Raw genomic sequence first — 65,729 nt, forward strand, 5'->3', positions numbered from 1 at the left:
TCAGTTTAGGAAGGTGAAAAATTTGGAAGATGAATGATGGTGAGAGTTGTACAACAATGTGAATGTACTCAGTGCCACTGAACTATACAGTTAAGTATGGTTAAAATAGTATGCTTTATATTATGCAACTTTTACCACAATAAAAAAATTTTTTTTAATGTAGCTGAGGGCTTCCCTGGTGGCTCAGTGGTAAAGAATCTGCCTGCCAATGCAGGAGACACAGGTTCAATCCCTAATCCAGGAAGATCCCTCAGGCCTCAGGGCAATTAAGCCCGTGGGTCATAAGTACTGAGCCTGCGCTCTAGAGCACGACTACTGAAGCCCAAGCACCCTAGTGCTCTGCAACAAGAGAGGCCACTGCAGTGAGAGGCCTGCACACTGCAACTGGAGTAGCCCCCACTCACTGCACCTAGAGAGAAGCTTGAGAGCAGTCAAGAAGACCCAGCACAGCCAAAACTAAATAAATAAAAGAATTTTTAAAATAGTAGCAGAGAGGTCTTTCTCCCTCATTCCATTGTTTATATTGGAGGTACATCTGATCTGAGAAGAAATGGTGCCTGGAAGAAAATCTTGGTCCTAGAGGAGAAAATCTTGGTCCAGGTTGACAATGGAGTAAAAGGAAAATAAGATGCTGGGACTCTGAGGGTGAATCTAGAGCATGGGGATGGGGGTCAAGCATCTTGGTTCATGGAAATGAGAATGTAGCCTGTTGGTTCTAGACAATATGACGTGGACTATGACCAGGCATATTTTCTATAGGACCATGTAATCTCTCGTGTATTTATGTGTCTTTGTCAAATCCAAGGAAACTGGAGTCACCTTGGATTTACATGCTTGAAGCAGAGAAGAGGTGGGGAAAGGCAGAGGTAGTACGGAGTCAGGAGACGGGACACTGGGAGTCAGAATCAGAAGCCCTACCTGCACACAGAGACAGGTTGTGTCACAACCCCAGCCCTCTGGGGGATAGTTTGACACATGTCCCTGCTTTCTTCTTTAGGTGCACATGTGTCTAGGGATTCTAGAGTGGTTTTGTGAGACAGGGATGAAGAGCAGCCAGTTTAACTGGATTCTGACTAGGGAAAATAATCAAACAGGGAGTGTGGCCAGGAGCAGAGAAAGGAGTACATCAGTCAGTTGTCACTCAGTTGTGTCCAACTCTTTGCGACCCCATGGACTGCAGCACATGGCTTAACTGTCATACAACTCCTGGAGCTTGCTCAAACTCATGTCCATTGAGTTGGTGATGCCATCCAACCCTCTCATGCTCTGTCGTCCCCTTCTCCTCCCACCTTCAATCTTTCCCAGCATCAGGGTCTTTTCCAATGAGTCAGTTCTTCTCATCAGGTGGCCAAAGTGTTGGAGCTTCAGTTTCAGCATCGTCCTTCCAATGAATATTCAGGAGTGATTTCCTTTAGGATTGGCTGGTTTGATCTCCTTTCAGTCCAAGGGACTCTCAGGGGTCTTCTCCAACACATGAACAAACTCATATGCAAGTTCATTTCAAATTATTAGCTCAGGAAAATATGTAAAACAGGATACCTGAACTATGAAAGCCACATCTGGAAGAATAATCATGGCTTGAGAAGATGAATTAGATTTTGGGGAACAGAGTTTTGGGGGAAATAGACAGGGCTGAGTGGCTTGAGAAAGAGCTCAACCTTTGACCTTCCTCTTCCTGACACATCACAAGTTCAAGTGTAAATGTCTTGGGAAACCCTGAGAGGACAGAAGCACCTGTGTCTCTGCACCTTAGTCCACTAGTTGGGAGATGTCCATTCAGGGCTGAACTCAGACATCTGCTTGGGAATGGGATGAGGCTCATCACCCCAAACACCAAGTAAGCCCTAGGAGATGGCACCCTAAAATCTGATCCAGAAAAGGAAGAAGATGAGAGGCCTACGTGACTGCAGGGTCACCCAATAGGAAACCAAGGTGAGGAGTTCATGGCCAGTGACCGGGTGAAGCCAGAAGAGTAAAGGTCAAGAAAACTGAGTGACTGAGTGAAGAGATAAACTGGTGGATGGATTACACAAGTTAAGGTGGGGAGGTCCCCAGCCGAGCTGGTCTTCCTTGTCTGAGAGAAACGCCCTGGTTTTTAACTGATCTAACAGTCCTCGCCTCTGTGCTGAGCCTGTTTCCTGTGGTCATCTGTGAGTGGATCCCTGGAGTTTGGCCTGCCAAGCTTCCTTCCTTCATTCTTCTGGTGACAACATCCCACTTTTTCTTAGTCAACCACTCCTTCTCTACTCTCAGTCCATGTGGCAGAGGATAGGGGGTTGGGGGAAAAAGACTGGCCCCAACGGGCTGCAGGGAAGGGCATGTCACCCAGACTCGGGTTCATGCCCAAGCCAGTCCATCCAGAGTCAATCATTTCTAGATTCTTCTAGAATGATTTGGAAAGAAGCACACTCTTTTCACAGGGTGGTTAGGCTGGAAAAATGTAATCCTGGAGCTTCAGAGAGCTGTCTCAAGGTTCTGCCTGAGAATGAAGTTGGCAAAGAAAACTGAGCTGAAACCTAGAGACAATTGACCAGAAGCTTCATTTAAGCACCTGGATCTAGCCATTTCTGAAGCTCCTTTGCCACAGACTCTTCAATTCCACAGCCCCAAATTCCCATTTTTGCTTAATCAGCCTGGGCAAGTTTCTGTCACCTGGAATCAAGATATTAACACAAACAGTTGGTAAACAGTTTGTAACTAGTAATAAAGAATATTTCTGAAATATATCTTCTATGATATTTTTAAATAAATTAGAGCATATTTGAGGCTATATGTCTCATAATTTGACCAACTCATTTGCATTTTGACATGCAAAGGTTAGAGGGACAGCATATGGACAAGGAACAGCATGTAATTCTAGGTATGTTGGGAGCTGCCTTTGCTGCTTTCATGGGTCACATGCCTGGTTAACAACAAGAACTAAAATTAGAAGAAATGTGCTCTGCAGTTTTAAAAGTATTTCTATGGTTCAATTCATACGATAATCATTGAAGTTTGTTTCTTATGCTTCCTACACAAGCAAGGACTCCAAGTTCCAAAGAAGCTAAATGCCTTCCTCAAAGATACACAGCCAGACAGTGGTCATGCCTGGACCAGAATCTATGTTGATCCTCCATGTCCAGGGCTCCTTTTATTCCACCAGCTTTCTGAAAATTCAGGAGCTATTGGGAAGAACTCAGAGACAGGAGTAGAGAATTTTGTTCAAAAGCAGCTTGGTATGGTGCAAGGAAGACTATAGGGCTAAAGGTTTGGGGACTTCCCTGGTAGTCCAGTAGTTGAGACTCTGCTTCTACTGCAGGGAGCACAGATTCGATCCCTGGTCAGGGAAATAAGATCCCACATGCCTTGGGGCATGGCCATAAAAAGAGGATGGGGGGCTGAATGTTAGGATCCTGGGAGGGGAACTGAGTCTTATGGGGCCTCTGTCAACAGGAAGCATTATGAAGAACTTTCTGTGAACTTGGCACTGTTCTAAAAGACTCATGTGCTCCCCAAAGTCTCTCGCTGCAGGGCTTTGGGAAGACAAAGGACCACTTCCTTCTTCAGAGATGGAGACAACTGCCCACATTCTTATTTGTCTGCCCTTCATTCTGTTGTTCAACTGTATTTACAGAGTACTTGCTCCAATTCAGGACTTGCTCAAGGTTGGGGAATGCAATTGTCAACGAGACAGAGAAACTACTAGCTTGCATGAGGTTTACATTCTGGAAGTGAGCTGGAGTTGGTGGATCCCTTCAGGTCTAGCATGCAGACTCTCCCGGGATGAGACGAACTGTAAATGATTACTCTGTGACCAAACTAATAGAAGACTCCAGATAGTTAATGAAGTTGTTTTGATAACATAAGTGTGGCTTCCTCCTCCTTGTTTCGGAGCCAAGGGCGGGGGTTGGAAGGCAGCAAATAAAACAAAAACAAAACAAGACAAAAAATTCTTGTTTGCCTAATCTAAAAGTATGCCTGGGTATGCATTTCTATTTGTTGTTCATTAGCTAAGTCGTATCTGACTCTGCGACCCTGTGGACAGCAGCACGCTAGGCTCCTCTCTCCTCCACTATCTCCCGGAGTTTATTCAAACTTATATCCTTCGAGTTGATGAAAAGCTTTTACTGGAAGCAATATAAAACCAAGACTGTGACCTGAGTAGCACCTCCCAGTCACCAAGAACTGGTGACCATAAACATAAACAAAATGATTTCAGATTTTGGTAAGACACAATGAAGAAAATCAAACAGTATCTTAACAAGGAGGAGAGGACTCCTTTAGATGGGGTTGCCAGGGCTTTCCGAGGAAAGACAGAGAAGTCATCAACTGTGGGCTTTCTGCTGATGACATGGCCATTGTGGTAAAAGCCTGACCCTGGAGCAGAGTCGGGTGAGGAGAAGAAGCCCCAATTCTGCTGCCTCATTAGGAGCCTGGAGATTTCCTTTAGGAGACAGCCAACCTCTTGCTCAGTAAAAAATCAGTATAAAGCAAAGTTCTTAGCTGACTGCTTGTGTTCTAGAAAAGGGCTAGAGAGATGCTAGTGGGGAGACAGCACAGTGCTGAATGGGGCTCTGGAGGCGAGCGGGGAGGGGACGGACAAGGCCAAGGCCACAGGGCAGAGAGACATCTCTTCTGTTCCCTTGGAACTTCTTACTCAGCTGTCAACATTCTCTCTGTTGATCAGGAGATGAACGAGAGAAGTTGCAGCTGGAATGCTCCGGGAGTTTGTCCAGCATGTGAGCATAATCTGTCCCATGTGTGGCCACTGGGGAAAAGTTGAGACTCGCTCCAGTAAAGAGTTTATTTGTCTGGTTACAATTTACTGTAGAGAAGTATTTTCAGTCTTGCCAGGTGGCACAGTGCTGAAGAACCTGCCTGTCAATACAAGAGACACAAGAGTCGTGGGTTTGACCCCTGGGTAGGGAAGATCCCTTGGAGGAGGAAATGGCAACCCACTCCAGCATTTCTTATCTGGGAAATTCCATGGGTAGAGGAGCCTGGTGGGCTATAGTCCATGGGGTCACAAATAGTCGGACACAATTGAGTGCACGCACACACACACGTGTTTTCACAAATGTTACCTCATTTATTTCCCCCAAACAATCCTGCTCTATTCACAGAGGGTTACAACCCACCAGGAAGCCCAGAGAAGTTATGTGACTCCACAAGACTTCACAGCTAATCAAGACAGAGCCCACGTGGGAATCCAGGCTGTCTTCCCAATCGCCTGGCTGACATCACTGACCTCGGCCTTTGGAAGGTTCAGGAGGGAACCAGGCTAAAAGGCACTCACAGTGCTTGGCTGGCTCTCTGTCTGCTTACTCTTCTGTCTCCCGTCCCTGTCTTCGCGATCGAGCGAGCCTGACAGTTTCCCATGAGCGCCAGGTGCCCAGAACAGGACTGTGACCTTGCACAACCCCACAGCAGCCCCTGGACCTACTTTTCCTCTGTGACAGTGGCTCTCATACCTTAGTGTGCACTGAAATCTCCTGAAGGGCTGGTTAAAGCCCAGACCACAGGTCCCCCAGAGTTTCTGATTCAGCCGGTCTAGGGTGAGGGGTTAAGAATGTGCATCTCTGGGCTTTCTTTGGGGTCTAGTGGTTAAGAACTCACCTGCTAATGCAGGAGACACGGGTTTGATCCCTAGTCAGGGAAGATCCCACATGCCACAGAGCAACAAAACCCCTGTACCACAACTACTGAGCTCGAGCTTTAGCATCCTCAAGCCGCAAGTACTGAGCCTGCACACCCGAGAGCTAGTGCTCCACAACAAGAGAAGCCTCCACAATAAGAAACCTGTGCCCCACAACTAAGAGTAGTCCCCACTCGTCACAATGAGAGAAGGACCACGCACAGCAGTGAAGACCCAGTACAGCCAAAAATAAATAAATAATTTTTTAATAAAGATCGTGCATTTCCAACAAGATGATGCCGATGCCGCTAGCCCAGAGGTCACACTTTGAGAACCGCTGATCTGTGATATACCAGGAATCTTCCCCTCCTGGAGGGGAGAGTACTTATGAGACTTTGGAATCCTCGTGAAAATAATTCTTCAGCCAGAGAAGCAGAAAAAATAAGAGGGCTGAAAGACTTCAACAGAGACCTAAGGAGCTTGTTTTCTACACAACAGAAAATCCAGTAAAGAAGTAGCAGGAAAAGATGGAAAGGCAGTGGGAAGCAGTGAGAGGTGGAGGAGAGGACAGAATGCTGTGGCCCAGGCTCAAGTTTCACTTCAGTTATGAAAAGCAGGATCACAACTTTCACTGTGTCCACACACCACCCAATTTACTTATGGATTTTTTAAAAAATCGACTTTTCTCAGATATAATCTAGCCTTATCCTAAACAAAGATAAAATAGTAACAACTGGTATAAGTTTCACCTGCCACCACCTGCCCCCACCCTCCCCGCCCTGCCCCACATAGGCAGGCGAAATCTTAACCACTGGACTGCTGGGGAAGTCCCTTGTTTTTGTTTTTGAAATATAAAATTAAGTCAAATATGCCTTTTCAAAGCAGTTACTCCCTCCCACCCCACACCCTCTCTCCTCAGGTACCCCCACAACCCTCTGTTCCTCAGAGAGACTAAAGGTGGGGGGATGGATCCACCAGGCCTGGGGAACAAACACTAGCCTATATAGAAGTGTCTCAATGCCCTGCAGGCCAGAGTAGAGTCTGCTTTCAGTAGGAATCTCCGTGGATCTCAGGAAGGCACTGGGCGGGGATGGGGCGGTTCACATCAGGGCAGCGTTTCTCATTTCACATCAGCCTGCCGGGCTGTAAAAGAGGAGGAGGCGAGGGGCAGGTGGAAAGCAGGAAGAAGGCAGCTTTGTCCCGGCTTGGTCTTCCTCTTCCTGCTTATCCAGCCTTAACACCTGGGCAGGAGCAGCATAGACCGTCCCCAGGCAACCATGGGCGGGTGCGAGGTAACAGCCAGGGTCAAAGGATCCTGGGAACCACTTGTGACTTGACTTCGGCTCCAGACTGACTCCTCAGTCATATTCACACCAGCGAGGGTGGCAAGAAAAGACTCAAGGAGGGGAGCCACTCTTCTTCCTGACATTTCCTCGTCCGTGTTCTGTCATTCACTTAAAATCTGAATGTCACAAACATCTGCAGACAATAAAAAAAGCAAAATGATGGCAAGTAAAGTTAGTCCAGAGACACAAAGAACAGTGTCTTCCCTTATGTTTCTACTAGTCTAGAAAGTGGACCTGTGCTGGAGGCCAGTGAAGCCTGAAGACTGAGATGGAGGGGTGAATGCCAGGGACCCCAGGCCCCTGCCGGGGTACCGGCATCATTAGGCCTCCCCAGTGCTTGGGTGTGGTGGTGGTGGAACAAACCCCTGGCAGACAGCAAAGCAAGAGACTCTTGTACTCCAACAGGTAACCAGAGGGGCCTTCAAAAACCACACATCAGGGACATCCCTGGTTGCCCGGTGGTTAAGAATTCACCTTGCATTGCAAGGTTTGATCCTTGGTTGGGGAGCTAAGATCCCGTATGCCATGGAGCAACAGAGTCCACACGCAGTAACTAGAGAGTCTGTGGCCACGACAAAGACCCTGCATGATGCAAGGAGGACCTCCCATGCCGCAACTAAGACCCAACATGGCCAAATAAATGAGTAAATTACAAAGGCTACACACACACATCAGATCACTTCACTTCTCTGCGGAAAGCCCTCAGTGGTTTCCTATTGCTTTGAGGATGAAACTCAAATCCTCATCTTGTACTGAGCGATGAGCTTTCACTCCCTGCTGTCATGTCTCAGACCTCATTTCCCATGAGTCCCCTTCAGGCACAGTCCACCGCAGTCACACTGGCCTCCTTTCAGTTCCTCATCATGCTGGGCTTTGTGTGGCCTCAGGGTCTTCGCACAAACCGTCTTGTCCTCCTGCTGCTCTTCCACAGCCCCAGCAGGATTCCTCTGGGTCTGTGCTCAAGTGTCACCCCACCCGGAAGCACTTCCTTCCCACTAAGTTAGAGCACTCTTCCCACCCCTCCCCTGGAGCTCTATTATATCATCCTATTTTATTTCCTTCATAGTCTGTGCCACCAAAAAAAAAAAAAAATTATCCTCTATGTTCATGGAGATACCATTCTATTCTCCCCACCTCCTGTTCCACTCCACCGACTTGCATGTAAATTCCATGAAGAATGATGTCTGTCCTGTTTGATGCTCCAGCCCCATTCATTCACGGAGAGGTGAAATGGATGATCTGGTTTGTCACCTTGCCCTCAGCTGCCTGATCCAAAAGACTTGCAGGTGCATCGTGAGCCTGTGAAGCTCAGGAAGAGGACACTGAGGAGAAGGAAGGAGGTGGCACAGAAACCAGGCATAGAACTTGGTAAAGAGAAGAGGCATGAGAGCAAGTGTCAAGTCTCATTCCCCAGACTGCATGGGGCTTAGTGGGGCCACCTGGACTTCAGGATGTTTTTTCTGGGCTGGTTGGAGTCCCTGAACTTGAAAGCCAATACCCCCAATTTCTAGGAAATATACTCTGCTATTCAAAGGACACGAAACTGAAAAGATCAACCTGCTTTGACTGGACCATGCTGGGAAAGGAACAGGAACTTGATAAACCTGGTATAGCCTTGGGGAAGGGTGGAGAGGAAAGGAGGTGAAGAAGGAACAGAAGGAAGGGGTAAGAAACAGTAAATCGAAATGACCTGAAAGATGGGACTTTCCGGGTGGTTCAGTGGCTGAGACTGTGCCCTCAGTGCCCTGGGTTCAATCCCTAGCCAGGGAGCTAGAGCCCACATGTTGCAAGTAAGACCTGGGACGGCCAAATAAATAAATAAATTTTATTTTTTAAAAAGATAAATAAATGACCTGAAAGAATCCTCGGAAGAAAATCTGGGTTATGTGGGTAATGACGTAAAGAGAGGCCTGGGAGAACAGTCAGTCTTTGCATTCTGAGAGAGCAATTAGACTCCCCAGGGCAAAGGTCTGAGGGGAAGCAGACTGCCAGCCTCAGAAGAGCTCATCAGTGCTCTTCCTCTTGACCAGTTACTCCTGCGGATGGGAAAGCTCTGTGGTCCCGAAGAGAATGGTGAGCAAGGTGCTTGCAAGCCTGCGTTCCCTCCCAGAAGCCTGGTAACTTTTCCCTGGAAGGAAGTGGGGTGCAGAGCACACACCAATAAGCACTGGGACTTCTGGAGAACTCAGTGGAAAGTGATCTGGGGGAACCTGAGAGGTGGCAGCAGTGAAGAGAATAGGTGGGGTCTGAATACGAATGCAGGCAGATGCTTACATGGGTGCCAGGGCAGACAGAAGCCCCAGGCAGAGTGGTCCATCCCCAGCCAGGCTGGAATGTCTTTCCGCTCATCTGGTCCTCTAACTCAGCGTTTCTCTAAAGACACACTGACATGTGCAACCAGAGGCAAGACGCCCAAGTTAGTGGTTCCTGGTAAAATGGAAAGGACCAGAGTTTGTGAGGTCAAGTAAACAAAGAAATGAGCAGATCCAAAGTGAGCTGTTACAGTGTCACTGTCAGTTGTGAATATTTCATTGCACTTTGCAGAGAAAGAAGGGGGAACATCACGGTGCAGGCTGGGGATTGCACAGGATCTGAGAGTAGCAGGTCCTGACATAGAACTCCTTCCTTTGGTACTTTGGAAACTTGACTTTTCCCACTCTTACTTTCTGTGGTTCAAGCAGGGCTGAACCCCGGCTTTGATGACAAGCTGCAGGCATGTGTGGTGGTCAAACCAGTCTGGGCCAGCAGGGCCAGCCTTGAGATCCCAGCTGGGACCTCAGCATAAGAGACACTCTGCACAGGCTGTAACCCCATACAACTAAAGAACACCACTTGGAACAACCTTTGAGAAAAGGGCCATCGAACTCTTTTTCTCTCTCAAACCCAGTTCACCCTTCTCTGGAGAGCCCAAGAGGCGTCTGGGAGGGCCAGACAGAATTTGGCAGTGGCACAGCTTGCCACTGCAACAAGTTGGCACTTTTGTGGCAGGAGGGCACTTTTGAAACTTTAAAATCCTTGTAGGAGTATTTCTTGTTTGAGGTGTAAGGATGAGTTGCTGCTGCTGCTGCTAAGTTGCTTCAGTCGTGTCCGACTCTGTGCGACCCCATGGACTGCAGCCCACCAGGCTTCTCCGTCCATGGGATTCTCCAGGCAAGAACACTGGAGTGGGTTGCCATTTTCCTTCTCCAATGCATGAAAGTGAAAAGTGAAAGTGAAGTCGCTCAGTTGTGTCTGACTCTTAGCGACCCCATGAACTGCAGCCTACCAGGCTCCTCCGTCCATGGAATTTTCCAGGCAAGAGTACTAGAGTGGGGTGCCATTGCCTTCTCCTTAAGGATGAGTTAGGAGACAGATAAAGCCCTGTGCAGTTCAGCTGGAGTTGGTCAAGTGGAGTAAATTGGAGCTTTGTTTTCCCTAGACACTCCAAGGACACAGTTAGTGGCAGGAGCTGAGCTCTGCCAGAGTAAAGAGATAAAATGATCACATCTGTCACTCCTAGGTCAGGAAAACCTCCCCAGCTGTACAGGTAGGCTCCTCAGAGGTCAAAAATGGAGGGAGAACCTCCCCACAATAAGTGATGTCAAACTTTCCACAGGCCTCTGCACTGGAATCCATCTTGCCAAAAAGATACGCACGCATATGGGGAGGGTCCTAGGGCAGGTCCCTTGCTGAGAAGAAATGAGATAATTGGCCAAAAGTAAATAAAGACCCGGAAGAACTGCCCTATATAAATGATTTAACTGCCTCTTTTCTGTGCTCTTTCTCAACAGGGAGGATGCCCACACCCTTTTCTCTCCAGGTGTGTACTTCTGCCTTGCTTCTGTCTTATGTAAACAAACTGTTTCTCATGTGCTCTCCCACCCATTGTGTTACATCTCTAATAATAAACTTTGTGCCTGATTTTACAGTTTTTGCCTCTTCGAGAAATTCATTTTTCAAACGGGGCCAGAGCCAGGGGAGCTTTGCTTCTAACCTCTCACCGCTGGTGGTCTAGCAGCAAGGATTCCTGGTTTTCAACCAGGCTGCCTAAGTCTAATTCTTGGGCAGGAAACTAAGGTTTCACTTCAAGCCACTGCTCACTGCTAGCTCTCCGAGAACAAGGAGAGAAATCAGGGCAAATAAGGACTCAGCCTTTTCCTGGGACACAGGATAGGACTTTTGACAAGCTGATGCTACTGCATTGAGGATGTCACTAACCCTTCTATTAGGGAGTGGGAAAGGAGGCCTGAGAGATGTTTCAAAGAAGCAAATGACAGAAGCTCAGTCAGCCAAGCATGGGGGGAAAGGTACATAAAATCAGGGAGGTACCTTATTCTAAGTTTTCTCCACTCAAGCAGAACATTCTCAGAGAGCTTCATTTGATTCCTCAGTTCTCTGCATCTATGGCCAACCTGGTGACCTCAACCACATCATTGGCCAAATACTGCCAGACGTGCCACTCCTACCCCTTCATAGCCCATTTCAGATGCCTCTGCCTTCGCCTTCACCTAGTCCCGCCTCTGCTTCCCCAGCAGCATCCTCTGGAGCCCATGGCTCTCAGCTGGACTGGCACTGAGGATACAGCAGTGGGGCTTTCCCAGACAACAGGGCCCCTCCCTCTACCGGCCAGGTGGGGCAGCTGCTGCTTCAGCGACCAGGCTCCTGGCTCCTATCCCATGGAACTGTGTTTGGGTTATTTCACTGAGAAACAAATAGCACTTATGTCAAAGAAAATACAAATAAAAATCATCTCAATTTTGCCCACCGACAGCTGGCTGGGATACTAACAGACTGTTTACATCTAATCTTGTGTCCCTAAGACAACGCTGACTGCTGCCATCAGAACGTGGTTTGAATTACACTCATCCAACCCCAAGAGGGACTCCAGGGACCACAGAACCAGACGGTAGTGTGGCTGGTTGCAATGGCCTGTGTAGGGTATCTTTCCCATCTGCTGAGCTGTTTTTTCCTTCTTGAGAAGGGCAGATCTGGCGGTTTGGGCTAAGATGGGCTTCACATGCCTTTGGGGATGCAATGCAAAGGCGGAAGAATTAAGAGAAGGGGAGGATCAAAAGTTGCAGAAGTGCAGCTTGGAAGAGACTACCAGCTTTTCCACTTCATAAAAAGTGTGATATTTTTTAGCAACACATTGTACCCAGCCTTTTTTGCAGGTAGGTGTGGCTATGTGACTAAGTTCTTGTCAGTAAGTTATTAGCAAAAGTGTTGTGTAGAACTTCCGAGAAGTCTGCTAAATTGAGAAGGGGTGAATGATTCTTTTCCCCTTCCTCTATTCTGTTTCCAGGAACACGGATGTGATGACTGGAGTTACAACTTCAATATTTGACCATGAGGATGAGGGCCACCTAAGATTGGAAGAGCAGAGAGCTAGAGAACTACAGAGTCTTCCTGTGGCTGCCAAAAACAGTCCTTGACTACATATCTTCAGGCTGCTTTTATGTGACAGAGAAATATAACTATATCTTATTTACACCACTATTAATTACCTAGAGTTGTTATATTATGTGCTAAATAGAATCCAGTCTTGATGGAAGTTTCAGCATATATCAACTTTACAGCAAAGTAAAATTTTGATCTTCAGTTTTTTATGACTTTTTTGATGACATTTAAAATTCCACTTTCAAAATGGAATCAGAATAATTTAGGAGGCAAAGGAGAATAGCAATATCACAAAAGGAGCCATTTATTTGGCCTTATTTTTCTTCCCTTTTGTTCCTCTCTATCCATCATCTGTTTTCCTTCCAACATTTTGTGATGGTTAGTATCCTTCTCTAAGTGGTAGAAGCTGGAATAGGGATTATCTCAGTGGAGGTGGGGGAGGAGGTGTTGACTTAGGGAAGCATGAATGGCCTTCAAAAGATGCTGAAAATGGTTTCTATCTTCATCTAGTCACACAAATATACACACATATGTTAACAGTCATCAGCTTACCCCTAAGATTAGTACACTTTATTGTATATAAGTTACCCTTCAATCAAAACAATTTCCAAAACCCTCTCTAAAATCCCATACCTTTTTAGGGCTACCAGAAATATTATAGTCTTCAAAGTATTCTTCCTTACCGTATTTGCTACTCTAGATTTATATAATTTTGATACTCTCCCTTTCTTCCTAAACCGATTTTGTCAGATTTGGAGAGTGCTCAGTTAATCATCATTTCCTATGGCTGATTCATGTTGATGCATGGCAGAAACCAACACAATATTGTAGAGCAATTATCTTTCAATGAAAACTAAATACTTAAAAAATTTATCATTTCCCCAGATGCTCTTGTATCCAGGAGTTGTCATGAGATATAGTGATAGCCAGTGAGAACTAGGCAGAAATTAGCTAGGTTGCGATTCTAGAAAAGCTATATTTTTCTTGATTAAAAAGGGGGTAGATTTGGCTGATGATGTGTAGGTTCATCAGTTGTAACAAACGTACTCCTTTGGTGGGGGAGGCTATGTGTGTGGGGGTAGGTGGGAAATCTCTGTACCTTCTGCTCAGTTTCACTGTGAACCTCAAACTGCTGTACAAAATTAAGTCTATTTTTTTTTTAAGTTTTTAAAGGGATAGATCTCTCTGTGTCTTTTGCTTTCTGTCCTGTCCACCCCCTGTTTTTCTGTTCAGAATATAGATGTTTCTTGAGATTATGAAGCAGAAAGCCAAAATCTAGGGATGCTGGGGCAGAAAAGCTAGAAGGGGTGTGGGGTTTTGAGGGCTGCTCTGGAGCAGCAGCACCAGCCTTCGGTTCCCTATTTTCTTCATGTGACCAGAGAAAAAGAAATCTGTGTGTGTGTCAGTCTCTGTTACATGGCATTCCGGGCACATCTGACAATCCCCAACTAAGATTCAAGCTTTTCACCTTTATACACAGTAGCAAAGACTTCTTGATACAGAAGGGGACTCTGGGGTGCTAATTCACTGCAAGCTTCATGCTATGGCATAGCAAGCTGCTGCTGCTGCTGCTAAGTCGCTTCAGTCGTGTCCGACTCTGTGCAACCCCATAGCCGTCCCTGGGATTCTCCAGGCAAGGGCCCAAAGCAAAATAAAAAAGGAGAACCTTGAAGACATCTGCCAAAAGAAGAAGACTTCATCTGCAAGGTCCCAACCCACCTTTTCTTTTAAAAAAATTATTTATTTATTTGGCTGTGGTGTGTCTTAGTTGCACAATATGGGTTCTTTAGTTTCCTGACTAGGAATTGAACCCAGATGCCCTGCATTGGGAGCATGGAGTTTTTAGTCATTGAACCACTAGGAACATCCCCTACCCCAACCTTCTCTCTTTTTTTTCCCCTTCAATTTTTTTAAACTTTTTATTTTGCTTTGGAGTATAGCCAATCAAAAGTGTTGTCATAGTTTCAGGTGAACAGTGAAGGGACTCAGCCATACATATACGTGTGTCCATTCTCCCCCAATTTCTTTGCACTGATCCTCACTGATCATGGCATCTGGTCCCATCACTTCATGGCAAATAGATGGAGAAACAGGGGAAACAGTGGGGGCTGTTATTTATTTATTTGGGGGGGCTCCAAAATCACTGGAGATGGTGACTGCAGCCATGAAATTAAAAGACGCTTGCTCCTTGGGAGAAAAGTTATGACCAACCTAGACAGCATATTAAAAAGCAGAGACGTTACTTTGCCAACAAAGGTCCATCTAGTCAAGACCATGGTTTTTCCAATAGTCATGTATGGATGTGAGAGTTGGGCTGTAAAGAAAGCTGAGTGCCAAAGAATTGATGCTTTTGAACTGTGGTGTTGGAGAAGACTCTTGAGATTCCCTTGGACTGCAAGGAGAGCCAACCAGTCAATCCTAAAGGAAATCAGTCCTGAATATTCATTGGAAGGACTGATGTTGAAACTGAAACTCTAATACTTTGGCCACCTGATGTGAAGAACTGACTCATTTGAAAAGACCCTGATGCTGCAAAAGATTGAAGGTGGGAGGAGAAGGGGACAACAGAGGATGAGATGGTTGGATGGCATCATTGACTCAATGGACATGAGTTTGAGTAAACTCCAGAAATTGGTGCTGGACAGGGAGGCCTGGCTTGCTGCAGTCCATGGGGTAGCAAAGAGTTGGACACAACCGACCGACTGAACTGACTGACTGATTCTCCCCCAAACTCCCTTCCCACCCAGGCTGCCACATAACACTGAGCAGAGTTCCACATGCTATACAATAGGTCCTTGATGGTTATCCATTTTAAATATAGCAGTGTAGACCTTCCATCCCAAACTCCCTAACTATTCCCTCCCCTCATTCTTCCCCTCGCTGCCCCACCTTCTGTTGATAAGTGTTCACTGCTCACTGTGGGACCTGAATTCTTCTGGCAATGGAAGGAACTGGCTTTGGATGGCTGAATGTGAGGAGGATCTTGGTTCATATAAACTTTTCTGAGAACCAGTAGTAAAGTATTACATCAACTGCATCACTGTTTCTCAATCTATTTTTAACCATTTCCACTTCCCATAAACACAAACTGTACTTTCTATAGACTGCATAAAGAAACTCAGAGCTTTCTCCTCTTCTGGAAAATGCCACATGTTCTGTTACTTCCCCTGCCCGCCTCCGAGGGTTCCTGCTACTCTCCCCACGCCTCTTGAGAATCAGTTAAGAATCAGCTGTGTAATTTAAATTTCCTAAGATTCTGCAAACCGGGGTTACCCCGGTAAACTCCAGCGATGCCACAGCTAGTAGGGGAAGATGATTTATATACGTGACAGAAGCAGGTTAAGGGAGAAAAGTGGAAGGAAGCCTGGGCTGTAAAAAAGAAAGCAAAGCATTTGGTTTTGCCCCGAATTTGCTCAACGTTTGCAAGTTCAGCCAGCACCTGACTGCAAGCACTCCTAGCTTTACTAAGAGAATTTGTCCCCCTTCTACTTCTCCTATCTCTCCTTCTTAACTCAGGGTCAATACTGAAAGGCAGTCCAAGGATGCAGCCAGCAGCCTCCTGGCCTTTTCCAAGGGTGGCATGAGCCCATGAAAGCTCCCTGGTGGTCTGGGTGGGAAGCTGTGTGTGACCAAGGGGAGTGGGAGCAGGCAGCTCTTTAGTCCTGTTCTTCCTCTGAAGGTCAGCTCTGCAGGGACAGCCATGGAGAAGAGGGGTCAGGGAGGAAGGAAAAGGTCAGACAACCTCTTCAAGATTCTAGGAATGAAGGAAGAGTCCTCTCCCAAGTCGTTATTTCTATTCCACAGTTAAATCCCAGCCCTTGTAAACATTCTTGCTCATAAATGCTAAATGACACAGCACATTTAGTAGACAGCAACAGTAAATGGCGTCTCCCCTCTGTACTCTGTGGGATCCGGGGTTACAGCAGAAATGAGAACATATGAAAGGCTGAGAGTTGCAGGTGAACCCTAGGAAACTAGGGTGAAGGTCATTCCTTTATGGTTTCAGGGAAGGAGCCACGGCTGCACGGGAAGGCTGGCAACCATGCAGACACTCCCTGTGGGATGCAGATAACATGACCTTACACCCTGGCCTGCATCCTTGTGTCCTCCTGTGTGGGACTTACAGGACTCCTGGGGGCTGCCAGGGAAACTGGTTCTAACCTGGACCCTCCCAGTACAGTGCGGAGCATAACACAGTGATGGTCCCTGTGGACTCCCCAGCCAGACTACCTAAATCCCCAATGTAGAGTTCTGTTCTTCTATTTACCAGCTGTGTGGCTTCAGGCAAATTACTTAACTTCTTTATCCCCTCAGTTTTCTCATCTGTAAAATGGGGATGAGCGTGCCAACCTTACAGAAGGGTTTTTATGGATTAAATGCCAAACTCGTAGCACAGTGCCTGGTGCACAGTATCATTTGAATGGGCAGTAAATGCTGGCTGGTGCACTGGTTTCCTATGTCTGCCCTAACCAACTGTCACAAATGGGGTGGCTTAACTCAACAGAAATTTATTCTCTCACAGTTCTGGAGGCTAAAAGTCCCAAACCAGTATCAATGGGCTGAGGAAAACCCATCATCTGGCTCTTTGAGCTCCTAGTGGCTGCTGATATTCCTTGGCTTATTGGCCACATTACTCCAGTCTCTACCTCCATGATCACACTGCCTTCTCCTCTTACGTCAGAAATCCACCTCTGCCTCTTTCCTATAAGAACATTTGTGATGTATAAGGCTCACCCACATAATCTAGAATAATCTCTCCATCACAGAACTCTTAAAAAAATTTTTTTTCCATTGGAGTATAGTTGATTTACAACATTGTATTAGTTTCAGGTGTATAGCAAAGTGAATCAGTTATATATATACATATATCCACTCTTTTTTAAGTTTCTTTTCCCATATAGGCTTACAGAGCATTGAGTAGAGTTCCCTGTGCTATACAGTAGGTCCTTATTAGTTATCTACTTTATATATAGTAGTATGTACATGTAAATCCCAATTTTCCAATGTATCCCTCCCCCACTTTCCCTCCTGGTAACCATAAATTTGCCTTCTACATTAGTGACTCTACTTCTGTTTTGTAAATAATTTCATTTGTACCCTTTTTAAAGATTACACATATAAGTGATATCATATGATATTTGTCTGACTTTCTTCACTCAGCATGACAATTCCAGGTTCATTGATATTGCTGCATATGGCATTAATGCATTCTTTTTAATGACTGTGTAATATTCTACTATATATATATATACACACACCATATCTTCTTCATCCATTCCTCTGTTGATGGACATCTAGGTTGCTTTCATGTCCTGGCTACTGCAAATAGTGCTGCTGTGAACATTGGAGTTCCATCATAGCACTCTCAATTACACCTGTAAAATCCATTTCTTTGCCATGTAATGTAATATTCACAGGTTCACGGGATTAGGTTGTGGGTATCTCTTGGAGGGACCATTATTCAGCCATCACAGTTGGTATTATTGCCCAAGAGTGCAGTCTTATTAACACCAAGCAGGTGTTAATGTGAAGAGTGTGAAGGAGGGAGAGGTCTCTGCAGAGGGAGGTTGGTGTGTGGTTACCAGTGGTATGTGGTAAAAACCCACAATGCCCCCAGCAGAGGCCAACAGAAACAGGGTCTGCAGACAACTCCCAACATGCTGGTCCTGACCTGCTCCTTCTTATTTCTCTTCTTCAGTAGTGTGCCAGTATTCAGGATGGCTATGTAAAGGGTGCAGGATTGGAGGCCATCACTAGAGAGATGACAGCAAAGCACTGGATAAGAGGCAGCTGAAGAGGAGATGCAAGTGGGGAAGGGTGTAGCCTGTCCTCCATACTATCATAAGGCCTTCAGGGCTCTGAAGGGTAATTCACACATGAGAGTAGGTTGAACTGCACCGGCACAGCAGAGCAACAAAATCTCAAAGTCTGTTTTGGATGTGCTGGTCTAGAATCATCTTCCCTCTCACTCCCCAGGGAAGTTCCATTCTCCCTGGCATTCTGAAGCTCTCCATTGATTGTTGTTTATTTAAAGTCATGGACAGAGGAGCCTGGTGGGCTACAGTCCACTGGGTTGCAAAGAGTCAGATATAACTTAGAGACTAAACAACAACAACAACAAAAATCCCAAATTTCAATGGGTCCTCTCTACCTCCACTGGTACCTTCTCCTGAATCCACATCATCATCAGTCCTCCCCAGATGACTCCTATGTACTTCTATTTGATTTCTCTGCTTCCAGCTTCATCCCCCTGAAGACCCTTCTTCACATAAAGCCTCCCTGAGCTTCTCAGATCTCATCCCCTCACTCTCCTCTTATGGTCCCTGTGAGTGACTTCCCACAGCTTATGAATGGAATTCCAACTTCTTACTGTGATCAGTAAGGCCCTGCATAGTCTCGCCTGGCTCACCATGCTCCAATCACACTGGCTCTTCTGCTCCCCAACACGTTAAGGTGCTTTCTGCCTGGCATTTGCGGGTTCTCCACCTAGACCACTCCGCTGCCGAACTTGACACAGCCCCTTCACTAAATTCAGCTCAACCTAGCAGATGTCGGCTCAGCTCAACGGTAACCTCAGAAACAGCTTCTCTGACTCCTGCCACCCATGATCACTCTCCCTGTCATTATCCCGGTTCGTTTCATTCATCGTAACTGTGTAATTCCTCCTTTATTCCTATTTGCTTGTTTGCTTATCTCCCTCCACTAGAATGTGACTGCCCTCCATGAGTGTGAGACCACACCTATTTTTTTGACCCCCGATAACCCTGGTGCTTGGCACAGATCCCACCACATTCTAGGGAGTAGATACATGTTTGTCGAATGAATGAATGAAACTACAGCTCCTTACTTATTGTCGGTGCTGCTATTGGCAAAATCCTGCATTCCGTTTAACTTTTAGATATTTTATATCTACACCCTCCTCTTATTTGCTAAGCAAGATCTACATAATAAAGGTACACTAGCCTGAATTATCAATGTTGATGGTGAGGAAGGATCCCTGTAGCTTCCAGCAAAATAATGCTGCTGCAGTGCTGAGTCATTCTGACTCTTTGTGACCCTGTGGACTGTACCTTATCAGGCTCCTCTGTTCATGGGATTTCCCAGGCAAGAACACTGGAGTGGGTTGCCATTTTCCAGGGAGCAAAAGTATTGTGAGTCCCTTAATCTACAAGAGAGCTCCCAAATGATTACTGGGTGGAATTTCTTGTGCTGGTCCCAGGAGAAGATAAATGGAGGCATTGAGCTTTTGAAAACAACTCCTCTCTATTCCAATTCTTCCACTTACCCATCCACACGTCACCCAGGAAATAATTATAAAGTGTCTAATATGTGCCATGCTCTATGCCAGGCCCTGGGGATACAATGGTGAGCAAAACAGCCATATTCCCTGACATTATGGATAAAAAGGGAGACAGACATTAAGCAAATCCTCTCACAAAGAAGTGTAGATATGTGCTATGAAGAAATGAGATATGTGCTATGAAGAAATAGTAAATGGTGCTATGAGAGCAACGAACAATGAGAAAAACAAAATTTTTTAAGAAATGAAATCTGCAACAGCATGAAAAATACTTAGGAATTAATTTAAGAAAAGATGTGGAAAACCTCTATGTTGAACACTGGAAAGCACTGCCAAGAGTAATGAACCTAAACAAATGGAGAGATATGTCACGTTCATAGATTGAAAGCCTTAATATTGTTCTGGTGTCGATAGTCCCAAATTGACCTATGGCTTTAATACAAGCCCAGTCAAAATCCCAGCATACTTTTTTGTAGAAACTGACTTATATGGAAATGCAAATGACCTGGGAAAGACAAAACAACTTCAGAAAAGAAGAACAAAGTTGGAAGACTTACACCAACCAACTTTAAGACTTATTATAAAACTATGGTAATCAAGACTGTGTGGAAATGGTGGAAGGAAAGACATAAAGATCACTAACAGCAGGAAAGATATTTAAGAAAATAGGCCCACTCATATACATACAACCAATTCATTTTCAGTAAAGGTGCCCAGGCAATTCAACAGGGAAAGGAAGTCTGGAATTGTATAGGTTGGTAAAAGTTTCTTAGGACATAAAAGCACAAACTGTAAAAGAAAGACTAGATAAATTAGACTTTATCAAAATGCAGAACTTTTGTTCTTCAAGAGATGATTAAGAAAACAAAAAGATAAGTCCATAGAGTAAGAGAAAATCTTTGCAATATATATAGCTAATGTATGACTAGTACCCAGATACTAAAGAATTCTCAGAACTCATCAAAATAATCCAATTTTTTTTAATGAGCAAAAGGCTTGAACAGACACTTCACAAAAGAAGATAAATGAATGGCCAAGAAGTACTTAAAAGATGCTCCGCATCAACAGTTGGCAGAGAAATGCAAATAAAAACCACAATGAGATTCCGCAACGCACTAAAAAGAATGCCTAAAACTTAAGACTAACCAATATAAAGTGCTGGTGAGATGTGGAACAACCAGATGATCACGCATTGCCGGTGGGAATAAAAATGGTACAGCCAGCTGGGAAAATTGGCAGGTTCTTTAAAGGTCAAACAAACACTTTTCCATACGATCTTGCCAATACACTCCCAGGTATTGCCCAAGAGAACTGAAAACATACTCACACAAAGACATGAACAATGAAATACAGAGCAGCTTCATTTACACAAGTCAAAAACTGAAGGAAAGAACAAATGTCTATCACCAGGTAGATGCATACATAAAATATAAAGCCTCTTAAAGGCTTTATATGTGATGAGAACATATAAATAGGGAATCTAACTCAATCTAGGAGGTCAGGGAGGGTTTTCTGAAGGAAGAAGAAGATACCAGAAAGACTAAGGATTAAGTAGGGAGGCTGGAGTGGGTAATGAGGAATAAAGAGCATTTCAGGCAGAGGCTGCCAGGGGCCCTGGCAGAAGGAAAGATGTCACATTCACAGAAGTGAAAGATAGTCCTGCTTACAGAGCAAGGAGAGAGATGAGTGATCTGAGTTAAGGCTGGAAGTTAGCAAGGGCCATGTCAGGTGGGCCTTATAGCCTTTGTGAAGGGTTCTGATATTTATCCTTGAAGCAGTAAGAAGCCTCTGAAAGGATTTTTTAAAAGACTGTGGTATAATTGGCTTGACATTTTAAGAAAGAACCCACTATGGGCTTCCCTGATGGCCCAGTGGTAAAAATCTGCCTGCCAATGCAGGAGACACGGGTTCAATCCCTGATCCAGGAAGATCCTACATATCTCAGAGCAACTGAGCCTGTGTACCACAACTACCGAGCCTGTAATTCTGTAAGCCCAGGAGCCGCAACTACTGAAGCCAGCGTGCTTCAGGGCCCACACTCCTCAACAAGAGAGGAGAGGTTCTCAACACTACAATGAGAAGCCCTTGCACCTCAACTAGAGAGTACCTTGTGCCACAGCGAAGACCCAGCACAGCCAAATAAATAAAAAAATTATATTTTTAAAGTACTTTCAATCTTTAAAAAAAAGAAAGAACCTACTAAATGCAGTATGACTGAAACTGACTTTCTGGACAGTGAGTGGCTCTGAGCGAGCGGGTCATGGCCTCTGCTGAAGGTAACCAATGGCTGTGGCTTACACCGAGATGGAATGATGGAGATGCAGAGAGATGGACAGATTTCGTTAGGCATTTGAGAAGTATGCTGAGCTACATTCAGGGCACAAGGAAGAAAATGGTGTTAAGACTGACTTTAAGATTGCCCCTAAGATTATGGCTCAGGGATGAAATGGGAAGAGATCCCCTTACCTAGCATGGAGAATGGAGAATGCTGGAAGAAGCTTTAATTTGGTGGATAATGTCTAAAGTGAGGTCCAGACACAATGAATTTGAGGTGCCTGGGAGACATCCAAATGACAGGGCGTCCTAGGTAGTTACAGTGTGGATGTGAAAGCTCAAAGAAGCCCAGGATAGAGATTCAAAATTGGGTGTTATGAAGGTGGTCATTGATGCTGTAGAAATGGATGCAACAGACTAGAAAGAGAGCATGGACGAGGATAGGAAAGAACCTAGAACCAAGTCTTAAGGAACTCCAAACTTTAGAGGGTGAGTAGGAAAAGATGAGCTAGCCAAGGAAATTAAGAAGTGACCAAAGAAAAAGCAGGGACACCAGAAGAGCACAACATATTGTAACTCATGGAAAGAGAATGTCTCAAGGAGGGTGTGGAAATTGTGTGGAAAACTAATCAAATAGGAAGAAAATGTCCACTGAATTTAGTAACAGAGAATCACTACTCAAGAAGAGCAGATCCTATGGGAAAACAGGGATGTAAGTCAGATTAGAGTGGACTGAGGGATTTCTTTGGAAGGAATGATGCTAAAGCTGAAACTCCAGTACTTTGGCCACCTCATGCGAAGAGTTGACTCATTGGAAAAGACTCTGATGCTGGAAGGGATTGGGAGCAGGAGGAGAAGGGGACGACAGAGGATGAGATGGCTGGATGGCATCACTGACTCGATGGATGTGAGTCTCAGTGAACTCCAGGAGTTGGTGATGGACAGGGAGGCCTGGCGTGCTGCGATTCATGGGGTCACAAAGAGTCAGACACGACTGAGTGACTGATCTGAACTGAACTGAGGGATGACTAAGGAATAAGGAAGTGGAGAAAGTAATTCTAGGTAACTTTAGATAATGGGTTTAACTTCCTATTATAATAAACGTGAAGATGACAGAAAACTGAACTTGGGAGAGATTGTGAAAGATATGACTTCTGTGAAAGCTCACCCCTTGAATTCACCCTGGAGGTTGCATTTCCTTCTCTTGTGACATAGGTGAGCATCGTGAATCAAGAATTCAAAAATTTCCTTCATTATGCCATCTTCATAACTACTGTGAACATAGAGAAGGGAGTTTATGGGGAGCTTTCAACACAGGTGACACACAATAGTGGTATGGGAGAAGTGTGAGGTGGGGAAAAGAGAGGCAGAGACAAAGAAGTGGTCCTAACCACTCAGCACCTGTTTTCCACTGTTTCCACTGTGCAATTAACTCCAGATCCTTGTGACTATTTATAGGAAATCATAAAAGCAAAACGACATGAATAAATTTGGTAGCAAGCAACAGAGAATAGTCTGTTCCTTAGTTCCCTAGTTAATCTGGGAAATGCATGTGTGTGTCTGGGGAAGGAATTAAATGAAAAGATAGAACTCCTTGGTTCTAGAGAAGAGGAGAACTGAAGAGAAAGAGAAGCGAAATGTTAAGATACTTAGGACGATTTGAGAGCATAGCACTGACATATATACGCTACCATGTGTAAAGCAGATAGCTAGTAGGAAGCTGCTGCATAGCACAGGGAGCTCAGCTCGGTGCTCTATGATGACCTAGAGGGGTGGGATGGGTGTGATGGTGGGAGGGAGCTTCAAGAGGGAGGGGATATATGCATATATACAGCTGATTCACATTGCTGTACAGCAGAAACTAACACAATATTGTAAAGCAATTATCAGTCAGTCACTGAGTTTAGTCACTCAGTCATGTCTGGCTCTTTGCAACCCCATGGATTGCAGCACACAAGGCTTCCCTGTCCATCACCAACTCCCGGAGCTTGCTCAAACTCATGTCCATAGAGTCAGTGATGCCATCCAACCATCTCATCCTCTGTCATCCCCTTCTCCTCTCACCTTCAATCTTTCCCAGCACCAGGGTCTTTTCAAATGAGTCAGTTCTTCACATCAGGTGGCCAAAGTATTAGAGTTTCAGCTTCAGCATCAGTCCTTCCAATGAATATTCAGGACTGATTTCCTTTAGGGTTTACTGGTTGGCTCTCCTTGCAGTCCAAGGGACTCTCAAGAGTCTTCTCCAACACCACAGTTCAAAAGCATCAATTCTTTGGCACTCAGCTTTCTTTATGGTCCAACTCTCACATCCATACATGACTACTAGAAAAACCATAGCTTTGACTAGACAGACCTTGTTGGCAAAGTAACATCTCTGCTTTTTCATATGCTGTCTAGGTTGGTCATAGCTTTTCTTCCAAGGAGCAAGTGTCTTTTAATCTCATGGCTGCAGTCACCATCTGCAGTGACTTTGGAGCCCAGAAAAATAAAGTCTCTCACTGTTTTGATTGTTTCTCCATCTATTTGCCATGAAGTGATGGGACCGGATGCCAGGATCTTAGTTTTCTGAATGTTGAATTTTAAGTCAACTTTTTCACTCTCCACTTTCACGTTCATCAAGAGGCTCTTTCATTCCTCTTCATTTTCTGCCATAAGGGTGGTGTCATCTGTGTATCTGAGGTTATTGATATTTCTCCCGGCAATCTTGATTCCAGCTTGTGCTTCATCCAGTCTGGCATTTCACATGATGTACTCTGCATATAAGTTAAATAAGCAGGGTGACAATATAGAGCCTTGACATACTCCTTTCCTGATTTGGAACTAGTCTGTTGTTCCATGTCCAGTTCTAACTGTTGCTTCTTGATCTGCATACAAATTTCTCAGGAGGCAGGTAAGGTGGTCTGGTATTCCCATCTCTTGAAGAATTTTCCACAGTTTGCTGTGATCCACACAGTCAAAGGCTTTGGTATAATCAATAAAGCAGAGGTAGATGTTTTCCTGGAACTCTCTTGCTTTGTTGATGATGATTATACTCCAATTTAAAAACATTAATAAAAAAAATTTTTTAAATACCTGGACCTGGGGTTCTAGGCCACAAAACTAATGACTAAATAAGGAGTAAATGCAAGCCCTAAGGAAAGAACAGAGATTCTCTGAGCAGGGATAAGACCACAGATGGGAAACCAGAGACCTGTTACCTGTGTCAAGAGAAAACACATTCTGATTATCTTTGTTTCCTCAGGTGTGTGTTTCAGAAGGCCTTTGAGGAGATTCCAAGCCAGAGCTATATAAGTCAGAGAGGGAGAAATTGTGAGAAAGGAACACGGGTGGCTAAGAGGTTGGGTCAGCCTGCAGGAATAGGAACTATACAGGGGAAGGGAATGCAGCCTGAACACCACTCCCCAAGGAAGGGCCATGCAGGCACACAGAGTTCCCTGAGTTCCTGCCGCTTTCCCAAGTCAGATGGCATGTCTGTGCCCTCAGCCTCCAGATAGTCTACCAGGTGGCTCACTCTCTAGGAAGCTGTCCAACTGGCTTGGGAGGAGGGACCACGTCCGCTTATGGGCATCCATTACGTGTAAAGCACTGGCTTGTATCCTTTATCTATGCTGCCTTGGGGACCCCTCACAGAAGTCCTGGGATGTAAGTATTCCCGTCCTCACTCAAATATCAAGGAAACCAAAGTTCAGAAAATTGATCTGCCTCAAGGTCACAACGAAGGGACTTGGATTTGCGCCCACATCTTCATTTGGGGCTTGCCTGGTGGCTCAGCTTGTAAAGAATCTGCCTGCAATGCGGGAGACCTGGGTTCGATCCCTGGGTTGGAAAGATCCCCTGGAGAAGGAAATGGCAACCCACTCCCATATTCTGGCCTGAAGAATTCCATGGACAGAGGAGCCTGGCAGACTACAGTCCATGGGGTCGCAAAGAGTCTAGACATGACTGAGTGCATTTCACTTCACTTCACTGCGTGATTTTAAATCCCACACTGTTTCCACCCCAACAAGACATAGGCTAGGAGAAAGCAATCAGTTTCAACTGGGAAGGCTAAAGAAACTTGTTGGGGGCAGAGGGCAGGAAACTCTACGTAAAGTGGAAAATTGAAGAAGAAAAGGAAGTATAAAACTCTTTTTGGAGACTGAGTAGAATTACAGAAGAAATCGCCTAGAAAAGAGAAGACGATGAAATAATCTGACTTGGGAAATGGGGGGAAAATGCCTGGGATTGAAAAAAAATTCAGGAACTAAGGACAGAAAATCTGGGTTTGGAAATCAGAGTGAGGATCTCTGGGCAGGTGGTGGGGAGTAAAGATGCTCACATCCTTTCCTTTGGGTTCGAGAGGAGACAGCGCTCAATTACTGAGCTTCCCCTCTTCGGTCACATGACCATTGCTGATATAAAAGCTTTCTACCAGCCAAGTTTCTTACCACTTTTTGCTGTGTGAAATGGGCGGTAGCCGTGGCTAATGCTCTGTTCCTCTTTCCCAGAAGCTTTCAGCCTCTCCTTCAAGACCAATCCCAAGAAGCCATTTATCCCGAAGGAAGACAAGGCAAGGCAGCTTGCTTAATGCTTGCACTCTGGGAAGTGATGCCAGGATCAGAAATGGAGGGGAAAGCATTGGGGGTGGCTGGAGGAAACTGACTGTGAGAGGATCAAACCCAGAAACAGCAGCCAACGGGGGCAAAAAATTGTGGAGCAGACGCTAACCCTGGAGAGAGGATGGAGGGGCCAGACAGCGTGCGGGCAGTGAGGCTGACAAGCCAAACGGAAACTGTTACCCCATTAAGAAGAGTTGCTCTGTTTGTTATCAAAACACCCGGCTCAGGAGCAGTGACAGCCCGTGTGCTTTTCTGAATATTCTCTGAAGTCTCTCGGGGGACAAGAGACCATAGGATATTGTGGGCTCACCCCTCCTCCCCGCGCCCCCTCCCCGCACTTCTCCAGCTTCCTCTTTGCAATCTAGTCCCCGAATCCAAGTCCGTATTGGACTGGGGAGGGAGAGGCGGAGAAGAATTTGTGTTCTGCAAAAGGAGAGGAAAACAGGTAAGGGGATGGATGGGGGGCTGGGCACCTGCTGCCTGGGCCAGTGGCAGGGTCCTGAGGAGGAACCAGCCCTAGGTCACAGGGCCTGGGTTTTCAGAGCCCGAGTTCTTCTGAGAGAAGTCTTCGAATACCCTCCTTGCTGGGGTGAGGCTTGCCTTTTTTCCCTGCAGGTCTCTGACTGGGGAAAGGACTTGAGGAAGGTTGCAGACTGCTAACAGTAACTTCCTGTGTCCAGGAGGAGAGAAGGAGAGAGGCTGGGAGAACCACAGGGGGAATTCCCTTGGGCAGCCAAGGGTTGGTCTCCCCCAGAGACACATGATGGCAAACGTATTAACTACTGCTTAATATCCCGCCCCAAGCAAAGTCAATAATTGCTCTGGGCAGTTCTGGCAGGTGGTGTGAACAAGCAGTGGTGGGGGCAGAAAGCCCTGGCCTGGGAAAGGGAGCATGCCGGGGAAGATGTCCACAGACTGAACCAGACCAAGGTCTGCAGTCTGTGATCTGGTTCACCTGACCTTGCCCCCTGCCCCTTTTCATCCTCTTCCAGGACAGCCATGCCAGACTGGGATAGCTCCTTGATCCTCACGGCTTACATTATTATCTTGCTCACCGGTCTCCCTGCCAACCTCCTGGCGCTGCGGGCCTTCCTGGGACGCGTGCGTCAGCCCCACCCTGCACCTGTCCACATCCTCCTGCTCAGCCTGACGCTGGCCGACGTCCTGCTGCTGCTGCTGCTGCCCTTCAAGATCATCGAAGCCGCGTCTGACTTCCGCTGGGAGCTGTCTAATCTAGCCTGTGCCCTCATGGGTTTCGGCTTCTACGGCAGCATCTACTGCAGCACGTTGCTACTGGCGGGCATCAGCGTCGAGCGCTACCTGGGAGTGGCTTTCCCCGTGCAGTACAAGCTGTCCCGCCGGCCCGTGTATGGAGTGATCGCTGCTCTGATCGCCTGGGTCATGTCTTTTGGTCACGGCACTGTGGTGATCATTGTTCAGTACCTGAATTCAACCCAGAGGGCCCCAAAGGAGAATGAGACCACCTGCTACGAGAACTTCACCCAAGAGCAGCTGAGGCTATTGCTACCCATTCGGCTGGAGCTGTGCCTCCTCCTCTTCTTCTTCCCCATGGTGGTCACCACCTTCTGCTACTCGCGCTTTGTGTGGATTATGCTCACCCAGCCCCATATGGGGGCTCAGAAGCAGCGCCGAGCCATGGGGCTGGCCATCGTGTCGCTCCTTAATTTCCTGCTGTGCTTTGGGCCCTATAACATATCCCACCTGGTGGGGTTCTACATGAAAGCAAGCCCCAAGTGGCGGAGGGAAGCTGTCGTATTTGGTAGCCTCAATGCCAGTCTGGACCCCTTGCTTTTCTATTTCTCTTCCTCAGTCGTACGCAGGTCCTTTGGGAAAGGGCTGCAGGCACTGTACCATTGGGGCTCCTCCCTGCTGGGACGCAGATGCAAAGAAACAGCGGAGGCCGCGAATGAGGACCCGGGCGTGAGTCAAGCAGAGGGAGCCCCGAGTTCGGACTTCACCCTGGACTAGGGATGTTCCTGGACCTTCAGAGGAACTCTGAGTTTCGTAGGAGTTGAGCAGGCTTGGAGAGGGAGAACACGAGTTCCTGGCCCTGATTCAGGGATTCCGCCCCGGCCCAGACCCAGTCCACTCCTGGGGACTGTAAAAATCTCTCTCACCAGCTCCATATCCCTTCCTGACTGAATTTCCTTCCCAAAGGAGCGTAGCTCCAGGACTAAAGAAGAAACAGTTGGGCACAGAAGCACTATCAGACCAGAGTTTCTGAAGCAAGGTAGCTAATACAGATTACAGAAGTCCTTGTGAGGTGGTTAGTAGCTGAAGCTAAGGCAATCTTGCTACCAGCTTTGCAACAACACCTACACGCTGGGCTAGTTGGTGGTGCTGGAAAGAAGCCCGTGGAAAAGATGGAAGAGAAATACTAAACGAGGTCAAAGATGTAGGAAGGCTCTGAAGCAAGGGGACTAGGAGGGAGGACGGGGATTTAGACTTCTAATGACTGAGGTGTGGACAATATCCATCTGACCTGCTGCTTTGTAAGTATGATCCTGTCTTCCTGTGTGTACCTGTCTCCCCCAATAAACTGAGAGCCACCTGAGGTCTGGGGAGGTATTCTTCCATGGTGCTCTCTGCAGGTCAGAACCTAGCTCGGTACCCATCAGTTAGAGCTCAACTCTCGCTAGCACAGGAAAAGACAATCTGGTCTGCCAGATTAAAAACAAAGATTAGAGACTTTCCTGGTTGTCCAAGGGTGAAGATTCTGTGCTTCCACTGCAGGGGTCACAGGTTCAATCCCTGGTCAGGGATCTAAGATCCTGCATGGAGAACTAAGATTCTCCATGCCACAGGGTGTGGCCAGAAAAAAAAATGACTGAAAATAAAGATTATAAAACTCTGAAGAGAGTGTCCACAATTTTTGTGACATTTCTGCAAGCACAAAGAGGGCAAAAATGGGATGGAGAATTAGACTTTGTGGTAGGGTGAGGGTGCTGCCTCTGAAACCACAGAAATCTGTTAAGATAAAGATGTCATCAGAGTGGAATGAGTAAGCAGAATAAGTATGGATGGATTCCTGCCTAGACTGATGAATAGAAATTGGATTCAGAAAGAGGACTGGGGTGAGTCCCTGCTCAAAGCTATCAGTGTATCTCAGAGGCTTTAAACATGTTATCCTTCTGCTTAGAAACCTGCAGCGTTTTCCTTTCATCCAAACTTTTCCTCCCAAGAATTCACATCTTGTCACCCTACACTTGCCCTGTATCCTCTCTTCCTTCCCAACTCCCCCTGCCTCATTTATTTCTCTGCCAGAAGGATCCCTAGACTGTGCTCCCGGGTTAATGGTCCCTCCAGCACCTAGTGGTCTGCAACAGAGGCTCCACAACAGAGGGCTTCCCTGGTGGCTCAGTGGGTAAAGAACCCACCTGCCAGTGCAGGAGCTGCAGGAGACATGGGTTCGATCCCTGGGTCAGGAAGATCCCCTGGAGAAGGGAATGGGAACCCATTCGAGTATTCTTACCTGGAGAATGCCATGGTCAGAAGAGCCTGGTGGGCTACATACAGCCCATGGAGTTGCAAGAAGTTGGACACGATCAAAGCAACTTAGCATGCATGCATTCCACATCAGAATAACATGTAGAGGTATAAAAATTCTACAAGTAGCCACCTCACACTACTGACCTGGAGTTGCTGGGGGTGGAGCCCCAGCAGGTGAGCTTTAAGATGCTTCCCAGGTGATCATGAAAGGCAGCTCAGGTCAGAAACCACATGGCTCAGGGTCCCAAGAAATTATTCTTCAGAGACCTTTTCTTGCCTGTAAGTCCCCTTTTCCTCAAACCCGTACCATGCCATCTTCTTATTGCTTGTTTTTCCCTCTCTTGTGAGACACCACTCAACACGTACTTTCTCCAGAGAGACTTCCCTTATTACTCCCACTCAACTGAGAGCTCATTTTCTACTTTTCTTCAAGGCAATACCGTACTGGTGTCATAAGAACTATGGTTTCACTGTTGATTCTACTAGTAGCTAGATGACCCTGAGCAAGTCACAACCTCCAAGCCACTGTTTTCAAATCATACTAACGAGGATGCCATATGCCTCTCAGGGTGAGTCTGAGGATTCAAGTGAGATTGCACAGATAAAACTGCTGAGAAACTATGGAGTGTTAATTAACTCTAAGATATCAACGCGGGGGACTTTCACAGGTTGGTGGTCCAGTGGTTCAGAATCCACCTTCCAATGCAGGGGACACGAGTTTGATCCCTGGTCAGGGACTAATATCCCACATGCCCTGGGGCAACTAAGCCCGAGCACCGCAAGGAAGACCCAGTGTAGCCAAAATTAAATAAATAAATATAAAACTTAAAAAATAAGATATCAATGTGTGTGAAACACAGATGTACTCCCACTCAAAAGAAGCATAGTAAGTAGAACATTTAAAGTTATGGAAATAATATATTATATAGTCAGCTATGTAGGGTGGTTTGACAGTAACGTGTCACAAAAAATTCTTGGATTTTCAGCTGACTATAGACTTACTATGCGAGTGTGATACATTATACCTTCCAAAAAAAAAAGAAAGCTGATTTTGTTTTGGGTGGCATTAAAAGAAATTGAGTCTAAATAAGTTGATGATAATCCCACTTTACTGAGGTCTAATCGGTAGCATGCTCAGGACTAAGAAGTTCATTTTTTTAAAGGACATTAATCCAAGGAATCAAGCCCAGAAAAATTAACTGTAGTGCTTTGGAGATTTAAAGCATAATAATAACACACATTAAATGCCAGGCACTGTTCTAGAGAAGGAGCCTGAGACAATTAAGGGAACTTTCCAAGGTCAATAGTGAAAGGGAATTTGAATTCAGGTCTTCCCAACTCCAAAGTACCTGCTTTTTTTTCACTGACATGTGAAAAGCAAGTAAGAGAATGCTGAATATGTGGCTGGGACAAGATAAGTTCATTTTATGGAGGATGAATTTTCTGTACCCCCACAGAGAAGAACAAGGATCATGGGCAAAAGAGGCAGACAGCTACATCTTAAACAGTCAGGGCTCAACAAGGTAATCACCCCCAAGTCTCCAGGAATTTTGAAGTAGAAGGCACTCATCTTAGATATGGAGCAAACTTCCATATCCAATAAGGACTGAACCAGTTAATTGCCAGACTCCTTCCAACTCAGAGATTCCCAGGGTTTTAGGGCCATGGCTGCTCTTGCTAAAAAGTGCAAGAAAATTTGTGGATTTCTGAGCCTTTCAGGGTGAAATTTTAGCTACTCACTGACAAGCATTTGATCTCTATCAAGTCACTTCCTATATAGCCCATATCTTTACTGAGAAATTACTATCGTTTGCTTACCAAATATGTACTGATTTTTAACCTATTTATATAGCTATTGTAAGCCAGATACTTTTCTAGGGACTGGGGTGCAGAGTGTATAAGAGACAAGGTACTTACCTTCTTGGGACTTCCATTCTAGTTGGAAAAAATAGTTAATAAGCAAGTAAACAAACAATAAGGTAATTTCAGAGTGTGGCAAATGGTTTTTACAAATGGGCCAAAACAGAGATATGGGAGAATGTATACTGAGGGATTGAGAAGGTTTAGAAGATTCTTCAGAGCCAATGATGGTCACGTGAGACCTGAACAAGAAGGAGTTGCCATACAAAGGCCCATGGGAAGAGCATTCTAGAAAGAGGAACCCCTGCTTCAAAAGCCGTAAGGAGGGAGAAAACCTAAGCTTCTCAGGGGCATAGAGATGCAGCCCCCATCTCAGTGTGGGGACAGAGCAGAGGTCTGCAGACTCAGGCATGTTTTAGAAACCCCAGGAGAGTTTGCTGAAGCCTAGCTTAGTCTTCCCTCCCCTCAGTTTCCAAATCAGTAGGTCTGGGATGATAATCTGGATTTCGAACAATCCCAAATGATGTTGACGCTGGTGTTTCAGGACAACTCTTTGAGAACCACTGGGCTGGAATCCTGTGAAATGGGGAGAGAGTGAAAGAGGAAGTCAAGGAAGCCAGCAGGGGCCAGCTGATATGTGTTTGAGGCTCCAGATAAAAGCATGAATTTATTGCAAGAATTTTTGAAGCTATTCTAGAGTTTGAAGCAAGAGGGTGAAATCATCTGATTTCCATTTTCAGATGATCGATGTGGCATCTGCGCCTACCACTGAAGGGAGACGGTTAGGATCAAGGAGATAATATGCCCAACAGAGTTAAGAACCATAAAGTAGCAAACACCAGGCTGGGAACTCCGTGAAAGTGAGGCGGTTTCCTCTTTCATTAGAACTGGCCGCTCAAGAACCAAACAGCCAGGAGGAGGCCTTATAAGTTATCACACATCTACTTGACAAATAGGTGACCGATGCAATGGAGTTTGAGCAAGCTCTGGGAGACGGTGAAGGACAGGGATGTCTGGCATGCTGCAGTCCATGGGGTCGCAAAGAGTCAGACACGACTGAGCAACTGAACAGCATATGTAAGCCGGTTCTTCGGATGAGAGTGCAAGGGGCGGGGAGTGGTAATGGGGGAGCGGGGTAGAGGGGTAATGGTGGGTAGCATTACCCAAGGGATGGAGGGTAGCATGGGCCCTGATTTGTAGCACTTGCCAGTTTCTGTGGCCACACACTCCCTCCAGGGTCAGTTTCTACACTGAACATGTGTTTGGCAATCGATGCTAAAAACCAGCTCTTGCAAACCAGCTCAAGCACATCACTAGATGTACTGCCTAGCACAGAAGCTCAACTGGCAGATTGGTCACATCCTACTTGAGGAAACTTTCTCTCTCCCTGGTTACAGGGAGTACCAGGCTCGAGCACAGGACTTTCAACATGATAAACACTTGCTAAATGTGGCTGACTGGGCCAGATCCAAGAGAATCTGGGTGGCGGGTTAGTTGTGGGACTCCTCTGAATTCCCTGCAGGATGACAGATGGGTAAACAGAAATATTAGTACCTGGTTAATGAATAACACAGACAGCAGCCTAGAGCCGCTAGCAGGAAACAGGGGTGGAGGGAGATGTCTGAGCCTGATCTGGGGGCCCAACCAACAGGATAGGGGAACCTGGCATTGACTATTTCACTTCCACTTTCTGGAAAAGATGCTCCTGTGCCCCTTTCTCAGAAATTCTCACTGGCCACACCTGTAGTGTGGTTTTGTGGGGGACACTGTGGTGGGAGAAGGCAGACGTGGGTAGGCCCGGAGAGGGTCTGAGGGAAAACACACAGCCAAGATTCCAACTCCATTCCCTTTAACTTCCCTGCTCCTTCCCTCTAGGAAGGAGGTTCTATTTCTATTGGTTCTCTCACTCTCTCTTTTTTCAACTTTCTCTGCCTCCTATGGTTAAATATTAATACTTTTGCCCTATTTTTTTTCCTTTTCATTATTTTTCTCTAGTCACAGGAAATGAGGGTATTTCACAACTAAAAGTTGCACATTCAACCAGGAAATTGGGCCAAAGATCGCTAAGCCTTCAGACTCAGTAGTCCAGTAACCTACTTGGCAGAGTTTTCAAGGTGTGATAAGGGAGAAGATGTGAAGTGGTGGGGGTGGGGAGCCAAGGCTGCGGTCAGCTGTCCACCAACAGCTTACTCAAGGAGAGGCTCTTTTCTAACCTCAGGCTCCCTCTCCCCAATCATTGTCCCCTGCCATCTGTCAGCTCTAGCCTCAAGGAAACAGTGTTAGGAAAGTAAACATACTGCTCCCAAATCTAGATGTTTTAAATCATGTACAGCAGTCTCAAGTTTCCAAACTGCCTTATCAGGACTTCTCTGGTGGTTCAGTGGATAAGAACCCACCTGTCAATGCAGGGGACATGAGTTCGATCCCTGGTCTGGGACAATCCTACATGCCTCGGAGCCTATGCGCCACAACTACTGAGCCAGAGTGCTGCTACTACTGAAGCCAGTGTGCCTAGAGCCTGTGCTCTGCAACAAGAGTTCAGGTCAGTTCAGTACTCAGTCATGTCCAACTCTTTGCAACCCCATGGACTGCAGCACGCCAGGCCTCCCTGTCCATCACCAACTCCTGGAGTTTACTCAAACTCATGTCTATTGAGTTGGTGATGTCATCCAACCATCTTATCCTCTATTGTCCCCTTCTCCTCCCATCTTCAATCTTTCCCAGCATCAGGGTCTTTTCCAATGAGTCAGTTCTTCACATCAGGTGGCCAAAGTACTGCAGTTTCAGCTTCAGCATTAGTCCTTCCAATGAATATTCAGGACTGATTTCCTTTAGGATTGACTGGTTGGATCTCCTCACTGTCCAAGGGACTCTCAAGACTCTTCTCCAACACCACAGTTCAAAAAGCATCAATTCTTCAGCACCCACTTTCTTTATATTCCAACTCTCACATCCATACATGACCACTGGAAAAACCACAGCTTTGACTAGATGGACCTTTGTTGGCAAAGTAATGTCTTTGCTTTTTAATATGCTGTCTAGGTTGGTCATAATTTTTCTTCCAAAGAGCAAGCGTCTTTTAATTTCATGGCTGCAATCACCATCTGCAGTGATTTTGCAGCTCCCCCCCCCCAAAATAAAGTCTCTCAGTGTTTCCACTGTTTCCCCATCTATTTGCCATGAAAGATGGGACCAGATGCCAGGATCTTCATTTTCTGAATGTTGAGCTTTAAGCCAACTTTTTCACTCTCCTCTTTCACTTTCATCAAGAGGCTCTTTAGTTCTTCTTCGCTTTCTGCCATAAGTGTGGTGTCATCTGCATATCTGAAGTTATTGATATTTCTCCCAGCAATCTTGATTCCAGCTTGTGCTTCATCCAGTCCAGCATTTCTCATGATGTACTCTGCATAGAAGTTGAATAGAAGCCACTGCAAAGAGAAGCCCGTGCACCACAAGGAAGAGTAGCCCCCAGTCACCACAACTAGAGAAGGCCCCCGCAGCAACAAACACTCAGTGCAACCAAAAATTAATTTTAAAAAAGAATAACTCACTTAAAAAAATAAAGCGGCACATCAGACCTCACGTCATCACACATAAGCATTCATTCATCCATGAAAGTCTGTGGAGGCCTATGGCACATTAGGCGCTGTTCTAGGTGCTAAAGACACAGCAGTGCACAAGGACAAGACCCCTACTCTCAGACAGTTCACATCTGGGGAGAGGCAGGCAAGGGGACAATAAACAGACACTCTGAAGCAGTGTCAAGAGCTCTGAAGAGAGTCAGACGGAGCCAGGGTAGGAGATGACTTTGAAGAATGAATGAGTGGCTTGGGAAGGCCATTGGAAAGTGCCCTTTGAGCTGTGACCAGAATGACAAGAAGAAATTACGCAAGCCAAGAACTGAGGAGAAAATGTTCCAAGCAAAGGGTTCAAGGCAGGTACAAGGCTGGAGCCGGCTGAATTTGCACAGGGAACAGAATGGCCAGGGTGACTGGACTTGAGTGATAGTTGGAAGACAGGCAAGGAATAGATCATAAGGGGCCTCGAAGTTTCTGATAGGAAGCACAGTGCAGTCTCTTCTCCCTGCTTAACAACACAGAAACCTGAGGCTAGAGCTGTCAAGTGACATGCCCCAGTCCCCATCAAGACAGTCTTCTGAGCCCTGGTGCAGACCCTAGACTCCCTCTCAAAGCTGGATGTGGTCACTGGCTCTCTCAATCAGCTACCTCTTTGTGGGAGAGAAAGGGTAGCAGGAAACATGATTCATGAGGTGTGCACTAGTTTGGACAGAACGCTGGAGGTGGAGGAAGATGTACACTGACTGCCGAGACTACCAGGGAAAAAGGAAGCAGAGGTGGGACAAGACACCTGAGCACCCAGGGCAGAGATCAGCAAGGAAAGTGAGGTTCTGGGAAGGAGTAGTGGCTGGGGGAAGGAAGGATGCCTGGGCTCTGGGACAGCCTGGGTGGGAGGTAGAGGCAGTAACCAGCACCATCTCAGGCCAGTGAAACAGAAATGGCCATGTGAGGACAAGTCATGGAATCTGGAGGAATTTTTGAAAGCTTCTATTGGAATAGCCAGCAGGATTTCCAGGGAAGCAGCAGTCACAGTAAATGGGACTGAATCCTGACTTACACTGTGCAACTCAACTTCTCTGTACTTTAGTTTTCTGATTAAAAAAAAAAAAAATGCAACTAATACAGCTTCATGCTATTATGATGATTAAGTGAGTTTAATATTATACATACAAAACACTTAGAACAGTATCTTGCACCTTGTAGATATTTATACAAGGCGAGCTTTAAAAATGTAATTCTGTTTTTCTGCATTGTTGTTCTTGTTCAGTCTCTCAGGCATTTCCAACTCTTTGCAGCCCCATGGACTGCAGCATGCCAGGTTTCCCTGTCCTTCACCATCCCCCAGAGCTTACTCAAACTCATGTCCATTGAGTTGGCAATGCCATCCAACCATCTCGACTTCTGTCATCCCTTTCTCTTCCTGCCTTCAATCTTTCCCAGCATCAGGGTTTTTCTGCATGGAGCCCTCCAAATGCTTCTTATGCATGGCTCTCAGAATAAAACTCAAGGTCTCCCTGGGCCAGCAAAGCCCTGCATGATCTGACACTTGTCCATCTGCCAAAGCTCGTCTCTTCCTCACCCCCGACTGGCACCCCATCCTTCTCACTTCATTTTTCCTTTGTGCAAATTACAACTTGCTAAGATCTTGCTTTCTGATTCTTTGCACTTACTGTCCCCTTTTTCTTGAACTCTCTTCCCCTAGATCTCACAGGGCTGAGACCTCATCTTTCAGACTGCTGGTGACTTAAACTTTGTTTGTTCACAGGACTTTCTCCTCAGTCCAGACTAAAATTGCCTCTCTCTGATACACGCACTCACATTATTCTGAGTTACTGACTTTACTGCATTTATCACTCTCTTGTATCTATTTTTTGTTGTTATTTCTACAAAAGGTGCACGTGCCCATAGTTTAATGAGTCAAATAGTTTGCTGTGAAAAACAGCATATAGCTAACCCTCTCACCCCACCATGGACATTTACCCCTTCCTGGAGGCAACTGCTTTCACTTTTTTTCCATTGAATATTTATTCCTTGTGTCTATAAGGGATTTGCTTATTTTACTATTCTCTCTCATTTTTCAGTATCAGGTTTTATCTCCTAACTCTCCCAATGTCAGATGTGGATTTGGCTCTCCCCAATACATAAACACACTTCCTACTCTTCATATTCATAGTAGACTTACATCATAATCATATTAGAACAACACTCAATGCTTATGTTATTGTGACTGTGTAAATAATGGAGCTCTATAGCAAACTATGATTACCCCTATACCCTGCACAACTTTCGCCCCACCCCAGAATTAATAGTTAACTTATCTTTCATTTCCTTAGCTTTTTACATATTTATCATTGATTTCACCCAAACTGTTTGCCAATTGTCTTATCTCCTCTCGAGACCTTCAGAGTTATTAGCAGGAGACAGATTCATCTTCTCGAGACCTCTCTAAGGACTTCCTGATCTGTTCCAGTCTGGACTAGTGGTGGTTTATGCCAGCTGAGTCTTGGACATTTTTAAACTGAGAGGGTTTTTCTGCCACTCTGTTCTCATTTCTCTTCCTTGTTTTATGTCCTCTCACAGCTTCTCTGTTATTGTGGTTGTTGTTTAGTCACTAAGTCATGTCCAACTCTTTTGTGACTCCAGTGGACTATAGCCCACAAGGTTCCTCTGTCCATGGGATTTCCCTGGCAAGAATACTGAAGTGGGTTGCCATTTCCTTCTCTAGGGGATCTTCCGGATCCAGGGATCAAACCCACATCTCCTGCGTTGGCAGGCAGATTCTTTACCAGAGCCACCAGGGAAGCCCAGTAACAGCTTCTCTAGAAAATAATAAATGTTTTGAAACTCCACATGTCTGAAAATGTCTTCAGTCTACCTTCATTCTTCACTAATATCAGCTGTATGTGGAATTCTAGATTGGAAATAATTTTCCTTCAGAACTTCCAAGGCATTGCCATATTGCCATCTGGTTTCCAGTCTTGTTGAAAATTCCCAAGGCATTCCTATTTCTGATTCCTTGTTTGTGATCTATCTTTTTTTTTTCAGTGGAAGCTTGTAAGGTCCTTTACCTTTCTCACAATTATTCTAAACTTTCACCCACTGCACTAGACACTTGTTTTCTTTCAATCTGCAAAATAATATCCTTCAGTTTGGGGAAATTCTCTTTAAACATTTTGTGATTATTTCTTTGCCTTCATTTTCTCTCTTTTCTCTTTCTAGAACTCCTATTATTTGGGGGGATTTTGGACCTCTTAGCCTGGCCCACTAATTTTTCCTTCTCCCCCATATTCCTTCATTCCATCTTTTTTTTTTTTCACCTCTCCATCTTTTTGCCCTACTTTCCATGAGATTTCCTCAAGTTTGTCTCTCAGACCTTCTGTTTAATTTTTCCTTTTTGTTATCACTTTTCAAATTCAAGGACTCTCTTTTATTCTTGACTTTATTCCTGACTTTTATTCTTGACCGATTACAACAAAGTCCTGGTTGTAATATCCACTCTGATCTCTTTAAGAAATTTTCATCTTCCTCTTCCAAGTTACTTTTAAAGTGCTGGCCTCAATCTTATACGTCAGAAGTTGTCATCATACATCTGGAAATCCTTGATTGTCTAATCATCTTGAAGAGAAGGAAGGAGACTAATATTTTTTGAGATATAAAAAAAGGATATAAAAGTAATTTGACATGTTGTCTAGGCAGAAAAGAAAAAAAAAAGTTTGCTTTAAAGGCAGAAAAGGAAAAAAAAAATGAATAAAAACATGGCAAAATCTCCATAAGTGTTGAATCTGGGTAATGGATAGGATTCTATTGTACTATTCCCTCTACTTTTGATCATATTTGAAAATATTCACAATAAAAATGTGGTTATTGGCAGAATTAAGTTCCTTGATGTCTTCTGTACTGAGGGCCTCAGTTCCTTGCTGGCCATGGGCTGGAGGTCTCCCTCAGTTTCATATCTCTCTGTAGGGCAGCTGGCCTCTACCAGAGCAAGCAAGAAAGCATGAGGGGACAAGAAGGAAGGCAGTCTTTTTTATAAACTTGACCTTCAAATTGATCTTCCATCATTTTTTCTCAACTCATTTTGAAAGAGTAAGTGAATCATACAAGAGTGTGTATACAAGGAGGTGGGATCACTGGGGCTGTCTTGGAGGCTGCCTTCCATAGGTACTAGGTAATGAGTGGAAGCTGTGAACACATGAGTTAGGCTTCACTGGAGGGTGATTCAGCTGGTTCATTTAGTAGGGAACTTCTGATGTCAATTTCTTCTTGGGCTGATCAAATTTGCCAGGAAAGATTCTTCTAATCACCTGCCCGGAAGGTGAAAGTTGGATTGCCAGAAATTTAGGATTCAAATGGAAAAGACAGGTGAGTGGTCTCAATATATACCATTCCTTTAATCTCTGATTTACTTCATGTTGCTCCCTCTTCCTACTGTCTCTGATGCCCTACATTCCAAAGACTCTCTGTATTCTCCTCTCCAGAGAATAAAACTCATCTTACCCCATGTGAGGGGCAGCTGCCTTGCATCAGAAAACTGGGGAAGAGATCTGGGGGCTCTTTTCAAATAAACTTTCAGCCAAGCTTCCTTATGTTAGCTTGCCCTTCACCCCGAGAGGCACCTCTTCCCACCAGTTTGTGAGCCTTCTGTGGGCTCGGTAGTAGAACCTTGGTTGAGTCTTGGCTTTTCCCACTGCTGGTTTGGGATTCAACTTTTCATAGGTCTGACAAATCAGTTACCAGTTATGGGTGGCATTAGTGGTACAGAATCAGCCTGCCAATGCAGGAGACACAAGAGACTCAGTTTCAGTCCTTGAGTTAGGAAGATTCCCTGGGGGAGGAAATGGCAACTCACTCCAGTATTCTTGCCTGGAAAGTTCAATGGACAGAGGAGCCTGGTGGGCTACAGTCCCTCGGGTCACAAAGAGCTGGACACGGCTGAGCACATTGACATTCATCTGCTTTCCAGCTTCCAAAATTCTGGCAGCGTTGCATCCTCCTTTCTCCTCCCTGTTCTTCTAAGTCTAGTGCCTTTCAAAAAGATTTTGTTGTCATTTTGGTGTGATCTCAGGAGGGAACCAATGGAAACATGGGTATTCAATCTACCATCAAGTATTATACCAGCAAGTATTTCATTATTGTTATTTGTTTGTTTATTGCCTGTCTTCTTCCCCTCTTGATTGTGGGTTCCAGGATAACTTGTTTTGTTCACCTGCGCATCCCCAGCATCCAGAACCATTCTTGACACAGGTGGGTGTTCAACAAATGATGGAATCAATTTGCTGGAGAAGGAAACTTGCTACTCACTCTCAACATGGTGTTAGCAGACCCACCAGGTCTCTTGACTTTTTATCTTGTGTTCTTCTTGTCACAGGGTGGGTGTTTTGCTGACTAAGAATATGTAACAGGTTATAAGGTGCTTTACATGTTACAGAGTGTTTTCAGAATCTTACCTCATTTGATCCCGACACCAGTCCATGGACCAGATAAGAAACAAATTATTATTGGCCCTAATACAGTTGTGACTCTGCCAAGAACTACCCTGTGTCAAAGAAATCACCAACCTTGTTCCTGATTTTTTACCCCATGCTGCTGTCATTGGTCTGGGCCTTCCTGCCATTTTGTTTGCAAATAAGACTCTTAAGGCTTGGCACTCCCCAAGGAAATAGTTCTCAAGAATCCAAAACAAGATGTTTCACAAAGAGGAAAATAGGTACAGATGTGGGTAAGTAACCCAAGGGCCTTTGAGCAAACAGAATGTCTGAGTTTTGTGACATGGCTGGAACAGAGAAAGGAGAAAAGTGGGGCTATCAGAATTAGTAGAGCATAGAGAAAAGATTGGTACTGGGAGGGAATGGGGAGTTAGATGCTCAAAGGAGAGAGAAAAGGTCCCAGAATGTAAAAGCAGTATGTGTATGGTGGGAGAGTGGTGGGAAGAGAATAACCATCTACCAGTAGACTCTTAAAAAAAAAAAAAGAAAGAAAGAAAGGTGGTGGGAGTGAAAGGAGATGAAAAGAAAACCATATTACAATGATAAAGCCAGTTACAAAATACCCTAGACAGCCAGTTTGATAAAACATGACATCACTATCTTGGGATCTAAGACTGGCTTAGTTTCTAAACAGTCTGAATGCTGCCTGAGGCTCCCCAGGGAAAAGTGAAAGTAGAAGCCATGGCCCCCTTAAGGGAGACAAGATGCAACTTCAGACAAGGTCCAAAGGCCCGGGTGAGAGAGACAAAAGGCCATGAGGTCTCACACTTTCCTTGTGCCACTTGCTGTCTTCTCTTGGACTCTGCCTGCCACCTCCTGGGTAGACAAGGTTACTACCTACCTCCAAAACCTGGGCAAACTCCGGGAGATAGCGGAGGACAGGAGAGCCTGGCGTGCTGCAGTCCTGGCCTCTGTTACTCACACGCAGCCAGGAATCTCTCAGAAGCAGAAACTTAAGGATGAGGAGCTGACAAGGGGTCCACCTCCTTAACCCCACATCAAATCTTGATGAGTTGTGGTGTGGCAAAAGGCTCAAGACATCCTTTTTAAAAAATTATTTTATTTATGTATTTATTGATTTTGGCTGCACCGGCTCTTCTCTAGCTGCGATGAGTGGGGGCTACTCTCTAGTTGCAGCGCTCAGGCTTCTCATCATGGTGGCTTCTCTTGTCGCAGAGCACGGGCTCTTAGGGCATGGGCTTCAGTGGTTGTGGAACATGGGCTCAATAGCTGCAATTCCCGGCGTCTGGAGCATAATCTCAATTGTTGTGGTGCATGGCTTAGTTGTTTCCCCGGCATGTGGGATCTTCTCAGACCAGAGACCGAACCAGTGTCCAGAGGCTTAACATATCTTCCTAAGCTACAAAAACAGATGCAGGATCAATTGCACAATGATAGACGTTAACTAGACCTTTGGTGATGATCACTTTGCTGTGTATACAGACGTCAAATTATAATAGTATACGCTGGAAATTTATATAATGGTATATACCAATTTTACCTTGACTTAAAGAAGGAAAATTAAAACTTTCTTTTAAAAAAAATGTTTTATTATTTATTTATTTGGCTGTACTGGGTGTGGCATACAAACTCTTAGTTTCACCATGTGACATCTAGTTCCCTGACCAGGGATCAAACCTGCGGCCCTTTCATTTGGAGCGCAGAGTCCTAGCCACTGGACCACTGGAGAAGTCTCAGGAAATTAAAACTTTCTAAAGTGAAGAAGGAAGGAAGAGACAATTGCAAAAGAGCATTAAAAAAGATAGGAATTAAAGCTCTCCAAAAGCATAAAGAAAACAGTATCATCCATTATGTTATTAATAAAATAAGTATATATAACAGTAGCAGCTAAGTGTCCCAAGACCTTGATACACACAGTCTCAGTGCTAATTCCTCTGCACTCACTCTTCAGCAACTCCTTACCAAACCACATGTCAGTTCTGCGATGACTTTTCTTTTTACAAAAACGGAAACGGAATTTTAGATTGACTGATAAATCACTTGCCCAATATCTCATAGCAAAGAAAGTGGCGGAGGTAGGACTAGAACCCAGGTCTGTGTGCCTCTGGAGACTGAACTCTCAGCCATCAAGTTTTATCCTGCCTCTCAAAGAAGAGCAGAACATTTGTGCACACAGGCACGTGTCTGAAATCAGGAAAGGCTATGCAACAGCCAACAGTGGTTACTTAGGGAGTTGGGGAAGGGTCAGCTTTCATCTGCTACTTTACATAATTCTGTACTGTTTGCATTTTCCCAATGAGCACATGTATGCTCCCCAAACACACACACAGAAGAAAAGTCAAATTACTGTAGCATTTGGGCCTTGTTTACTGAGCAGTTGCTATGTACTATGTCCCGCACTAAGCACTTCATATTCAAAACTCACTGACTCCTCACAGCTGTGTCTGGAGGGAGGATATTATCGTTAAACCCTTTTACAGATGAAGAACCTGAGACTGAGAGATTGGACTGACCTTGCAAATGTCACATAGCGATGCAGGGACTCTGCTCATGTCTGACTGGTTTCAAAGCCTGCTTTTACCTGCTTCAGAGTAGCAGTAACGATTATGATGATAATAACAGCAGTTTAAGTGCTTACCATATGCCAGACCCATGCTTTCTGTTCAAGATCTCATCGAATCTCCATGGCATCCCCCATTTTACAGATGAGAAAACTGAGGCTCAGCAGAGAATAAGTCACTTGCTTGCCCAGAACCACCCAACAGAATTGGAACTAGAATCCAAATCATCATACATGGCACTGGCATCTACCCAGCTGCTCAAACCAAAAACTGAGTAGTTATCCTTGAATCCTTCCAGTCTCTCCTTTTTCTCCATGTTTAGTCCATTGGTTCCAGTTGGTTCCAGCTTCCAAAATACGTACTCACTTCTCACTAACCAGCTACTGCAGCACCAGTGGAAGGTACTGCCATCTCTCATCTGAGCCACTGCAAAAGATTGCTCACTGATCACCAGGTTTCCATTTCTGTCTCAGGCCCCTTCCCATCCACTCTCTACACTGCAGTCAAAGTGCTCCTTTTCAAGTCTGTTGCTAAATATCCTCTCATGCATCCTTTCTCAGGATCTTAGAAGAGAAATTAAGCCTTGCAGAGAATGGTATGAGTGAGTGTTTTCTCAGTTTTCCAAAGGATGATACTGGCTAATACCATTCTTTTGTTAATACAATAGGGACTGACCTAATTCACAGCATGCAATGGATGCTTTAAAGTGTAAGGGCTTAATTCTCGGCAAGAACTGGGTGGAGGTGGCCACAAAAGTTCCCTGTCACACTTCAGTGATCACAGCCTTTGGGGCCCTTGTGACCTGCCAGCCACCACACCTCCACCTGTGCAGGCTCATTTTCTACTAACCTTTTCCTGAGCACAAGAACTTAGTTTTGTTCCTTAACTATAGAAGCCTCATTCTTACTTTAAGGCTTTTACAGAGTCTGTTCCATCTGCCTCGAACTCCTGCCCCCAGGCCTTTCAGGGCCAGCTCCTTTGTAAATCATTCAGATCTCAGCTCAGAGGCTACCAGCTCACAGAGACTCCCTGACGCCTTGATTAAAGAGACACTGCTAATTTCTGCTGTTCCACTGTCCCATTTTGTTTCTTTTCCAGTGTGTATTTATCATCATCTGAAACTGTCTTCTTTCTGTGTTCACTTACCTATTGAGTGTCTCCCCAGTTAGAGCTGAGCACTCCAGGGCAGTTCTATTTCTTCATGGTTGCATAACCAAGAGAAAACTTTTCACGGGGAAGCAATATGTTTAAAGGCGTGTTTAGAGAACTTGTTAGTCACTCAGTTGTGTCCAACTCCTAGAGACCCCATGGACTGTATCCCACCATGGAATTCTCCAGGCAAGAATACTGGAGTGGGTTGCCATTTCCTTCTCCAGGGGATCTTCCTGACCTAGGAATTGAACCCAGGTCTCCTGCATTTCAGGCAGATTCTTTACTATCTGAGCCACCAGGGAAGCCCTTGGAAAATTTATCAGACATTTATGGTTTGTCAGTCACTGGGCTAGAAGTTTTGCAATGTTTCCTTCTATGAACTCCAGCACTGTGCAACAGAAATACAATGTAAGCCATTTTTAATTCTTAATAGCCACATTATACGAAGTAAAAAAAAAAAAATGAAATGAACATTAACAATATATTTTATTTAACTCAAAATGTTCAAAATATATTATCTCAGCATGTCATTGTTTTTAAAACAGAGAAATATTATCTTTTTTTAGTACTCCTCTTCCATCCTTCCACTCTGCCTTCTGGGTTCTGAAGACCTCAGCTCTTGCCTCATAATTTGGAGATTCGAAAGTTAACGCTTCAGAACTGGGCCTCAATGTCCTTCAGATTACGTCTCAGCTTTCCTGCCTTTTCTGTACCTCTCTCAGGGTGCCAATGCCCTTCAAGGGAGAAATGGGGATGCAGTCTGAAGCCTAAAAGTCAGAAACAGGTGTGGTAAGTGGTCCGCAGCAGGGTCTTAACCAGAAGTGGGCTGGAAAGAGCAGAGGTAGGGGCGCCAGAGTCAAGGAGCATGCGCAGGGTAGCTTCCACCGGAAGTACATGAAAAGGGAAAGGAAATGGCCACGCACAACTGTTGGGGCCTGAGGTGTGCTTTTCTTGACGCTTGGCATCCTGCCCTGGCAGTGGAGCTGGGGCAGCCAGAAGAGGAGTTAGTGTTGGTGTTCGAAGCCAAGTCAGAACTGGACATTGACTTTTCCACTGGGAACAGTAAGAACTGTAAGTTTGGGCCCGGAGGGGAGGAGGGTTTATTCCTGGGCAGGTTCTTTGCAGGGAAGGAGCTGGACTGGGCTTCTCTCAGATCAGAAGAGATCTTGGGAGGTTTCTCCGGGGTTTGATTGGTTGGTGGGCACTGGTACTCAGTCATGTCCAACTCTTTGCGACCCCATGGACTATAGCCCACAAGGCTCTTCTGTCTGAGGAATTTTCCAGGCAAGAATATTTGAGGGGGTAGCCATTCCTTTCCCCAGGGGATCTTCCCGACCTGGGATCAAACTCGTGTCTCTTGCATCTCCTGCACTGGCAGGCAGATTCTTTACCACTAGCGCCACCTGAGAAGCCCTTCTCCGGAGTGTATTGAAAAATGAATCAAAGCCAAAGTAAAATGTGTTTCCAAAATCGTGCCATGTCATAAAGATTTACATTGAATGAACTATACAATACAAAAATACATCCTGGACAGTATGATAGTGCAGACGATTTGATTTATAAGAAACAACAAGGTGGCGTGGTAATGGTACACTATTTTTAAGTTGTATGGTGAATGAGACCTTGGTTTCTTAATGTAGTCAGCCTGTCTCTGTAACTCTGAATAATCTGATTTGGAGGCAATTTAAGGAGTCAAAAGTTCGTTTTCCTGGCTCCTGCTTCCATACTGGAGGAGCCCTAGATGTTCTGTTAGGAATTAGTAAGGAAGATTATCCTGAGCATAAGGGGGATCTGTGATAATTGGAAGTCTTGAGGGATCTTTTCATCAGGTCACCAACTCTAGATGGACATTGATCCCTGGTGCCTCACTGGGAAAGAGTATGATGAGAAGTGCTATGTGTAGGGAGAGAGGTTTGTCATGGTGGGGTGGGAGCAGCGGGGAGGTTTCTGGTTGAGATGATCACAGTGACCCACGACAACACATTATTTAAAGAAGGTAGAGAATCACATGAGAGGCACAGGGGGACTTTTTTTTTTTTTTGGCTTTGCCAGGTCTTGTTGCAACACTCTGGATCTTCAATCTTCATTATGGCATGTGGGATTTTTAGTTGCAGCATGCACAATATTTAGTTGTGGCATGCAAAGTCTTAGTCTTGACATGTGGGGTCTAGTTCCCTGACAAGGGATCGAACCTGGGCCCCTTGCATTGGGAGTGCATTGTAACCACTGGACCACCAGGCAAGCCCCGGAACTGGGGAATATTAAGGTGGGTTTCCTCACCTGTTAGAGAGAGAGCAAAAGAATAGTATTTATAGGGAGGTTCATGCTGTGGGAAGTATTAGGGGCGGGAAGAGAAGGGGACGACCGAGGATGAGATGGCTGGATGGCATCACTGACTCGATGGACATGAGTCTGAGTGAATTCCGAGAGTTGGTGATGGACAGGGAGGCCTGGTGTGCTTCGATTCATGGGGTCGCAAAGGGTCAGACACGACTGAGCGACTGAACTGAACTGAACTGAACTCATGCTGTGGCAGGTGTTGGGGCCTTTACTGTAGGGCCAGGATGGTGTGGGGCCTTGGAAAGGGAGTTCTCAGAAGGAACGTGTGAAGAGAAATAATTGTTTGGCAGACTCAGAAGGAGGCTTGATCAAATGAAAGCTTAGGCGTGGACAAGGAGACTGGTCCTTCATTCAATTCACAAGTGTTTATTGAGTACTTTCTCTGTGCCAGGCAGTATGTGAGAGGGATACAATGGGAAGCAAAAGAGTTCCTGTCTTCATGGGACTGACCTTCTTCTAGTTCTATGTAAGAAACAGAATGTGAGCCACGTATGTAATTTAAAAGTTTCCAATAGCCAGATTTTGAAAAAGTAAGACAAGTGAAATAAATATCAATGTATTTTCTGTAACCCAATATATCCAAAATATTCCAACATATAAAGTCAAAATATTAGTGAAATATTTATATTCTTTTTTCTTTTTTGTAATGTCTTTAAAATTCAATGTATGTGTTTTACATTGCCCCATATCTCAGGACTAGTCACATTTCAAGGGCTCTGTAGTCACATGTGGACAGTGGATAGCTGCATTGAAGTGTGCAGTATTATAAAGATAACAAATTAACAGAGATGTTTCTGGTAGTGATAAATCCTGTAACAAAATATGTAGCAGAATTGGAAGATCAAAAGAGCAGGTGACTCTTTAAGTGAGGTGATCAAACTGGAAAGGTCTCACAGAGAGGTGTTATCTCAAGAAAGTTGAATGAAGTGAGGGAGCAAGGGAAATGGGGAATGAGTCAAGTGGTAGAGGGAGCAGCTAGGCCAGTCTGGAGGAGCTCCAGAGGGGCTGGGTGGCTGGATCAGAATGAGAAGGGAAATCGGGGAGGTAGGAGATGAGGCCCCTAGTAAAGTCCATAGGGTTTATTCTGAAAGTAATGTGAAATCATTGAAGAGTCAAAGTTGGAAAGATGACATGATCTGATTTAACATAAGGAGTTTACAGGGCTCCTGGGAGGTGATTGTGTATCCATGATGATGCAGGGTCTGGTAGGAGGGCAGATGTGATAGCAGTCAACTGCAGTAGGGGGCGCTGGGGAGCACTACTCCAGTCGCCTGTCTGGGAGACTGGGGTTGTATGAGGAATGGGAGGGGTTTGTTACTGGGAGAGGACTGGGGGCTTTTTGTTTGTTTGGATTGTCATTGGTTTTGGGGAGGAGCACCCAGGAATGTTGTCATAGGTTTATCTGTTGGGTGTCAGGAATTGCAGTGGGAGTCTTAATAGGAGGATTGTTGTCAAGGGTGGCATGTTGTGTTCAATTCTCAGAAGCCTCTGAAGATATTTTCATCTGTCAGAGTTCTTGGGCTGCCTCCCACAGTGCCATTGTTATAGGGGGTTGTAATGAAGGAAACCAGTATATAAAACCAATGTATTTAGGAGATGGCTTGTGGAGTATGGGGTCAGCCACACAACTCCATGGCTGAATGACTTTGGGCAGATTGAAATTAATGTGTCTTTACTGTTGTTTTATAATACTTTATTATGAAATATCCCAAACACACATAAAAATATGAGAAACTACACTAACAAAGCCTGATGTACATGTCCCTCAGCTTCATCCCTCTTAACCTTTTGACCTACTTGCTTCAGTCTTGTTTTAATATCTAAAACATTATAGACAGAGTTGAAGCCTGATTGGACCTTTCTTGATCCTATTTTCTTCTATTCCCAGAGGTAACAGAATCCTTAAGTGAGTGAAAATCCTTCCCACCAGTATTTGGACTTTCACTGTAAGTAGATGTACCCATAAACATACAGTATTGCTTTGCATGTTTTTAGGCTTTATATTAATGGTTTCACACTACAGGTATTATTTTGCAACTTGCATTTTTCTTTTTCTTGTCAATATTTATTTAACAAAAGGCTTTATACTTTGATTTTTCCCTTCTGAATTAGGTTTCTTTACTTATTTGTATTACCCCTCCCCGTGCAAGATGTACACAGTGATAGTTTTTATGGTTAGAACATGTTCCGGATTTTTTTAGACAATAAAGTATCCTCAATCAATGGCCCCTTGTTTGTGTTGCTGAAACTCAGCCTCTGCTCACCAGTGCCAAACAGAAATGCAGAGACAGAGTTTTGGATGAAGTAGAAAAGAGTAGCTTTTATTGCTTTGCCAGGCAAAGGGGGCCACAGAGGGCTAAAGCCCTGCAGACCATGTGACCCACCCTGGAGTGGGTACTAAGGAATTTTCTAGTGTTCAGGGAGCAGGGCGTGATCAGCTCATGGACTACTCTTGGATTGGTTGACATCAAGGTGAAGTTTCAAGAATCATCAACCTTCTGGTTTCAACCAGTCCAGGGTCTATGGTCTTGTGGTCAGCAGTTTCATCTGGAGGGGGTCTGCTTCCTGTAAAAACAACTTAGGATTTTGTGTCAGGCCTTTATCTGTATCTTTCCGGGAACTGGGAGTTGGTAATTCTGTTATGTGGCAGAGTTACAGTCTAAATTGTTACCAGTTCCCCAGCCCAACAACTGTGCTTTGTTTCTACATCTTCACCTTTCCCAAACATTAACTCTTGCATCAGCATTTTAGTTCAAAAGACAAGGATACCAGGGCTTGTGCACAGTGTCACTTGGATTGCCTGGTATCTTTTTTCTTCTCTCTCTTGAAAGTTCACCTCAAGAAAGTCTGTTTCTTCCTGAATTCTTCTCTAAATATACATTTACTCCTGACCGATTATTTATAGACTAGCCCCATGGACTGTGATTCAGCCTCATAAAGTCAATTGGGTTCCTTATGATTTTCAAATAATATAAGACCGTTGCCAAGATCCTGGAAGAGAAATGGCAAAGGTAACACTATAATAAATTTGATCTAGGAGTATGTTTTGGATTTGCATTTGAATGTGAGGATGTCTGGCATTTTGAAAATTAGAGTAGTAATAACAATAAAAAAATTTTCAAATTATAGCTGTTATATATGTATATTGTCTTCTAGATCTGCACCTGCCAGTATGGTAGCCCCTACCTACATGTAGTTCCTGATCATTTGAAATGTGACCAGTGCTACATGTTGAAAAGATAATATTTAGGGGCTTCCCCGAATCCGCCTACCAATGCAGGATACTCAGGTTCGATCCCTGGTTCAGGAAGATTCCACATGCTGCAGAACAGCCAAGCACATGCACCACAGCTATTGAGCCTGTGCTCGAGCCCGGGAACCACAACTACTGAGCCCATGAGCCACAGCTACTGATGCCTACACGCCCTAGAGCCTGTGCTCCACAATAAGAGAAACCCATGCACTGCAAGTAAGGAGTAGCCGCTGCTCACCGCAACTAGAGAAAACCCACACAGCAGCAAAGACCCAGCAAAGCCTAAATAAATAAAATTATTTTAAAAGAGAAAAGATAATATTTTGGAGGTATAAGGGTAAATACAATATATTCTTAAGCACCTTGCATTTCCAGTTAACAGCTGTTTAGCCTCAGCCTGGTTGATTTATGTATTTCTATCTCATTTTCACTCCTGGATACCTACCGTTCAACCAGATGGACATCCCGTACTTTATGCATCCATGCTCTTGTTGATGGACATTTCGGTGATTTCCACTGTTGAGCTGTCATGAGCATTGCTGCTGTGAGAATCCAGATACCTGCCTCTTTGCCTAGAGGTGCACGTTTCTAGTGTATGCTAGGACGGCAGTTGCTGGCATGCACCTGGTGCACACACAACTTTGTACTTCAGTCCTGGTTTTATCATTCAGGAGTCTGATGAGAAACTTCACTGACAGCAAGTTAAACCCAGCCATGATTTGCCCCTTTGAGTTTTATTTTCCTGTGTACAAAGCAGACTCGATCATAGTACCCACTTCATTGAATTGCAACAATTAAATAAGATCATGAAGGTAAAGTACTAACACAATATCTTACATGTGGTAGGTGCTCTCTTTGTGTCTCATTGACAGGAAATTAAAATCATTAAAAGCTCTAAGGCTTTGGAGCCTAACAGAAAGTGTTATTCGCTCAGTCTCATCTGACTCTTTGCAACCCCGTGGACTATAGCCCTCCGGGCTCCTTTGTCTGTGAAATTCTCTAGGCAGGAATACTGAAGTGGGTTGCTATTTCCTTCTCCTGGAGATCTTCCCAACAGAGGAATTGAACCCCTGTCTCCTGCATTGCAGGCAGATTCTTTACCATCTGAGCCACCAGGAAGGGACTCTAACAGAACCTGGGTTCAAAGCGTGGCTTTGCTGCTTCCTCTCTGGGTGCCTTTGGGGAAGTCACGTCACCTCTCTGAGCAGCAGTTTCCTCATCTGTTAGGAAAGAGCAAATGTGTGCTGTTGTGAATGCTAGCTCTCTAACTGTGTCTGGGTCATGAGCTGACTGCCGTTACAGAGCGTAATAATACCAGCTACCCTTTGTTATTATGAATGTTAGGCTAATATTTATTGAGTGTTTCTTAACTCCTCTGAAGTACTGGTGTTATTCTCACTTTACAGATGATAAAACTGAGGCCCCAGCAGGTGGCCACCCAGAGGTCACACGGCTAGTGAAGTGGTGTGTGTGTGCTCAGTCACTCAGTTGTGTTCGACTTTGCTACCCCGTGGACTATAGCCCACCAGGCTCCTCTGTTTATGGAACTTTCCAGGCAAGAATACTGGAATGGGTTGCCATTTCCTACTCCAGGGGATCTTCCTGACCCAGGGATGGAATCTGCATCTCTTGTGTGTCCTGCATTGGCAGGCGGATTCTTTACCGCTGTGCCACCTGGGAAGCCCTTGAAACCAGGTCTGACTGATTTTAAAGCACATGTTCTAATCACCAGGTTATAAGCCTTAAATGCCTCTGGCAGCTGCCCATCATGCTCAGCAGTGGTTTCTAAACATTTTTTGTGAAAGGAAGCATTTTGTCTGGGAAAGTCTTATATAGAACCCCAGTCTGGAAAGCAAATGTATGCTGTACCACTCCAGTTAAAGTGACAGTAACGTCATAGGTCCATGCCAGTTTAATTCTGGCTCTGTTTAGGTTGTGTGAGCTGAAACAAATTATTCATCTCTCTGAGATTCAGTTTCTTCATTTGCAAGATGGGGATAATGATACCAACCTAATAGCTTTGCTATGTGGATCGACTGAGACAGTATATGCAAAACACTTGGCATGAAGCCTGGCTTGTGATAAGAACCAAATTAGAGTGGCTGTTGTTGCAGTTGTGGCTGTTTGTTGCAGGAATCTCTTCACTGACCCCGGAATGAAGTGGAAATTTCTCAGCCTTGTATTCATGGCCCTCCATCATCTGACCCAACCTGCATTTCCAGCCTTCAGCACCTACACTGTATTACAACAACCCCAATCCAGTGTCCTGCACTACCAGTTCTGCGTTTATGCTCTGTCCACTGGGGGAACCCTCCACGGTCCTCCTCTTTGCTCCAAAAGTACACAAGTACACTTTAAAAAAGTACTAATGAACCTGTTCGCAGGACAGAAATAGAGACACAGACGTGGAGGATTGATTTATGGACACAGTTGGGGAAGGAGAGGGTGCGATGAATTAAGAGAGTAACATTGACACATTTACACTGCCATATGTAAAATAGATAGCCAGTGGGAAGCTGCTGTGTATCACAGGAGCTCAACTCGGTGCTCTGTGATAACCTACCTGTGGGACAGGGTGTGGGTGGGAGAGAGGCTCACGAGGGAGGGAATATATGCATACATAAAGCTGATTTACATTGTTGTACAGGGAAAGTCCCTTTCCTATGTTTTCCTTGAAGAAACATGGGAAATCCCAAGAGATTTTGTTGGTTTCCTCTCCCTGGAATCCTTTACCAGGTTCTTCTATACTTTTTTTTCCTGCAGAATGGTAGTTAGAGCTATAAGGATGCTAGAGTTTTAATTTGATTTGAAGTTGACTGTTGGCAAGAATACTTCATAGATGGTGATCTGTCTTTTCTCTTGAATCAGGTCTCCTCATCTTCCTTGTAGTATTTGCAGAGATCCATGAGTCCACAGATTGTCAGCCTGATCCAGCCTTCTCAGGTTCCCTGCCAGTGTTTCACCTGATGGTTTTAGCAGTCACTGATGCTATGCTATGCTAAGTCACTTCAGTCGTGTCCGACTCTGTGTGACCCCATAGAGGGCAGCCCACCAGGCTCCCCTGTCCCTGGGATTCTCCAGGCAAGATCACTGGAGTGGGTTACCATTTCCTTCTCCAATGCATGAAAGTGAAAAGTGAAAGTGAAGTCACTCAGGTGTCCGACTCTTAGCGACCCCATGGACTGCAGCCTACCAGGCTCCTCCATCCATGGGATTTTCCAGACAAGAGTACTATGCGTGCATGCATGCTGAGTCATTTGCCTTCTCCGCCTAGACTCATAAATTGTTTCTTAACTCTGTAACCCCTCAGCACTCACAGATTACTCTTGTGTTAATAAAATATTGAGTTGTCCAAAAAGTTCGTTTGGGTTTTTCCATGCCATCCTCAGGAAACCCTGAACGAACTTTTCAGTCAACTCAAATGTTATTGTGCAATACTGAATACATAAATGTGTATTATTGATGGGGTTCAGTACGCACTAACCCCAAATATGCTGCCTTAGCATATTGAATATTTCAAGCTGAAGGAATACAAGAAAATAGATGCAGGAAGGACTCTCTGACCTTCCCTAGAAGCACGTCACAAGACCCTCATGTGTGAAGTGCCCTCCCTCCACCCAAGGGAAAAGATCATGCTTGCCTCCAAGATGGAGGGACCCCCAAGAGGAATATTATTGAACACACCTAAGTTTCCCCAGTTTACTGAGCTCATATCCCATTTGTCCTATCCCATTTCACCATGACTGCCCACTCTTCACCAAACCTAGCACAAAAACAGACAAGCCTGAGTGCTTCTTCAGACCTTCATTTATTTGTGAAGGCTCCCATGTCACATAAAACTTATACTAGATAAATTTGTATGCTTTTCTTTTGTTAACATGTCTTTTGTTACAGAGACCCAGACAAGAACCTGGAAGAGTAGAAGGAAAAGATTTATTTTTCCTCCCCTCCAATATATTTAAGGAAAAAATTAAAACCTTAATAATAGAAGCCTCTCTCACTTCCTACTGCCTCCATGTATCTATCCCTTCTCTGTCGCATGATGGTCTCTCTACCTATGAGGTAACTACTATCCTGAATTTTGCATTAATCATTCTCCAGTTTTCCTTTCTCAGTGGTTCTCAAGCCATTAGAATCACTGAAAGAGCTTGTTAAAACATGAATTTCTGGGTTCCACCCCCAGTTTCTGATATAGTACATCTGGGGTGAGGCCCAAAAATCTGTGCTTCTTGTAAATTCTCATGTGGTGCCAATGCTGCTGATCCCAGACCTACAGTCTGAGAACTGCTTTATCTCAAAGACACTCCTGCCTTCTATGTAATGACAGCTTGTCTCCTTCCCTAAAACCTACTCACTCAATAAATATAGCTTAAGGACCTCCCCTTCTTCTTCCTCTCCTCCATTTCCTATCACCCAATTTATGAGCGTTCAATCTTTGCTAAGTATTTTACTTGACTGTGGCATTTAACCAGTTTTCCACTTTTTCTTTCCCATTAATGATCCTGTTTATAAGTTGCTTCTTGTTTGTGTATGTGTGTCAACTAGAAGAACAGGTATATAAACAACATGAACATGCCGTGTTCAAATATTCTGCTTTGATGATTAATTATTGATTATTTTGAGCTGAGAACACTTATTATGAAACAGCGGATAACAGGAAGGGTTCTCTGACATACCCCATACACACCTAAAAGCGAGTTGTAAATTTTTCCTTGAGAAAGGTACCCTCCCTGTATCAGGAAGAGAAGAACATTCTTATCATCAGAGACTGGGAGTTGACTCCAGTCTGTATAAACAAACCTACTAAAATAACCCTTATCTTCCACCAGTTCCCTTCACATACTTTCTAGTCACTGTCCCACGATTTATCGCCCCTAGTACAAGCCCCTGTGCTTTGTCACATCCCCACAATTTATCATTCTTTTTGTTAAAAGGTGTGTACCGTATAATCTTTAGGACCTAAAGACTTCGGGTTTTCATTTTCCATCTGAAGATACCTGTGTATATGTAAAAACAAATTAAATGTTTATGCCTTTCTCCTGTTAACCTGTCTCACGTCCATTTAATTTTTAGGCCAGCCACAGAACTTAAGAGTGTAGAGGGAAGTTTTTCCTCCCCCCTACACAAGTTTAATTTCCCTTCGTAGTCTACTTCTTCAAGTAAACTACAGGCCACAGTTTGCAAGTTCAGTTGCTTGTAAGAGCCAAAAGGCAATGTAAATAAGTGAAATTTGCCGTGTGGAACTTAGCTGAGACCATGTCCTATGTAAAGATGGCAGCTGTTACTTGGATTTAAGCCAACTGAGGGTCCCTTGTTGTCTCATTTTCCCAGTTTTCAAGAGAAACCAAAAATAACCCCAACTAATTCAACAGTTTAAGTACATACAGCAGCCACACAGAGCACACAGATTCCAGACAAAGTATGTTTGCAGGAACCAAAACTGAATCCATTCCATACTTCTAGACCTTTGCGGTAAATGGGTGGATGGATGGATGGGTGGGTGGGAGAGTGGGTGGGTGAGTGAGTAAATAATGAATCTGGGTCTTTACCGCAGTTCCCAAGGTTGTGGGGGAGGGGAGTACAGAAAACAAGCAATTGTTGAGGACCTGCTGTATGCCTGGCTCTGTGCAAAGGTTTTACGTACCTTATCTCATTTGACCTTCATAACAACACCTCAAGGTAGTTATTATCGTTCTTGTTTATTTCCACACTCATTTCACAGATAAAGAAAGGAGGCTTAAAATGGCCCAGGGTCACACCACTAGTTTTCTTTATTTATAACCTGCCTAATTTTTGTTTTTTTACTTTTATTTGCATTTATTTTTTGCGACATTTATTCCTGGGCCATAAGTTTTTGTTTCTGCAGTTTCTTATGGGATATCTTTTTCTTCTTTGCAACCTCCTCTTCTCGTTTAGGAACAGTCTGTTCTTTTTCAGTAGGGATCTTATGGGGTTTTCTGGGTCAAGTGAATAACACACCATTTTTAGACATCATCTCAGACTTCCCTGATGGCTCAGATGGTAAAGCGTCTGCCTGCAATGCGGGAGACCTGGGTTTGATCCCTGGTTTGGGAAGATCTCCTGGAGAAGGCAATGGCACCCCACTCCAGTACTCTTGCCTGGGAAATCCCATGGATGGAGGAGCCTGGTAGGCTGTAGTCCATGGGGTCGCTAAGAGTCAGACACGATTGAGCAACTTCCCTTTCCCTACTTACTCTATGTGTGTATGCGCGTGTGTGTGCACGCACACTCAGTCATGTCCAACTCTTTGAGACCCCGGGGACTGTAGCCTGCCAGGCTTCTCTGTCCAGGGGATCTCCAGGCAAGAATACTGGAGTGGGTTGCCATGCCCTCTTCCAGAAGATCTTCCCAACCCAGGGGTCAAACCCATATCTCTGGCATCTCCTGCCTTGACAGACAGGTTCTTTACCACTAGCATCACCTGGGAAGCCCTTTCTACTTACTGTCCTCTCAGAAGTCAAAATTTCTGCCTACCAGCCTTGGATCCCACTCCATCTTAATTCCTTTTGAGAGCCCAGTAAGATAAGGACAGAGATACAGATGCAGGAGCTGTTTGTTTGGAAAACGTTTTATTGGCATTACTGAGGCAGCAAAGGGTGATCGTAGGATGGTGATCAGTAGCCCACTCTTTCAGTGGCATCAGCAGCGCTGGGTCTCTGGGTCACTGGGCATCAGGAGTTGCACTCCTCAGTCCTTTCAGCTGAGAGAGAGAGAGGGTACAGTCAGATTGGAGACCCTGGGGCACAGGGAGCCAGGGTCCTAAGGAAGTCCAGGATAGGGTGGGGTTCTGACAGAGAGGACTCACTGCCCTGGTCTAAGTTCCTATTCTCCTCTGAGTTATAGTGGTTGCAATTTCCCTTAGACTTACTTTGTTGTTGCTGTTTAAATTTTTACTGTGGTCCAGCTGATTTACAATGTTGTATTAGTTTCAGGTGTACAGCAAAGTCAATCTGTTATACATACACATACATGCACTCTTTTTTTAGATTCTTTTCCCATATAGGCCATTACAGAGTATTGAGTAGAGTTCCCTGTGCTATACAGTAGGTCTTTATTAGCTATCTATTTTATTTGTAGTAGTTCGTATATGTTAGTCCCAATCTTCCGATTTATCCCTCCCCTCCCTTACCCGCTGGCAACCATAAGTTTATTTTCCACATCAGCAGCTCTGTTTTTGTTTTGTAGATAGGTCATTGGTAGCTTTTTTATTTAGATATCTCGTATAAGTGGTATCATGTGATATTTGTCCTTTCCTGTCTGACTTAGCTTTGGTCGGAAGAACGTTTAGCCCGCTTTCACTTTCCTTACTCTCCCGCTCAGATCCTCTGCTTTTTCCCTCACCCCCAGCCTCCTTTCTCGCCTAATTCCCACCTCCTCTTACCTTAGGAAAGGCATCCCAGTTGAGGAAAGGAAGTTTCTGTTTGATAGACTAAGACAGAAAAAGAGAATGAGAGTAATGTGTTACAGGTCAGGTGAACATGGATCAGTAAGCTCTTGTTGAAGAGTTCTCTGAAGCGGTGATGGTGTCATTGTCTTATAAATACAGTAAGAATGAATATTTTCTGAGCCTATATTCTGTGCTTGCCTTGTACAGACTACTTTACAGGCGTGATTTCACTTGGTCTTTGCAGCCATCTTTTGATTTCAGTACTGACATCATACCCACTTCACAGATGAGGAAACTGAGGCTCAGAGAACTGAAGACATTTGCATGAGTAGGTGCAGGATCACGCATCACAGGCTGTACTTTCAGTTCTGCCAAGGACTTAGCCTCCTTTTTTTTTTTTAATATTTATTTTTATTTAGTTATTTGGCTGTGCTGGGTCTTATTTGTGGCTTGTGAGTTCTAGTTCCCTGACCAAGGATCAAACCTGGGCCCCTTTTGCATTATCCACTGGACCACCAGGGAAGTCCTTGGCTTTAGCCTTCTAAATTTAGGTAAGTCACTCAACTCAGGACCGCATTTTCTTCCTAGAGGATGAGGGGATTTGAATAAACCCTTGACTGATTAAGTTCTTACTTTTCAGGGATTGTCTTTGGGGGTCACATTAGGAAAACAAAGTGTGGCCACGACAGCCTCCCAGGGAAACATCCTTTAGCTGGGCAGCATTCCAGAGGGACAGTTACTCCCTCCTGGAACCCAGGAAAGCACCAAAAGGGCTAGACCAGGATGTGTTGCCCCCTACCCGGGCAAGCAATCAGGAGAGAAAGGGCACCCAAGCTCTTACCTCAAAGAGAGCGTGCCAGTTCAGGAATTCATCTTTCTTAAAAGCCTTTGCAGAGAGAGAAAGAGACCAGAAGAGGGTCACTTCCAGGGAGGGACAGAGCTTAGCCCCTGGCCCTCTGGGAAGAGTGAGGACTGAGGAAACCCTGCAAGCTCTCCACCCAGGCATCAATCTCCCTGAGGATGGGAGTGTTTGTGGAGGCTGCTCTAGAGAATGAAACTTACTGATCGCAACTTGTCAATGTTCAGGAACTGGGCATTAAAGGCCTAGGCAAAGAAGCAGGGTGTTAAGAAAGTTACTGAAGAACATTGAAGAGATAGGGGACAAACTAATAGTCAGATGGCGAAAACCGGTGGTTTACCTCGGGTCCTGCCTCATAATTACCAATGGTGGTTTCTTCCTGGAAAGCGAAGAAGAGAAAGGGGTTAAATGATCGCCTGATGGCAAATCACCTTCCCCAAAGCCTCTCTGCCGCCCTCCACAGGCCAGCCCCATTTTCCATCGCGGGGGGGGGGGGGGGGCCTCAGTTAACCCACTCTGTCCCAGTATGGTGGTGGATGGTAGACAGACATACAGGTGACAAGAAAGGGATTGGAGAGTGGCATGCGGGAGACAGAGAGTTCAGAGCCCAAGCCTGCATCCCCTGTAGGCAGCAGGGGAAGAGGGTGGAGGAAAGAGGACTCCTCCCAAGAAAAACTAGCTTGTGTGGTTCTGCAGTAGACTCAGGGTGTTCTGAGACACTCCCACTTAACCCACAAAGCTGGGCGCAGGAGATTAGCAGGCAGGTGGGACCCCTTTCTGAGGTGCCTTGCCTGCCTTTAATTGATGGAGCTTGGTTTGCTTTGTGACTTGATTGCCACCAGAGTCCCAGTCTCCATTTCACTACTCCAGGTGGTAGCCAGCCCCCATCCCTGGACCTCGGTACGTCCAGAATGTCACCCTCCCCAACTCAGCTGCCCAGCTTCATCCCCACCTTACTTCTTCCTTCCCACAACAGAGGTCACAAACAGTAGCCCACAGGCTAGAACCCAAATGTTGACATCACATCATAATTTGGCTTGTTTGTTTTTTAATTTGAATTAAACATTTTTAATTAGTAAGAGTTCATAAATCAGATTTCCAGGTTCTCTGGAAAACTTTTCAACTCTGGCCACACCGGGTACCTTTTCCCAGTTAGCAGCAGGCAGGTGGCGTACGGACTGTCCCTTTTGAGCTGGGGTAAGACCGCACCACCTCCCCTCTTGCTCCCCAACGTCACTTGCTCCTGTCCTACACAGTAGAGCCTGTGCCCTGTCGTTGACTTTCATATCCAGCGTGGACATTCTCCCCCGACAGTGGGATAAGGTGGGAAGAGAGGGACCTCAGGGATTTTCCTGAGGTCAAAAAAGGTGTGGCTGAACCCAGACAACCAGCCTCAGCCCCTGTCCCCTCTCAGGATGTCCAGCCTCCACCCCACACTTGACCGTCCTTTCCAAGAAACATAAGCCTCTCTGCCCCTTCCCAGGAATGCTTTGTCTCCTTCCTCCTGTCTTCCATTCCTCAGAGCCCCAGCTTCTCCTTCAGCCCCTGGGAACGGCCAAAGATAAGAGCCACTTCTCCAGTAACTGATGGAGGGTAAAGAAACTGAGGAGTAAATCAACTAATAAGAGAAGCCAGGTGACATCGCTCACCTCAGAGCTGGGCAGCGCCGCCCCCTGAGCAGAGTGGAGCGCCAGGACAGAGAGAAGAACAACAGCGGGAAGAACGGGGATCTTCATGATGTCAAGTTTGGGGTGCTCTGAGGCAAGGCAACCCAAGGCTTGCCCTTTATATTCCCAGGGAGGCAGATCTGAGCAGAACTGGGGTCCCCACCCCACTGACTCACCTCCAGATCCTGTTGCCCACTCCTGGGGCTCTGGGAAGGGGAGGTGTGGACTGTTCCCCACTTACCTCGGATTTCTCAATTCACATACTGCCTCAGGCACTACAAAGGTGAGCCAGCAATGGGGTTCTTCATGCAAACAGAGCTGAGATAGAGACAGGTTGGACCTGTCCCTCCAAGTGATTGGCAACGGCACCCAAGCAATCTGTCCTTTAGTCTTTGTCTCCTTTCCTTGTAGCTCTTGGTTCGTCTCTTATAATTCAGGCTTTCCCACCCTGTCCAATTCTGTCTAAACCCCCTACACTGCCATTGAAGGCCTACCAGGCTCTGGCCTTAACCCAGCTTTCTAACTTTTCCTTCCTTTTACTCCCTTTGCACATACCTCATGTTCTGGCCAAACTGAACTCCTTACCAAAGCTACCCTTTAACTCCCTCTTCTGAGCAGCTGCCCATGCTAACTTATGCCTAAAACGCCCTTCTCTCCACTTTTGTTCTCAGAACCCAACACCCATCTTAGATAAACTTCCTTGATATCTGTCATCATCTGTTATCCCTGACTCCAAAACGTTTCCCTCCCTCCTCAGAACTGCCATGGCAGTTCATTTGTATCTCTCTGGCATTGTACCTAGAGTCATTTGTGGTCTTCCCTCTTAGAGTGTCAAGTTCCTTGAGGCCAAGGACTATATCTTGATCACCTTTATATCCCCCAGCACCGTGCCTTAGAATGGAGTGGGATTCTACAGATGCTAGATTAAGCATCTTAGAATTTAAACATCCTTCCACCAAGTTGTACACTTTCTTCCTTTAGGGCTGGACCCATTATCCAGCTGTCCATCCTTTACTCTTGGATCTTCAGAGAGGTAACTGTTTTGACCTTAGACAAAGAACTGAGAAACACAGGAAAGCAAAAACAGGTCTTAGAGCTACCCAGTTGGAGATGGGCTCTAGGTCCTAAACTTTGAGTGCCTACACCATCTCGCTGAGCTGATTCTGTTCCCCACCCCACTCCCCCAGCTTGGGAGTTGTATCATCTCAAAGCAACAAGCCACCCTCATCAAGCAGCCTTCTCTGCATCGAGGTTCGGGCAGCCCAACCGGTTCCTGATGTAACAGGGAGGTGCTGGAATGAAGACGGGAGCTGCCTCGACAAGGCAAGATCTTCTTTAAGAGTGGACTCTTAGGACTTCCCTAGTGATCCAGCGGTTAAAACTGCATCTTCCAGTGCAGCAGGTGTGGGTTTGATCCCTGGTCTGAGAGCTATGATCTCACAAACCTTGTGGCCAAAAAACCAGAACATAAACAATAGAAGCAATATTGTAACAAGTTCAATAAAGACTTTAAAAATGGCCCATATTAAAAAAAAAAAAAAAAAAACTTAAAAAAAAGAAGACTGAGCTCTTTACCCCAGCCTGATGGGCTACACAGAGCTAGCAGGCCTAGCGGAGGAGGGCTGGGTCTTACTCAGCAACAGTCTTTTTGAACCCCACACCCCAGTCCCTGACATCCTGCCCCTCTTTAGCCTCAGGAAGCCTCCTCTGTCTTTCTAACAGCACCTCCCCCTCTGCAGAGCTGTCTGAGGAGGCAGTGTTTGAGAAACCATCAAGCACAGATGACCAGGTCACCATTGATGTCATGCAAGGTTGGTGCTCCTGGAGGGGACAAGTGAGAAAATGACAGATGGGTGGAGCACCTCCCAAAAAGGTTTTCTGGAGGACATGAGTTTTTTAATGTGTGATGAATTCTTACCAACTAATTAACAGGTCCTGAAGGAGCTCAGTAACCACCATTCTGTCAGCATAGGGTCAACAATGAATGAAGCTGAATGAAGAATGAACAAAATGTGACTTCCCTGGCGTTCCGGTGGCTAAGAATCCCCCTTCCAATGCAGGGGACACAGGTTCAATTCCTGATCGGGGAACTAAGATCCCACATGCTGCAGGACAACTAAGCCTGTGAGCCACAACTACAGAGAAACCCGCACACCCAAACAAAAGACCGCACATGCTGCAACTAAGACCCAAAGCAGTCGTAAATAAAAAATACATAAATAATAATAATGACCAAAATGAAAGCTCGACCAAGGAAAGCCGATGTGGCGTAATGAAGTCCCACCAGACCTGCTAATGAAGGAGCACTTCGGCCTGGATCACCTAGAAAAACAGACCAGCCCAGCACCATCACCTCTCCAGCTCCAGAGAACTTTCGCAACGAACTGATTTCCCTATTTTCCTTTCCACCTCATGCAAATGCTGCTAATAATAACGTGAGCCAGTTTACTGATGTCCTACTCTGTGGCAGGCCTTGCGCTAAGTGCTCGAAGTGCGTGATCTCGCTGAAATCCCACAGAGCTCCTGTTAGGCGGGTATTACAATTATCCACAGTCTGTAGGCAGGAGAACCACAGCGCACGGAGGTTAAACCACTCACCCTTGGTCACACAGCCGGGGCGTGGCGAGGCCAGCATTACAACCCCAGATTCCAGAGCCTGCACCTGTACCACTCCTTTCCTGTACTGTATCTTGCAGAGGGTCTCAGCCTGACCACCTAGAGCCTTGTATGAATTAGACCCACGCCCTGAGAGCTGGGGGGCAAAGCTGCAGGGAACCCCCACTAGTCCTCTTCAACAGGTGTCCTGTTTTTTAATTTTTATTTGCTTAATTTTTGGCTGTGCTGGGTCTTTGTTGCTGTACAGACTTCCTCTAGTTGCAGTGAGTGGGGGCTAGTCTCTAGTTGTGGCGCACAAGCTTCTCACTGCGGTGGTTTCTCTTGTGGCAGAGTACAGGCTCTAGAGCGCACGGGCTCAATCACTGCGGCCCGTGGGCTTAGTTACTCCAAAGCATGTAGGATCTTCCTGGACCAGGGATCGAACCAGCGTCCCCTGCATTGGCAGGCAGATTTTTAACCGCTAGACAACCAGGAAAGTCCCAAGTGTCCTTTTGCAGTGTATGGCCTGCACAGCCATAGATGGCAGCTCTGAGCAGGCATACATTAATTTCTGTGAATTAAAATGCAATCTCAAAAATTACAGAATGACCTCTGTTCGTTTCCAAGACAAACCATTAAATACACAGTAATCCAAGTCTATGCCCCAACCAGTAATGCTAAAGAAGCTGAAGTCGAACAGTTCTATGAAGACCTATAAGACCTTCTAGAACTAACACCAAAAAAGATCTCCTTTTCATTATACGGGGCTGGAATGCAAAAGTAGGAAGTCAAGAAATACCTGGAGTAACAGGCAAATTTGGCCTTGGACTACAGAATGAAGCAGGACAAAGGTGAACAGACTTTTGCCAAGAGAATGCACTGCTCATGGCAAACACCCTCTTCCAATAACTCAAGAGAAAACTCTACACGTGGACATCACAAGATGGTCAATACCAAAACCAGATGGATTATATTCTTTGCAGCCAAAGATGGAGAAGTTCTATACAGTCAGCAAAAACAAGCCCGGGAGCTGACTGTGGCTCAGACCATGAACTCCTTATTGCCAAATTCGGACTTAAATTGAAGAAAGTGGGGAAAACCACTAGGCCATTCAGATATGACCTAAATCAAATCCCTTATAATTATACAGTGGAAGTGAGAAATAGATTCAAGGGATTAGATCTGATAGACAGAGTGCCTGAAGAACTATGGACAGAGGTTTGTGACATTGTACAGGAGGCAGGGATCAAGACTATCCCCAAAGAAAAGAAATGCAAAAAGGCCAAATGGTTGTCTGAGGGGGCCTTACAAACAGCTGTGAAAAGAAGAGAAGTGAAAGGCAAAGGAGAAAAGGAAAGATATACCCAATTGAATGCAGATTTCCAAAGAATAGCAAGGAGAGATAAGAAAGCCTTCCTCAGTGATCAATGCAAAGATATAGAGGAAAACAATAGAATGGGAAAGACTAGAGACCTCTTCAAGAAAATTAGAGATACCAAGGGAACATTTCATGCAAATGGACACAATAAAGGACAGAAATGGTACAGACCTAACAGAAGCAGAAGATATTAAGAAGAGGTGGCAAGAATACACAGAAGAACTCTACAAAAAAGATCTTAATGACCCAGATAATCACAATGGTGTGATCACTCACCTAGAGCCAGACATCCTGGAATGCGAATTCAAGTGGGCCTTAGGAAGCATCCCTATGAACAAAGCTAGTGGAGGTGATGAAATTCCAGTTGAGCTATTTCAAATCCTAAAAGATGATGCTGTAAAAGTGCTGCACTCAATATGCCAACAAATTTGGAAAACTCAGCAATGACCACAGGACTGGAAAAGGTCCATTTTCACTCCAATCCCAAAGAAAGGCAATGCCAAAGAATGTTCAAACTACCATACAACTGCACTCATCTCACACACTAGCGAAGTAATGCTCAAAATTCTCCAAGCCAGGCTTCAACAGTACGTGAACCATGAACTTCCAGGTCTTCAAGCTGGTTTTAGGAAAGGCAGAGGAACCAGAGATCAAATTGCCAACATCCACTGGATCATCGAAAAAGCAAGAGAGTTCCAGAAAAACATCTACTTCTGCTTTATTGACTATGCCAAAGCCTTTGACTGTGTGCTGCTGCTGCTGCTAAGTCGCTTCAGTCCTGTCTGACTCTGTGCAACCCCATAGATGGCAGCCCACCAGGATCCCCTGTCCCTGGGATTGTCCAGGCAAGAACACTGGAGTGGGTTGCCATTGCCTGCTCCAGTGCATGAAAGTGAAAAGTGAAAGTGAAGTCGCTCAGTCATGTCCGACTCTTCACAACCACATGGACTGCAGCCTACCAGGCTCCTCCACCCATGGGACTGTGTAGATCACAACTGTGGAAAATTCTGAAAGAGATGGGAATACCAGGTCACCTGACCTGCCTCTTGGGAAATCGGTATGCAGGTCAGGAGCAACAGTTAGAACTGGACATAGAGCAATAGACTAGTTCCAAATAGGAAAAGGAGTACGTCAAGACTGTATATTGTCACCCTGCTTATTTAACTTATATGCAGAGTACATCATGAGAAATGCTGGACTGGATGAAGCACAAGCTGGAATCAAGATTGCCAGGAGAAATATCAATAACCTCAGATATGCAGATGACACCACCCTTATGGCAGAAAATGAAGACGAACTAAAAAGCCTCTTGATGAACGTGAAAGAGGAGAGTCAAAAAGGTGGCTTAAAGCTCAACATTCAGAAAACTAAGATCATGGCATCTGGCCGCATCACTTCATGGGAAATAGATGGGGAAACAGTGGAAACAGTGTCATACTTCATTTTGGGGGGCTCCAAAATCTCTGCAGATGGTGATTGCAGCCATGAAATTAAAACACACTTATTCCTTGGAAGGAAAGTTATGACCAACCTAGATAACATATTCAAAAGCAGAGACATACTTTGCCAACAAAGGTCCGTCTAGTCAAGGCTATGGTTTTTCCAGCGGTCAT

General features: G+C 45.2%; 2 protein-coding genes and 1 long non-coding RNA gene across 7 annotated transcripts; 2 read left to right on the top strand and 1 right to left on the bottom strand.

Annotated features, from left to right (window-relative positions):
- Positions 1-26,335: 26,335 nt before the first annotated feature.
- Positions 26,336-29,384, top strand: FFAR2 (free fatty acid receptor 2). Of its 2 annotated transcripts, none has more exons than NM_001163784.1 (2): positions 26,336-26,459; positions 27,501-28,509. In NM_001163784.1, exon 2 carries the CDS (start codon positions 27,508-27,510, stop codon positions 28,495-28,497), a length of 990 nt encoding a protein of 329 aa, NP_001157256.1. In that variant the 5' UTR covers positions 26,336-26,459; positions 27,501-27,507; the 3' UTR covers positions 28,498-28,509. The 2 variants fall into 2 exon arrangements, with proteins under 2 accessions (NP_001157256.1, XP_005219020.1); XM_005218963.5 differs by lacking the exon at positions 26,336-26,459 and adding an exon at positions 26,466-26,953 and having other exon boundaries at positions 27,501-29,384.
- Positions 29,385-40,362: 10,978 nt separating this feature from the next.
- LOC112442203 (uncharacterized) lies at positions 40,363-55,716 on the top strand. 2 transcript variants are annotated; one of them, XR_003030216.2, is made up of 3 exons: positions 40,363-45,687; positions 48,845-48,902; positions 52,343-55,716. It is a non-coding gene; the product is annotated as an uncharacterized lncRNA (long non-coding RNA). The 2 variants fall into 2 exon arrangements; XR_003030217.2 differs by having other exon boundaries at positions 50,113-55,715.
- Positions 55,717-56,780: 1,064 nt separating this feature from the next.
- KRTDAP (keratinocyte differentiation associated protein) lies at positions 56,781-60,263 on the bottom strand. 3 transcript variants are annotated; one of them, NM_001304713.1, is made up of 6 exons: positions 60,126-60,263; positions 58,817-58,855; positions 58,680-58,721; positions 58,459-58,503; positions 57,612-57,659; positions 56,781-56,930 (listed from the first exon to the last, which is right to left on the bottom strand). In NM_001304713.1, exons 1-6 carry the CDS (start codon positions 60,210-60,212, stop codon positions 56,892-56,894), a joined length of 300 nt encoding a protein of 99 aa, NP_001291642.1. In that variant the 5' UTR covers positions 60,213-60,263; the 3' UTR covers positions 56,781-56,891. The 3 variants fall into 3 exon arrangements, 2 of the variants coding, with proteins under 2 accessions (NP_001291642.1, NP_001291643.1); NM_001304714.1 differs by lacking the exon at positions 58,680-58,721; NR_130912.1 differs by lacking the exons at positions 57,612-57,659; positions 58,459-58,503; positions 58,680-58,721.
- Positions 60,264-65,729: the final 5,466 nt, after the last annotated feature.

Source organism: Bos taurus, chromosome 18, assembly GCF_002263795.3.
Source record: "Bos taurus isolate L1 Dominette 01449 registration number 42190680 breed Hereford chromosome 18, ARS-UCD2.0, whole genome shotgun sequence".
NCBI classification, from domain to species: domain Eukaryota; kingdom Metazoa; phylum Chordata; class Mammalia; order Artiodactyla; family Bovidae; genus Bos; species Bos taurus.

Bases quoted from the DNA above. Each gene is read 5' to 3' on its own strand.
- KRTDAP (NM_001304713.1), bottom strand. From the start codon at position 60,212: ATGAAGATCCCCGTTCTTCCCGCTGTTGTTCTTCTCTCTGTCCTGGCG. The intron at 58,504-58,679 runs GTAAGTTTCATT...CTCTCTGCAAAG, and splicing joins ACATTGACAAGTTGCGATCA to GCTTTTAAGAAAGATGAATT. The intron at 57,660-58,458 runs GTAAGAGCTTGG...TTTCTGTCTTAG, and splicing joins ACTGGCACGCTCTCTTTGAG to TCTATCAAACAGAAACTTCC.
- FFAR2 (NM_001163784.1), top strand. From the start codon at position 27,508: ATGCCAGACTGGGATAGCTCCTTGATCCTCACGGCTTACATTATTATC.